The following is a 72,089-nucleotide window of genomic DNA, read 5'->3' as shown; positions in this document are numbered from 1 at the left end:
TGGAATGCGATTCCGCAGAAGCTTTCTTCATGAACTTGAAAAGGAGCATGAGAACCGAGGTGCACCTGTGTCTTGAGGGTACACAAGATATCGAATGACCAAGTGCTTCATGTTTGTCATTGTCATTTTACAGCTTTGAATTGGCTGCAACCGACGTTTGCTAGTGCTATTTAAAAACTTTTGCCTGTATGCCATTGATGTGCCTTGTCAATCCAACATTGAAACATTACGATGACACTTTCTTAGTTCTATTATTTCTGAGAAACTTTTCTGCTTTTCATTAGCCATATATCATTTGACTCCTTTTATTAATGACGCCTAGTATAGCATTCGACAAAGCCAGCACAATGTTCTAGAAGCCAACTTTTCATCTATAGAACTTTGGAATTGAATATGAAGAAGATACTCAGGCTATAGAAACATGTAAACCGTTTCGGCGGTTTGGAACAATGAACTGTGGGATGATAACGTAATCGTATTGGTATTAGCGAAATATTCGTATGACGTTAAACCCATTTCACCCCAGCTCATTCGTTTCTAACTGATTGTTTCCCCCAGATATAAATCGTCAAAGAACCACATTAATTTAGTATTTGAAATACGAAGCAATCTAAGTATATATAAATTATTCAGCATTTCCAAGAGTAATTTTGATTAAACGGCCCTCGCGGGCCGCATCAGGATTCTGCAAGAACTGAAATCAATAAGGTAGTTTGAGATCGCAACATATACGTATACCACAAAAATACGATATGGTAAGATCTGTGTTAAACTTATCTTATGGCGCTACGATCTTTGCTCGGGCAATCAACCTGATAATAGAAAAGGGTCCGGTTAGAATATTGTTCTTCTGTAACCCATGCTTTTGTCGTAAGAGGCGACTAACGGATCAGGGTGCTCAGGCTGGACTTGGTTGACACATGTCATCGATTCCTAATTGTGCAGATCGATGCCTGCTTTCGTTGATCACTGGATTGTTGGTCCAGACTCGATTATTTACAGACCGCCGCGATTTAGTTTGAATATTGCTTATGCGTTAATTTCAATTCACCTACCCAATCACGATAGAGGAAAATCCAATGCCCGACGTTCCAGGTCATTTCATCCGCCGCGATACGTTAATTCAGGTGGTATCAGGTATCATTATATATCCAAAACCATGTCTTCATCTCAACAACCGCAAAGATCCGAAAAGTAGGTTCCGGACTCTCCGCACCCGCAAGAGCATCAACGTGCGTCCATTTAATTCCGCCATGCCATCTATTCTGCTCACGCCTTCCTGCAAACTATCCTGCCCTCCTACGCGTACTATGCTTTTACAAAACCATAATTCACGCCAATGAGTCCAGTCGCCCCATTTGAAAACCTCGTAGTCGGCATGGTACAAGTTTCAGCTTTTAAAACAGGCATCGTCGTCCCGTTCGGCGCAGTGCTTTTCGCATCGGCGATAATGAATGGTATCTTCCACCATACCTCGTGTCCCAATGAAACGTATTCGCCTGATGCCGTGGCTCGTTCGACCGCCTTCCTTCAAAATCAATGGACACCAACAAGACCGCCAGCAAATTCTTCACTGATTCAAACCAAAATCATAAAACATTATAGTTTATAAGTACCGTCATACACAGGAACTGATGTGATTGTAAAACAAATCTGCAACGTTGAAAAGATTCTTGTCATGAGCTCAAATGAAAATGACAAAACCCTAGTATTAATTGGTGATTTCTTAATAAAACTTTACACCAAACGTAGTTGTTCACATGCAGGATACTGCACATGTTTTTCGCACGGATGCATGATACTGGTGTAATTGATCTGCATAAGGTTTGCAGTTTGTTCCTTCGCTAGTGGAGAATTCATCTTCGATGTAACTACATATATATGCATGCAGAACATATACCGTTTTAAGTGGAGTGTTGATGGGTAGTTTCAAAAACAAATGTTACATTTTATACATATAATAATAGAATTTAATCTGCAACTGGGTTTATATTTGACATCTTTTAGTCTAACGTTTCTGGAGCATAGTCTGATCTTTTTCAGCATTTCTTTCAGTTTAAAATTCCAATTCAGGGTATGGCGCAACAAGGTTATAATGAATGGACTAGTTTTAATAATATTTTTAACAAGTCATTTTGAGCAAAACAAATCCATTTTAATGAATAACCTGGCAAAAATATTATGATATGATGTCTTAATAAAACAACCTACTTCCAGGATTCTTGAGGCCTGTTTAGGAATATACAAGGTGAACTAGCTGGTACAATTACGTTAGAATATGTAACATTTTTTCTTTTAATTTGTATCAAAGAGGTTTATTTCTGAAAAGAAATAATAAATAATAAAACAAAAATCATGCAGTAACATACGCAATGCTAGTATCAGTGGAATCAAACAGGAACAGAGTTACCGCCCTTTGCTCTAGCGAATTCCCTGATGTTCATAAAAATCTAGGTGATAATACTACTAATTCCGTTATTCGGTTTGTCACGGAATAACACGAGTACTTTCAACAGTTGGTCACGAATGTGTCATCGTTTCCCAATCGTGATAATCGATTTTTTTACCGCTGTTGATCACTGAATGCACTAATCACACTATACCTGGATCTCGGCGCATCAATAACTCCAGATACTCTTCAAAAATTCAGCTATTTAATTCCGGCGTTTTCGGTAAATTCTGAAGATTAACATCAACATATTTCTTCAAAACATTGCATAAATTGCAAAATTATTTTGTTTAAAACTGACCTGAAAAGAATCTCTTACAATGCTGAAGTCAAAGGGAGTTAAGTTCTGGATGTAGTTTATGGTTCTGCCGCACGGACGTGTTCTGACCAATCTCCTGGGTTGTTTGGCTGACAGGCGACTGGATTTCAAGCAAATATTGCCAGCACTTCAGCTTCATCAATTGATCCACATTAGTAATGTTAGTTGGGCCTGAAGTTAAACTGATTGTTAGGGCGGTTTCTCAAGGGGAGTTTCGAAGTACCGTAAAATCATTGTCCTCCTGAGAGGATGCAAAGTCCGCGAAAACACTTGAAGTGCACAATTTAATCGTCCACTTTTTACCGTAGCATTATTGTCACTTTAATTGTTCGTAAATTTGTCTACAAACACCTACGGCTGAAGGGATGGTGTAACCAGATTGGGTCCATGCAGGTAAGCAAAGGTACTGTAAGTCCCCATGGTCCCCAGGCATGGTGATCTACCCCCTGCCGTTAAGCGCGATCTATAGCCTGCAGGTTTTATATTGTATTGTCTTTAATTCTAAAATGTTTTAGTTTTACATTGATATCTTGATACTCTTGTATATTTACTTCGTCTACGACAGGTTTTGGTTTCCAAATGTTTCTATTTCTTTACCAGCAAATTGCTTCTGTAACGATATGGCTGGATATTGCCGATGTAACGCTAAATACAACTCACTCAAGCACCCATTTTTCTTCGTAGAGGTCATCTATGAAAAACACTCCACGTCACGCGTCGCCTCAAAATAACTATTATGGGATACCGATATCATCATCAAATGACCTGACACACATATTCGTGAATGTTACTGGTATTTACCATAGATGTTATAATGCAAATACCTTTCGGCTCATGTTTAATACTCTTCGGCCCCGTGCCGATCTCAACAAGACCACTGCATCTTGGCTCGTACTCACCTGGCTTCTCCTGTTGATTCAAGGTCTTATTGTTATCATCTTATAGTTATCCTCTTTATCGTTGGGGTCCTCTCCATTGTCATGACATCTGACATGTTGATTTGTTATATGTAACGCGTGATGACTCATTATTCAATTGACGATGGTCAAGAAGTAATTAGAAGACAATTTAACATGTTCATGCCTTCCGCTGTAAACGTCCAACACGACCATATGCGTAGCAAGTCTTGGATTATTTTAACCATTTTCATTTAATCCCACAACAATGAGAATATTGTCAGTTACATACATTGTAGTGATGTATTGGCTACTTAGTTTTCAGTATACATCGCCTTTTCCTTAGAGGGAAAAACCTGTTATCATTTGTTTTCTGCTTGATATGTATGATGTGTACCATTTCCTGAGCAACGCAACTGGTGTAGCTCAGATCATCTTATTTCTCAGTAATTCTGTGACAATTGGTCTCTATAGCCTGTTGTCACATTTGAAGTCAGAGACGTCTGTGTAATTTTACTGAGAAAGTGTAATCTTAAATATACATAACCTATTTAACATTTAAAACCTCTTTAAAAGGCACTTTGCCGTATTGAAAACACAATAAACCTTTCGTTTAGCTGTTCGTAGATGCAAAAAGCAAAATACCTGAAACATAGATTCCACATCGTAATGTTCCATTGTTCAGCATCGCAATATAGGTCAAAGAAAGTGCTTGGCTTGGAAAAGGCAACACAAGAAGCCACTACGTTTCACAAGGGTTTGTCAGATGCTGTTGGTAATAAGTTACACCTCTTCTTCATGACGTGTGGGTTATATGCCTGCGTCCTTCCAGTTAAACGTTATTAACCCTCGTACACATGCAATATTCCCAATGTCATTTTAGAATACGTCCACAGCAGCTTTTGTAATGTAATGATGTAAGAGCACCCTGGTTATAATGTCCCCTGGTTATAGTGCCAATCTCGAAATAATGCCATATGTTTTGCTAGAACGGATTTCCCTCTGCCTCTATGCTCATTACTCCATAGTTATAATGTTCTGGTTTATAATGTCAACCTGGTAATGCCATTTGCCAATGCTTGAAGAGCACATTATTTTGCTCCGGTTATAATGTCAATTATATTTACGTATGTAGTATACATACCCTGAACTAGTTGTTTGACATGAGCCAAATTCAATTGGACAAACCATCAATGCTTCGCTAGTCAACATGTGTGATAATGAGACTTCCTTGCCATCTACAACAAGCAAGTCACTCGTCTCAAAGATGTATGTATCATCCAGAAATACGGCGCCTCCATTTGAGAGATTTGAGCTCAGTGACCTTGTTGACAATGGCGCACACCGAACCATCCTGTGTTTGAGGTATTCACCCTGTCATAGCACCTCGGATATATAATGCCATATATGTGGACCACCAAAGGGTATTTATACATGGTAATTTGTGAAACAGGGTATAAACTTTCCACAAATAGTTTTCAATTTAAATGATGTGCATATTAAAGTTAATATATCTGTTTTTATCCCTTTCGTGGTGCTGTTAACCTTTTTCTAGTATGATATTTTTCGTATGATATTATATATATATATGTATGTATATATATATTTCTTCATCAAGAAAGGTAGATATGTTTAGTATCCTGATTATTTAGTGATATTTCGTGTATCGTTCTGAACCTATTTTATTGTTGATTCAAAAATAACGACCACCCGGGTCAAAAACCCGTGCATTAAATATCAGGAGGTCTCCATACAGTTGATTTGGATGTTAAAGCATTCAGACATTTATATCATGAAGTGTATCAATTTTACATTTGGTTCCCATTATACTTTATTTCATTCCCAAAACATCATTATTGGATTATAATAACAAGTTTCTTTCTATTTTTTTTCTTCGATATTTGTTTGTTATTTACCCTGTATCAGCAAACTAGGCGAAGTTCTGTTAATAATAACCGAGTCTGAATTGTGACAGTCTAGAGATTTAAATCCCATGAAATAATTGGAATACAATGACATGTATCCATCAGTTTGCATCCTGACCATCCTTAATCGCGTCAGTAGCAATGCCTAGTGTGCGTTTTAACCCGCCTTGTCATCGCTAATGATGTCCCATCCATCTTTGATAACATACTGTCAATATATACGATGTCACACCCATCTCTCACATATACCGCCTTTAATATTACATACGATATCCCATCCCTTCTTAACACATGCCGTCAAAATATACGATGTAGCCCAAAATCATTCATATATAGTAATATATACGTCCAAATCCAAGGTCCACATACCCGGCCAATATATACTGATGTCCTTCCGGGTTTTCCCACAATAACCATCAATATATACGATATATACCACCCATCGTTTATAATGTCAATACATAATGAATGTCCTAATTCCATCCTTCACACACACCGTCATATATATGATGTCCCAATCTTAACCTTCACAAACAACACCATCAATATCAACGATGTCCCAAACATCCTTCTTCAATAATGTCAATATATACGATGTATCACTTCCATCCTTCACACATACCTGCCGGGCATAAACGATGCAACCACCCATCCGTCAAGCAAACATAGTCAATATGGTTGGCAATGTCCCAATTCCATCCCTCATTTATTACCGTAGGAATATATACGATGCCCGCCTGTCCTTCCAAGAGTTATACCGGACATACGATGCACCACCTATCCTCCATTAATAATAATTCTGTCAATATATAAAGGATGTAACAAAATCCTCCTAATATTACATAATGTCAATATACGATGTAATTTCATCCTTCACACACCGTCATACATACCCAATTACATCCTTCATAAAATACCATCGATAAACATGTCCCAAACTATCCTTCAATACAACACCGTCAATATATACGACGTACCATCCTTCAATATTAATTGTCAATATAAACGATGTTCCACCCATCCGTCACAAACATATCAATATATACAGTAATGTCCCACCCATCCCCGGCTAATACACCGTTTAATATATACGATGTCCCACTCCAACTTCTACACTCCATAATGTCAATACTAATATATACGCTGTAATTTACCCATCCTTCACACAATAACGTCAATATATACGGATGTAAATTCAACCATCATCTTAATACAAAATGTCAATATATACGATGTATTTCAACAATCCTTCACATACACACACCGTCAATATATATTGATGTACAAACCGACACCTGACACACATATAATGTCAATGTATGCGATATACCAATTCAATAACCCTTCGACATTGTACGATCAGTATATAACGATGTACCATTCATCCGTCAACACGTAATGTCAATGTATTAATGCGATGTATCCTTACCATCCATCACACACCGTCAATTTATCCCATGTAGCCATCCTGCTGTAATGTCATTATAGCCCGTGCATAATACCCATCCTTCACACAAACTGTCAATATGTGATGTGGGCGACGCCATCCATCCGCATCGTCATCAATATAATGATGTCACCACTCCATCATACACACGTCATGTCATTATATACGATGTAATACCCATAACGACCATCACACATAGTACCAATATAATACGATGTCCACCCATCCATCCGCACATTACGTCAATATACTTTACGATGTCTCCACCCATCTTTCACACATCAATGCCAGTATATACTGATGTCCACACCTATCATCTTCACATTACCGTGCTAATATATACGATGTACCCACACGTCATTCACATAATGTAATATTATATATACGATGTCCACACCGTCCTTCACACACACCGTCAATATAGGTACGATGTCAACCCAAATTATTGCACCGCTCATAGAGAGGATTGGTTTCAGCACTGCTTCGCACATGAGTCTTATGCACCACGTCCTTTCCATCCACCATTGTACAAAGGTCGCTTGTTGTATCGTGACTGTCCTGAATTGGGACATAAACGCTGACTATCCCAAGGCTCAGGGCGGTACGAAACTGCTGAGGGGCAAACTTCGTTGAAAATCAAAAGTGAACGAGGAGATGAATGGATGGAAGTTTGTACGTCATCCAGCGAGGAATATTTCGCTCGCATGACGGCGTGCATGCGTAATACGTGTATGTGCGGCTTCTGCTTATCCACTAGCCAGACTTAAGCTGGTTTTAATTAACTGGCCCAACAGAGATCATAGCCGCAGACTAAGTATGAATACCTCAGACACATTATACTGACTCAAGCCGACCAGTCTTGTTGTACCCATTAATGCCGAGAGCGCCAGGCAGGGACCAACAAGAACGCCCATGTTTGCAATCGTCTTTTGGTATGGCGCGTGGTCGGGGATGGAACCTGCGACCTTCCATCTCCGGGCGGACTCTAACTTTCACTACGCTACGGGCGGCCATGAGTGGGTGAGAATTCATTAAGCTATTGAAGGGGGTTAGGTTAATGGTAAGACATGTTGGAATGGGGTTATGCATTTGTGAGAATTGCGTGTAAACAATCTTAAACTAAAGATTCATCTGATCATCTTTAATGGGGATGGCTTCGTCTTTTCAGGTATGGAATGGCTATGCGATGTTGATGGAGACCAGCACGGAGAATTCGAGTATACAAAGTTTACGTTGATTTGTGTGACAACAACACCACTTACGGTGGCGGGTTGAAATGGTTCCAGAATGTGGGCGGATGGCTTGTAAAGTCCCTCAGACGGAAACCCTAATTCCTGTTCTCTTAATACGGTCTGTTAGGAAGGGAGGGGCGAATGTCAAACAATGTGCTAAGGGGCTTCGTCCTGCTGGTAGTAAGAGGACGACAATTCGGGACGGCGAATTGGTCGATGCGAAAGGATCAGTAATGAATGTGAAGGTTGATTTAGGTTGTTCCGGATACTTACTGGCAAGTTGTTGACTGCTAGTCTGTCGTCTCTCTCATGTTAGTCATTGCAGAACCAGCGTTGTTCCCTTTGATACCACTGGCGTTGCCGAATGCAACTGGTCTGGTTCAATGCACATTCAATACAGAACAGCGCCGGTTCCTGATACCTTACCGCAGTATTGTTGAATGCAGTCTGTGTGTTGTATGCCGCGTTATTCGTTGCAGAACAGCGTGCCATTCTATAATACCGGTGCGGTAGTTGTTTTGAATGCGATCTGTCTTGACTCTGTCGTGTTGTTCAATGCAAGAACAGCTTTGTTCCACCAATTACTACCAGTGCGGGTTATTGACTGCCATGCCCGCCTTGTGTGTCTCGGGTATTACCATTGCCAGAACTGGCGTTGTTCCTGGAGTACTACTGGTAAGTTGTTTGAATACGGAAGTCTGTCATGACTCTCGTGTTAGTCATTTACCCGAACAGCGTTGTTTCTAGTACTACTGGCAGGTAAGTTGAATGCAGTCTGTCTTGTATGTCATATTTAGTGGTTGCAGAACAACGTTGTTTTGCAGATGCACCTACTGGCGGGCTGTTGGATGCAGTCTGGTCATATCTCGTCATGTTATCTCTGTACGGTATGAACAGCGCTGTTCCTCGGATAATCACTACCGGTGCCGTTGAACGCAGTCTGTCTGTGTCTGTCACGCGTTATTCATTTGGGAACGTTGTTCTGATACTGCGGCGGATTGTTTGAATGCGGTCCATCATGACTCTCGTATTTATTCATTGCAGAACAGCGTTGTTCCTGATACTACTGGCAGTTATTGAGATACGAGTCTGTCTTGTCATATCGCGTTATTCATTTGGGCAATTGTTCCTGATACTACTGGTAAAGTTGTTTGAATGCAGTCTGTAGTGACTCTCATGTTATTCATTGCGGGGCTGCGTTGTTACCCGATACTGTCACTGGCGAAGATTCCGGTGACTGCAGTCTGTCTTGTCTGTCGCGTTATTCATTGCAGAACAGCTACGTTGTTCCTGATACTACTGGCAGGTTGTTGAATGCAGTCTGTCTTGTCTGTCGTCGTTATTCATTGCAGAACAGCGTTGTTCCTGATACTACTGGCAGGTTGTTGAATGCAGTCTGTCCTTGTCTGTGCGCGTTAGTCATTTGCAAGGAACAGCGTTGTTCCTGATACTACAGCCGAGGATTGTTGAATGCGGTGTCTTGTATGTCGCGTTATTTCATTTGCAGAACAGCGTTGTTCTGATTACTACTGGTAGTTTGTTGTTTTGATACTGTCTGTCACTGACTGTCGTGTTATTCATTTACCCAGAACAGCGTTGTTCCTGATACTACTGGCAAGTTGTTGAATGCAGTCTGTCGGCATGTCTCTCATGTTAGTCGTTTGCAGAACAGTGTTGGGTTTGTGTTACATTGTTTTCTGCTATGATTCAGCTGCTTGAGAATGTGGTGGATACTATTTCCAGACTAGGAGACAAGATTGGTGTGTACATTTCTGCTTCTTCCGAAACCTTCAAAGTAGTCAGACTAGAAAAGAGGTAAGAGAAGGTTCTGGAAACGTTTTGCACATAAAAAAGGGAGCATGCTCTTACCCCGTCAACGTTACACGAACACCAGCAACTATGCGAGAGATCACGTTCCACTCTGGATACATTCATGCATTTCCTCTAATGCCCAGTTCGTGTTGTTTGTAAACTGACCCATCGTGCCATAGTCTATCAACATATTTTTCATTATCTCGAAAAGGCAACATAGACCTGCTGAGCTAGTTTGAGGATGCAACGCGGGATGCCTTGTATATATTCTGACATAATAGCTCAGTGGAACATATGAAGGAAATCTGATTTATGCCTACGAAAGTTGTTTGAATGCAATCTGTCATGTATGTCATGTTATTCATTGCAGAACAGTGTTGTGAGTTACAAATGATTGTTTTCTGTTAAGATTCAGAGAAGGGAGCGTGTTGGTTACTAAATTAGACAAAGGAGACAAGATTTGTGTGGAATTTTCTAATGTTGTCTTACCCAAAGAGTAAGAGAATGTTCTGGAAACATTTTGTGTATAGATTTTGAATCACAGAACATGATCGCGAAGATAGACTACTTCATAAGATAGACAGACGTAGAGAAATAATAGAACTATTTACAAATTTACAAGTCAGGTATGTGTTCTGCCAAGACCGTAACTTGCTGTGGTCACCCTTTGAGAGTCTCCATCTTCCGATTTGCCAGAGTCCGTCAGTCTTACTGGCAAAAATATCGCGAAGATTGTGTACGGGGTGGACTCCGGTGCTGCTGACATGCAAATGCCAGTGTGACGACATATACGTGATTGCATTTTGGGACTACGGCAACGTCACTGCAAACGTGAGCGCGATGAAGAGGACCTCGAACACCTGTCTCCAACAACTGACTGCTTGGGTCTCCTGGAGAGATGACGGCAGTACCATCAAATGTATCGTCACCAACCCCATTACGCAACAGAAAGCAGTGGCAAATATCACGTTAGACCTTCAGTGTGAGTACTTCTGAGTATTCCTGAGTTTTGACCACCTTCTCTGTGGCGACCGTGTCCTAACTGGAGATTTGTTTGAATGGTGTAACTCGTTTGTCGGATGAGCCCTGAATTGCGTACCATTGTGCATTGACTGCGTAATTTGACGATGATCAGTGTGTACATTATGAACTGACTATGAGCACTGACGACCTTCAGTGCGTGAGTACGTTATGAATTGACTCAGCGTGGACATTATGTGAGCACTGACGATGATCAGCGTGTACATTATGAATTGATTGTGAGCACTGACGACCTTCAGTATGCGTGTACATTATGAACTGACTGTGAGCACTGACGATGATCAGCGTGTACATTATGAACTGACTGTGAGCATTGACGATGATCAGCGTGTACATTATTAATTCACTGTGAGCACTGACGACCTTCAGCGTGTGTGCACATTATGAACTGACTGTGAGCACTGACGACCTTCAGTGTGTACATTATGAATTGACTGTGAGCACTGACGACCTTCAGTGTGTACATTATGAATTGATCGTGAGCACTGACGATGACCTTCAGTGTGTACATTTATGAATTGACTGTGAGCACTGACGACCTTCAGTGTGTGTACATTATGAATTGACTGTGAGCACTGACGACCTTCAGTGTGTACATTATGAATTGACTGTGAGCACTGACGACCTTCAGTGTGTACATTATGAATTGACTGTGAGCACTGACGACCTTCAGTGTACATTATGAATTGACTGTGAGCACTGACGACCTTCAGTGTGTACATTATGAATTGACTGAGAGAACTGACGACATTCAATGTACATTATGAATTTACTGTGAGCACTGACGACAGTCAGTGTGTACATTATGAATTGACTGTGACTGACTGACTGAGTTTGGTTTTACGCCGCTTTTAGCAATATTCCAGCAACATCACAGCGGGGACACCAGAAATGGCTTCGCACGTTGTACCCTTGTGAGAGATTCGAACCCGGCCTTCGGCGACGAGCCAACGCTTTAACCATTAGGCTACCCCACCGCCCAATTGACTGTGAGCACTGACGACATTCAGCGTGTACATTATGAATTGACTGAGAGCACTGACGACCTTCAGTGTACGTATACATTATGAATTGACTGTGAGCACTGACGATGATCAGCGTGTACATTATGAATTGACTGAGAGCACTGACGATGATCAGCGTGTACATTATGAATTGACTGTGAGCACTGACCACCTTCAGTGTGAGTACATTATGAATTGACTGGAGAGCACAGACGATGATCAGCGTGTACATTATGAATTGACTGTGAGCACTGACCACCTTCAGTGTGAGTACATTATGAATTGACTTCGAGAGCACTGACGATGATCAGCGTGTACATTATGAATTGACTGTGAGCACTTGACCACCTTCAGTGTGAGTACATTATGAATTGACTGAGAGCATTGACAATGATCAGTGTGTACATTATAAATTGACTGTGAGCACTGACGACCTTCAGCGTGAGTACTTCTGAGTATTCCTGAGTTTTGACCACAATCATTGTGGGACTGCGTCTCAACGGTCAGTGCTGGTGACCTTCCGTTTAATGTTACACCTCGCATGTCCGTACTGACGAGCCCCGGCGTGTAGACGACTGTCACGTGTCCATTTCCAAGTTTGAACAAAATCAAGTTTGAAGTCTGAAGATCAATTCAGCAACCCATATGACCCGGATCTTCACGGGTCATATCGACACGGAAGTATATGGTAGATGTTTTTAAAAAAACATATTAAACTCAGATTTGATTACATGTTACAGACATGCCACAGAACCCTGTGATATCCATCTCGCCCCGGGGCAATATCATTGAAGGTCAGGAGGTCTCCTGCCAGCCCCACCCTGAAGGCAAGCCCCGGGGGAAGGAGAACGGTTGTAGTGAGACCAGGCAATGATAATACACACACAAGACAATATTACGTTATGTTTCAAGTCTCACGAGATGATGACGGTGCCGAGATCAATTGCTATGCATTGAATAAGTATACGCACGGCAACAGCTCTGCATATTCGGACAAGGACTATTTGAGTGTGTTATGTAAGAATCTTACGAAATACTATTCGCATGTATAAAAAATGTAAGCATCAATAGTGAGTGAGTGAGTGAGTTTAGTTTTACGCCTCAGCAGTATTCCAGCTATATGGCGGTGGTCTGTAAATAATCGAGTCTGGACCAGACAATCCAGTGATCAACAGCATGAGCATCGATCTGCGCAATTGGGAACCGATGACATGTGTCAACCAAGTCAGCGAGCCTGACCACCCAATCCCGTTTGTCGCCTCTTACGACAAGCATGGATTACTGAAGATCAATATTCTTACCCAGACCTTCACGGGTAAGTAAGCATCAGTCAGGAATATCAGAAGACATATTTTACTATTCAGTATAGTTTATGCGAGAATAATATGTGTATGAGTTAGATCAAAATTCTTCTTACATTATGTATGGTTATTAATACGAGAAGCAAATATGCCCACGGACTTTCATAAACGTATGGCAGACACGAATTGACGCTGTCGGGGATTTACACTGGCCATGTGATTCCCTTTAGTATTGCTGGAGTAGGGCATCGTTCACGAATCTTGAGTTGAAGCAGCGTTCGAATTTAACGTCGGTCCTTAGGTCCGAAGCCGACTGAAATCCACTCGGACCCACAGCTTTTGTTTTCTGCAGGTCCTTATGGCTGACAGCTTTTTCATCCCCATTGACTAAGAGTATTAATTTTCAGAAAAATATCCTGCAGTTATTTTTTTTTTATCTCTACCAGCAGGTGTTGTCTGTTTCGAGTAAGCAATTTAGATTTACTTCAAGCTATGATCTTTTAACCTCGAACACGTTACCCGAATGAAATGCAAAGACTAGTCAGTCACGAGTGTTAAACTTAACTCTTTAACTCTGTAAGTTGTCACATTTTGTGTTTGCTGCGAATTACTTATATTGTAGCTAAACAATAGGGCCTACACGTTATGATCAGCACCCACAACTGTTTATGGTTCTGGGCCCCTATTCCTCGAAAGTGTCCCAGCTAAGACAGATCCTAAGTAGTTAAGACAGAAGTTAGGACATCCTACCGTAAGGATAAGACCCATTCTCGAAATGATCCTATCCCTGTCCTAAATCTCTTGTGCTTCCTATCCTAGCTAGGGATAGCGAGCTCTTTCAGTAGGTGAGATATAAAAAATCCTTCATTTAGTTGGGGATTCCCTAAATAATACCAATGATTCGTGGCATAAAAAAACACATAATATAAGGAAATTCAGCTTTGATGGACTTAGTAGATCTAGAAGAAATTATTCGATATTTTCATCACATTAAAGTAATTGGAAAATTCATTTTGACAAGGCGATAAATAATTTTACTTCAGAATTTGAAAGTCTGCCAAAAAGAAATAAGGATATTAAAGATATGTGTAAAACATATTTTCATTGTATTTGTTTTTTTTATGAAAATCATGACTTGAACTCTCATTATGCGTCATCTCACAAACTGAAAAATTCACCTAGGAAATAAACAGGAGTTACTTCCCCTATCAAGTTGGCCTTGACATTGACATTAACGTGAATGTGACTGAAAAGAGCAATGTTGTGGATTAAAAGGCCGAGAATAGGTAAGAATTGAACAAATCTCTTTTGTAGATCTAAAGAATGCGTGCATTGCAACAAGTGTGTCTATTCATTACCGATTAATTGATAATATGAACTGAAGAAACTCTTCATAACTCATCAAAACTGTGTGCTGTTGTAAATTCAAATGTAAGTTTGACGAGTTATTTTGTTTGACGTCAAAATTGGTGAACAAACAAGTACCACTCTATGTTGACTTCCACTAAGATAGACTTAGGACACGTCAGAACCTATCCTAGTATTTGTCCTAAGTTAGGACATCCTAACGCTAGGATACTTTTCGAGAATAAGGTAGGACACCCATCCTAGACCCTAGGATCAAAGTTAGGACATCCTTGGGCTAGGATCCTTTCGAGAATAGGGGCCCTGGGTCCTTAGGGCCTTCAGCTTTCAGGGTTAAGGGCAAACACTGAGTTGAAGTGAGGCAACGTTGAGTTCCATTCGGTCTCAAATCGATGTACTTTATGTTTACTGAATGTCTGATCTAATGTTAAACACAACTGATGGACCCTACGCCAAACCGAAACATGAGTCTCATTAACCAATTCAGACAAAGACCTACTTTTCAGCCGATGCGAAGTTTCTCGTGTGAAAGTGAAAAGAGACACTACACACAACTATGGTTACACTGAATTCCAATTCTTTGTATCATAATAAAATGGTATTTACAAGTTGATTTTAATTTTAAAGTTTTAAACAATCGTATTTCTATATTTTATGTCGCGGTTTAGGCACAGACTGCCACTGTTTGAAGAGGTCGTACAATGATTAACAATTCATCTGTCTCACTGGTTACACCTGTTATATGTTCTTTGCGCTTATAGAGTGTATTTTTGTAGCGTACAATGTGATTGATATAATATCAAGTCTGTACCAGACTCGTTTTGAGATTTCCACGATTTCCAGATTTCCGTTTGTCAGAGCTCGCTGTACGACAGTGCACGCTGCACGACGTGTTTGCAAGGACTAGAAGGAGCGTAGTGCAATATACAAGTGGTTAGATGTATCAAATAAGACTGATTAATATTTATATATACAGTTGAATGAGTTGGTCTAAAAATTCTGGACTGGTTATTGTACTAAGCTGCGCAATAGGACGGATCCCAGTCAGCAGGAAAGGAGACTGTTGTGAAGTCAATGTTTTGACTTGCATTCGTATTTTGTGTATCACCCTTGACAGATACCGTTCCATGCCCTATACTGTCTAACCACGACTGTAGATCTGTGACAGCATCGCACCGACCACAACATCCGGCGCATGTGCACTGTATAATGCGGAGTTTAGCCGACGACACTTCAAGTCTACTAAGTCGAGTCGATACTCTTCCCTTTGGTAAAGACGATCGTATTTCACTTCTTCAGGACGTCGAGTAACCTCATCATCTGCAGACGAACTCGAGTTAATGAGATTGTTCTCTTTCTCTGCCAAAACAGTAGGTGTCTGTTTACACGTCAAATCGCCGTGCTGGACAAAATACGAAAGGATATTTTAGTTTCGTATCTGTACAAGATAGGTTGTTAGGTGGTTGACAAGATATATTAAATGACAGATCTAGAAGTCAAAGGTTTGTTTTGTGATGTTCGACGTCATAAATAGTATGTGATCACTTTATACGAGCACATCCACTTTTACGCATCCAGGTTCAGTATATAAAAGTACTACCTGAGCAGATGACATCACGTCTGATATACGCTATTCCACCGCTTCTCTTCATATCTTCTCTGCAGACAGCCCAAAGTTGACAGTCACATCAAACGTATCGATATCCGAAGATGGCATACAGTCTTTGGCATTCACGTGCGCCGCAAGTGGCAACCCTGACAACAAGACATTCCTGCCCTGGAGGCACATGTACGGCAACACAGATGTTCGAGCACTAGCAGGAACCAACAACTCCACGCACTCTATACTGCGAATGTCATCACTTCGCTATCAAGACACGGGGATCTACATATGTAATGGCACCAATGGAATCGGCAGAAATGGGTCCATGTACAGCTTTCATTGGGCCATGCTGGATGTACAGGGTATTACGTATTCTTTGAGTGAGTGAGTGAGTGAGTGAGTGAGTGAAGGAGCAAGGACAAGCCCAGAAGCGTTGTGAATACAATAAAGAAGAAGCTGACATAAATAATATTTTGTCCTACATGTGTGAATATAGTTTTATACCGCTGTGTGCAAAATTAGAGCGATATCACGTCGGGGTAGAGCAGAAATAAGCTAACCATGTGGGACTAGAACACGGGCCTACGACGCGACGGCAAATGCTTCAACCACTAGGCTACCCTAACGCCCCCTTTGAGTGTTGACTAAGCGCTAGTACATTTCATTTCCATAAATACTGCATCGCTAACTGGTGATACTTTCAATTGAAAATTAAATGTATCCTGAAATTAATTGAGAGGTATACTTCTCCTTCTCCTCAGTATGAAGGGGCGGTGCTGGAGCCTGGTGGTTAAAGCGTTCGCTCGTCACGCTCAACACCCGGGTTCGATTCCCCACATGGACAAAATGTGGGAATCCCATTTCTGGTGTCCCCCACCCTGATATTGCTGGAATAATGCTAAAAGTGGCGCAAAACTAAACTTACTCACTCAGCCAGTATTTGAAGACTGCATTGTTGTGTTTCCCCAGGACTTCCGTATTTTCCTGATTATACCGATGGCGTAACTATGGTGAAGCCGCTGCAGAACTCCAGTTTCACCTTGACCTTCAGATATGTGTCTGACCCTGGATCTAATGTCACGTGGTTTGCCAAGGGGGAACAACTCAGCCCCAATGCGACTGGTCCGTTTGTTGGATCATCCCCTGAGAAGATCAGTGTTGATATGTACGGTGAGATATATTATGTGGGGAAATAGTGGTGGCCCGATTAATTGAAACAATCAAATATTGGTCGCAGTGACTAAACGACCAAGCAACTGATCATGTTTTCTCATAATCGAACACAATAAATTTTGGAACACTCGTTTGCATCAACAATATTTTTCAAAAGACGGCTTTGTCTGTGTCAGTAAATTTACATTTCATAAGCAGTACAAGCTCGTTCCAAGTCATGGTTGAATTTATATTAAAGACTGCAGGAAACATATCTTCCTAACATAATAGTCATCCTTTAAAGATGTGAAATTTGCAACTGCATTTTTCTGCAATTCGCCCAAAAAAACAAGAGAGCTACATTTCTCTTTAGTTTTTATTAAATTTAATTTATTTTTTGGTGTGCATTAACAAACATAATACGAAAATTTGATAACTGACGCTAACCGACTATTTTGATGACTGATCGGTTGTAATGAACCTATCATCAATTATGAGATTTCCAACACAAGTGGGCAATACCGTGATATACTGCTTGGGATCAAAGTATTCCCTTCATCCGTCTCGATTAGGAATTGTACAGCAGTAGAAACACAAACATTCTTATAGACAGAGTGCATGAGTTTCACCGTGGTCTTGATCATAAAGAGTAACCTAGTGTGGTATAGCTACTGTGATGTGACTAGTGTGGTATAGCTACTGTGGTGTGACTAGTGTGGTATAGCTACTGTTGTGTGACTAGTGTGGTGTAACTGGTGTTTTGTTACAATTCTGGTGTTACTACTGTTTCTGTTCCCAAGACTCTGCTGCACTTTCCCCAGGGGTGTACATGGAGGTGCAGCATCCTGACCAAGGCGGCAGCAAAGAGGCTGAGGAGGAGGCAAAGGCTCATCACGAGGAAACTCAGGAGGAAGCGGATGGTGAACAACTGACAATTAATCCATTGTGTAAGAGTACGGATACGTTTTCGTATACGATTTCGTATTTTCCGTTAGTGTCATTTTCAAAAACTGACAGACAGTAAGTAGGTTTGTTTGACAATGTTGGTTGAGTTACTAGTATTTACGATGATAATTTGCAAGAAATCTGACTAGCCCTTATTTAAGCCAGCGTTCGAAATTACCGTCGGTCCTTAGGCCCGAAGCCGACTGAAAACCACTCGGACCCGCAGCTTTTGTTTTGTACAGGTCCTTTTGGTTGACACCTTTTTCATCTTCAATAACTAAGAGCATTATTTTTCAGAAAATATCATTCAGTAATTTTAGTCTTTATCTCGATCAACATGTGAAACGACTATCGTTTTCGAGGAAGCGATGTAGCTTACAGACTTTTCAGAAGACATGGATGTTGATTTTGTTGTAAATGAAGACGAGTCAGTCACTAGAGTTAGATTAAACTCTTTAACTCAGGTTGACAATTGTCACATTGTTTGCTTGCTTGGAATTGCTTATAAATATTGGGCCTACACATTCTGATCAGGACCCACAACGTTTCATGGTTCTGGGCCCCTAGGGCCTGCAGTTTTTTCGGGTTAAGGGCAAACACTGATCTAAGCCAAATTACCTTCCTGAATACCACTCAAGTGAAAAGTAGTTTTTGTATTATGTTGATGACAGGTAGGACATAGCTCCTCAGTACATGAAATATAATCGTTTATTAGATGGCATAAGTACATTCGTATTTCGCTGGTCAAGGGAAAGACATGCAAGGCATGTTTAAAGATCACATATACTCTAGGGGGTTACAAATACATAAATCACTAACTGGCATCGCTATAAACGAAACCCCGTCATTAAAACTACTCACTTCGGCCTTTAAATAACGTAAATCGACTTTTTTGATAACAGTGCACAATTCTCACCCGCGAACGAAATTTCAACCAATCAGAGCGGGGCGTCTCTGTCATGTCATATGAGGAATAGATATGAGGGCCGATGCAGAATTCATCTACATTTCAGGGGGTAAATTGTCTTGTTTACAGGTTTGTATAAACCTGAAATCGTGACAACTGTTGTCGAAAATAAAAGCTATATGTTCTCACAATCTACTGTCATTTAATTTTGTCTCCTGCTTTGCCTAGTTTCCGAGTTACAACTTGATTTCATGGACGATTCTGTCAAAATCGCTTGGTGTCGTTAGGCCTTATTTGTATAATGACTGATCCAAATTGATCCTATTTCTGTGTTTTTTACCTCGATATTTAATCATGTCATGTAAACATCTGTTTGTATTCTCAAAACAGTGTCGGCCCATATGTTTTCACATGCAATACAGCAATTAATACTCCTTTGTTGGTATAAACCTACACATGTTATTTGTCATCATTCACTTGATGGTCAGTTAATGAATTTAAAACAGGTATAATTAGTGGTAACACACTTAGATTACCTGACAAAGGTTCCCATTTGGCATTTCTTGTGTCTGGAGTAAATATTCAACATTATAAACATCGATCAAAGGATTAACCGATAACACGCTGATTGATTAATTACTTTTATCTTACCAGCGGATTTGTCAAAAGGTAGTGTTTATGTATGTAGATTTACTAATCTATACTGAATACACTCTGTCGTGTCGGTGTCTGCGTAAAAACAACGTCCTTCTTTCAAAGGATTAACCGGCAATACATTGATTGATTGCCCATTATTGGCTAACTAAATTACTGTTTTTAAAGAAAGGCGGACATTATGCAATTAGTTGCCAGGTGTGCTATCTTGGGTGACTAATGAGACTATACACCAATGTGAAATACCTGAAACGATGCATCACTTTTTCGTATATTAAACTGTTAAAAGACACATCACTTGGAACAGCTGCAGATGAATGGCATATCACTCGTTTTTTTGGATATTGATGGATACATTCCTCGAACAAGGTAATAGCCTGACAGTGTTCCTATAACTTTAATCTGTTTTAATTTTAATATTTGCATTTTGTTTTTATTCATGTGTCGTAGCATTCAACAGAATCATTATTTTCGCCGTGAAGTGTAATGAGACAGACAACATACACTAAGGTGTGTGTGCGAATTATGATTCACATTGGCAAACTATCAAATGTCTAGATATTACAGTTCTGTTATAAATTCACTATAAGTATCAGCAGATCGTCTGCTTTTTATTTAGTTTCAAAATGCATACAAGTATGATAATAAACTAATTAGGATTATAAGAGCAAATATAAAGACGTACATTGACTAGTATCTACATACTGGTGAGTGGACATTAACCATGGGAATGTAGCAAGAAATTTATCGCGCAGTATTGTCACTTCGACCCCCACCTCGCTTCCGTGGAAGAAATCGTTATGTTATAAATTGTGTCATCCAAAACCCTTTTGGTTATGATTCAAATACATATTTAACTACGAGAAGAAAGTAGTTTTGATTTTCTAACTTGATGAAAACAAACCATAATCTCATTAATTCTAACAGACTTTAGCCCGTGACATCACGATTTTCAAAAATGGCGGCGCCCTGTCGCGAACATACGCCAGTCTGAGGATAAATGCTATTTAGGTTTGTTTTCACCGAGTTACAAAATCAAAACTACTTTCTACTGGTAGTAAAATATGTATTTGATTGATGGCCAATAGGATTTTGCGACATAGCTTATAACATAACAATTTCTCTCCTGGCAGCGAGGTGGGTGACAATATAATACTACTTACAATATTATTGTTACTTCGACCACAACCTCACTTCCGAGGAAGAAATCGTTATGTTACAAATTGTGTCATGGAAAATCTTTATGGTCATCAATCATATACATATTTTACTACAACTAGTAAGACCTACAGAGTTACACGCCCCTATCAACAATGTCACGGAACACAGCAGCTGAGAGAATTTAGGTAATTATCAAACTGCCTCGTGAAATTTGACGACTAACTGTCAATACTACTTTATAAGGGACTAGAGCATCTATATGAACTAATTATGATAGACCTATCGCTCTACAGAACGAGGATCGGGCTCTTTACGCACCCGAGGGGTAGCCGACAGGTCGGCCATTGTGACTCCTACACCCCATACACCGCCAGCTCTGATGTACCCGGCAGACTGACTCTCTGTGCTGTGCTATTCTCTATACATCTCATCTTGTCCTTTTCCCTTGTGCGATATGTGGAGGTTTGTGCTGATACCGGGCGTCTTGAGGTGATCTACTGACTGGGGAAAATGTTTGTTTACATTTGTGCGACAATAGTGATGTCACAGATAGCTCAAGACTGACCAGTGTTTTGTGCTATAAACATCTGATAACAGCAACTCTCCCAGTAAAGAAACTGATTCCTTCAACGTTACATCTGTCAGGAGATATAGAACTCAATCCCGGTCCTATTGATTGTCTAGATGAGATGAGGAGGGACATTGTGAAACAGATAAAGGCGAGTGAGGATAAATGATCTAGGGATATAAGATCTATCAAAGATGACATTAGAGACATGAAATCTGACATCCACGAGCTCAGAGAGGACATAAACACTAGTAAACAAGAGCAGGATGTGATGAAATTAGATATTGAGGCTTTGAATGACAGGACAGTGGGTATTGAGAAGTATTTGGAATAATTAGACACTAAACTGGAGGATCAAGAGCAACGTAGCAGACGAAACAATGTCGTGCTATATAATGTGCCTGAGAGCGGTCAACGAGAGACATACACTAAGAGTAAGGATAAAGTTTTGACAGTTCTCAATAAGGCCAGGTTAGTGAAGAATCTCCCACCTTTAGTCCTGAGAGATATAGAAAGGGCACATAGACTGTCTACTAAGAAGGGTGACAAGGCTAGGCCCATTATAGCTCGCATGTGTCATTGGGAGGATAAGTGGCAATCGGTGAAAATGAGGAGTGTTCTGAAGGACCAGGGGGTGGGGATTGCTAACGACCTCACAACTTACCAACGCAAGGAACTTCAACGACGACGCAGTGAAAACCGTAACATACGTTACTATTTCAAGGGTAACAAACTGATGGAAGCACCCTGGGACGACCCGGATAGGACGACAGACACACCTGCACCCACCCAGTCTCCCCTCACACCATGCTGGGAACACCTCGCGAGAGCGTAGCAACAGCCAAGGTCGTCCCTGTCGTGGTCTCAGGTCGGATTCGCGTCGCCCTCCAAGGGAACACTCCCACTAGGGTGGGGCCAAGGCCACGATTATCGTAAACATTTTACGGCGCATCGGAAACGACCGGAGCAGAAAGATGTGACCTCTGCAACTGTTAACAATACATCGGACTTTGTAAACTTTGTGTTTTGGAATATTGAGGGATAACACACAAATTATATGATAATGATTTTATTGATTATATCAAATCATTTGATGTCATTTGGAATTAGTGAAACTTGGAGGAGAATATAGATATCCATAATATTTTCCTTGATTTTGAGGTGATTGTAAAAGCAGCAGATAAAATATCTACCCGTGGAAGACTTTCCGGTGGGATATTAGTCTTGATACGTGACCAGTTTTGTAAATATCTGAAATGGACTAAAACAACAGAAAACGCTGTTTTTATACTATTTGATCGTGCATTATTTGGTCTGGACAGAGATATCCTCTACGCATGTGTATACATTCAACCAGAAGGCTCGTCATGGTACGATAAACAATATCCACATTGTAAAAATGGAATAATTTTATTTCAAGATTCATTATTAGATGTTGTATCTCATCTACCAGATGTTTATATTCTCTGTGGTGGTGATTGTAATGCTCGAACTGGCACAAACCTGGACTTTGTAGAGGATGATTTATTAGAATACACAGAAAATCAAAAAGAATCCTATTGGGACTTTTAATTGATTTTTTAATCTAAAACGTTTTTCCGCCGACAGAACTCTAAACAATTTTGGTAAAACCTTACTAGATCTATGTTCTACCATGAATATCCATATTATGAACGGGCGATGTGGCAGCGACCTAGAAACTGGGGATTTTACGTATATAGGCAATAATGGTACAAGCCTAATAGATTACATTATCTCATCATCGATATTATTTGACTTTGTTGGTGCTTTTAGCATACAATCTCGTATCGAGTCAGATCATTTACCAATAACACTATCAGTAAAGACAGATCATGTTAGATATTATGACGGGTGTGACACACATCCAAATAATGCTTATAAGTTCTTCTGGGAAAACGATAAAGCTGAACAATTTAGAGAGAATCTGTTTTCGGATCATGTTCAATCATTACTTGATAAATCAGTTGATAATGCATTCACAAATATTGATGACAGCATTAAATATGTCACTAATGCTCTCTGTTTAGCTGCGGAAAATATGAAAAGAAAAATTGGTACATCAAAGAAAATATCAAACAAATGGTATGATAGTGCATGTGAGAAACTTAAAACTAAACGTTGTAACCTATTAAATAAGTTTAGAAAATCGAAAGATAACAGGTCATTTGAAGAATATTGTCAGATAAGAAATGAATATAATGTAGTATGTAAACAAAAGCGACTTGATTACTTTAAAGAAAAGCGGTTAGACATAGAAAATAGCATATGGGACTCAAAAATGTTTTGGCTTAAACTGAAAACTTTGAACACTTCTATCGTAGCAAAAAACAATATTAGTATGAATGAGTGGCATCAACATTTTAGAAATCTTCTCAACTTAGAAACGGATAATAATACTGATAACTTTGTTGACGACGCAAATCCATCAACGTCTCCTGACCCTAATTTTGCGCTAACAGAGGATATGCTGGACTCTCCTATTAGTAGGGACGAGATTCTGGACAGCATTAAATGCTTAAAACCCAATAAATCACCAGGTACTGATGACGTAATACCCGAGTTAATTAAGAATTCGGCAGATATTTTAGCACCATATTTAGAATTATTATTCAATATAATATTAGAAAATGGTAGTTTTCCAACTTGTTGGACAATCGGCATTATTGTCCCGCTCCATAAACAAGGAAGTATCGATAATCCAAATAACTATAGAGGCATTAATCTTTTGAGTTTTTTTAGTAAGGTTTTCACTTCTATCATTAACAGAAGATTAGTAACTTGGGGAGAGACATTGAATAAAATAAATGAATCTCAGGCAGGTTTTAGACATTGATATACGACTACTGACAATATGTTTATATTGCAAAGTAGATACCTCAACATCAAAGGTGGTAAACTGTATACACTTTTCGTTGATTTCGAAAAAGCATTTGATTCAGTTGATAGACAAAAGCTATGGTCTATTTTTAATACCCATGGTCTAAGTCCTAAAATGAAAAAAATTATTCATAATATGTTTGAAAATGTTAAAGCTTGTGTTAAGAATAACAATGAATTCTCAGACTCGTTTGAACTACAAATCGGGGTAATACAAGGCTGTATACTTAGCCCATTTTTATTCTCATTTTTCATAAATGAATTAGCAACCCAAATTGAAAACAATTGTGAGTATTGAATACAGTTACACCCTGACCTAGTACATATTTTTTCTTCTGCTTTTGCAGACGATATCGTGCTATTCTCAAGCACTGTTGCAGGTTTACAAAGACTTATACAAGAACTTGAGAATTATTGTGACCAGTACAAATTAGCTGTAAATAGAAATAAAACTAAAGTAGTAGTTTTTAAAAAAGGGGGACGTTTATCAAAAACGAGAAATGGTTGTATAAAGGTGAAGAATTAGAATGCACCAGTTCGTACAAATATTTGGGAATGTTCTTTAGTAATTGTTTATCTTGGACAACACATGTTAATTACGCTTGTTTGCAAGCACAAAAGGTCATGATAGGTATCTTTAAACAATTAAATGTACTTGGTGACATAAATATAAGTTCATACTTTAAAATATTTGATGCCAAAATTAAACCAATTCTATTGTATGGAGCCGAAATATGGGGTTTGAATTATTACAGTGATATTGAAAGAGTTCAATTGAAAACATGTAAAAGATTTCTTGGTGTTAAATCCAATACGATGAATACAATGGTGTATAGAGAATGTGGTAAATACCCGATGCACTTACTTACAAATATCAGAGTTATAAAATACTGGTTAAAATTACTGAAGATGCCTTCTTATAGGCTACCAAAAAAATGTTACAATATGATGATGCTATTCGATAAAAATGGACACACAAATTGGGTTTCTGCTGTTAGACATTTTCTATTCTCGAAAGGGTTTGGTTTTGTATGGAACGATCAGTATGTTGATTCTGAGGGTAAGTTTATTTTAGAACTAACACAAAGATTAAAAGATATCTATTTGCAAGAATGGTTTGAAAAGATATCACTTTCCAGTAAATGTCTGTATTATAAGATGTTTAAATGTACTTTTGACTCCGAAACTTATCTTTCATGTCTAAACGTAAAAAAATATAGGATAGCGTTAAGCAGATTGAGATGTTCTTCACATGATTTATCTATCGAAAGTGGAAGATTTAAAAATGTCAAAAAAGAAAATAGAACTTGCAAACTATGTGATCTTAACCAAATAGAAGATGAATATCATTTTCTTTTAATTTGCCCTGCTTATAATTCCATCAGAAAGTTGTATATTAAGAAATATTATTGTGCCCATCCAAACCTTTATAAATTCTCAGCATTGTTGAATAACAAAACCCATACTATACTTCAAAACTTGTCCATGTTTGTTTACTATGCCATGTTGTTTAGGACAGAATATATCTCAGAACACAATGTAACCTAAAGTTGATTATTTTCCCTTCTTCATGTATATTATCCATGCATGTAAATATTGATTTATAAATGCATTGTACTACAGGCCTGTGACCGGAAATAAATATATAAGTAGTTTTGATTCTTTAACTTCCGTGAAGCGATCTGAACACAAGTAAGATATCGTTTCAGGCTTCCACAATGCTCGCTTCGCACTCACAAACATAACCCATTTAGCAGGAACTGCAGGGTTCTGTGGAAATCTGTGCATGGTGACACCATCGCCAGACCCCTAGGAGCAATTGACGACAAAGCAACGATTTGGCATGTCGTCGTTGATGTCGAGAAACCATCAAAATGATGAGCGTGCTACACACTTTCTATACAACTAACTGAAAATCGTTCCTCATATGACGTCACTGCAGTGCTCTGGCGACAGAGTTACGTAACCTGTCTGTGGTTTCGTTGGCGGGCGAGAGTGAAGCAGGCGACTTTTTGGCAACTTTTAATCGCTCGGTATTAATTAACCACAAGTTTTTTAAAAATGAATTTGGTGTTCCGCATAAGTCTAACCACAAATCTTTCATATGTAATAGATAAAAGAGTAAAAAACAAACAAAGTTTATTTGTTCTTTAATAAAATGTTCACGGTCTCTTTCAAGCGGAGACAGAGAAAATCGTCACCGAAATATACTCTCAACTTCAGAAGCCCCGCTCATCACATAAAGGCTCAACCGTCAGCGACGATGTTCCGATTGAGGTCATTGATGACCACTCCGCTGAGGATGCTTTCCGTGATGTCGGTAAGATGAAATGACGAGGATTAATTCAATATTCTCATCCGCCGTCTGGGCTGCTTTCAGATGAACTGCGTGTAGATGTGCGGGGCAATGGTCTCAACTGAGTGCTCACCAGGGCCCTGATCCACAAAGCATTCGTAACGTTACGAAGTGTGGTAACCCTACAGTTTACCACAGACTTACGAATGTCTAAGGGCTACGAACGCTTTGTGGATCGGGGCCCAGCGTGACAAATATTGGATTTCACTCTGTATTTGTTTATGCTAACATGTTTACAAGTGTATTTTCGAAAACATCCCAACCGATTCTAGATTCATCGGCAACGTTTCAGAATTATCATCAACGATTTCATGTAAAACTGATATCAGTGATCATGAATATGTTATTTTTGAAATTCAATACTCCCAGTAATTATCCGATTTTCATATTTCAAAACATACAGCAAATAACGCTGTGAATCGCGATTTCGTACTGTGTCAAAAATGGCGACATTTTCGATGAAGCCTATTTTGAAAGGTCATTTTCAGCACTTGAACTTTGTCTGAACTAATAGTGGATGGTATCAAGAAACAGGAAATTTCCCGCTGAATTCGAAACTGTGATGTTTATTTGTGTGCGTGGGATATTTTTATTTTAATTGGACTTGAAAATGAGGGTTGAGGGGGAAGGACATATAAGTTCTTCACGGATCGTTTGGTAAAGCTACCCCAAACTTAGTCGGACAGATACAGTGAAACGTGTTATTCTTGGTCCTTGGTCGAAAAGATGACGTAAATGTCCATTAAACTGAAAAGTTAAATCTTCAAGATGAAGTTACATTCGCCATATCTTGGCGCACTGTTTACCAAGGGAGACAACTCCCAGTTGACTAAAAGTATTACCGTGAACTAACCGAAACGAAATTAAATCACGTAATGTGACATCTCCCCTCTTTGAAATGTTAATGAAAAGAAATGTCAATTAGTAATACTGAAAGTGTCAATCGGTAATACTGGAATTAAAATGTCTTTGATTGCGTAAAGCTTGAAGCTTAAAGTCATAAATCAAGTTTCACAGGGGCCACAACTCTTCTTCCTGATCTGGTCACCATATGTCCTTATGCTTTCGGAATCATAGGTTCGTCAAAGGAAACACTTCGAGTTCTAATAGTTGAACTGTTGGGACTAGGTGAAGGTTTAGTCTCTATGGAAACAGGTGTCTCCTGATCCATGTCTAAATCAGGCTGAAACTTGAATGTTTCTCCAGTTGTTCGAATGTGTCGTCGGTTGCGGCGATAGTGTTGCCCTGATTCTCCAATAACAACATATGATCTGGGGTGTTCACTAAGGGGTTGTTTGATGTGTGCTGGCTCCCAACGCTTAGTTACTGGATCCTGTATCCTTACACTTTGTCCAGGTCTGAGTTCGGACATAAGACTACTTGCTGTGTCATGGTTAGCAAGCACTCTATCTCTCCGTTTTTGAATTTTTTTAACTGTGTTCTCGTTCATTTCGTGTCTGTTCACGACTGGCAGGTTTGACTGTGTTTTTCGATTGAAAAACAGTTCAGCTGGAGATGGAATTCCAGGAGCAAGTGGGGTTGTCCTCACACATAGTATTGCCATGTGTTCATCTTCTCCAGCCTCTAGTGCTTTCTGTGGGGTATGTTTCGTTACACCTTCATAACGTTCAGCCTTGCCATTGGCTTGGGGATGGTGTGGGCTACTTGTCTCATGTTTGAAACAATACTCTTGACTGAAACTGGCAAAGTCATTGGAGCTATATTGTGGCCCATTGTCACTTATGAGAACATTTGGCACTCCATATTCTCAGGATATAGATTTCAAGTGACTGATTACACTTGTTGAGGTAGTGGACTTCAGTTTTCGTATGATAGGGAAAGAGCTGTAGCAGTCGACAAGCAACAATTAATTGGTTCGATTCAACACAAACAAGTCAGAACCAACAACTGTCCATGGTTGTGCTGCGTCAATCTGAATCAATGGTTCTTTTTGTTGTGATCTCTGATTCTGTTGGCAAACAGAGCACTTCTTGACCATCAAGTCAATGTCAGAATTAATACAGTTCCAAAATACTGACGCTCAGGCCCTCAATCGACACTTTTCAATGCCGTGGTGACCAGCATGTATTCGATCAAGAACCTCTGCCTGTAGCTGCTTTGGTATAATAACCCTGTCACCCTTCAATAGGATGCCATCATAGATAACGATTTCGTCACGATAGTTCCGAAAGTCTTGGGTTTCAGCACTACACTGATTCCTTGAAGTTGGCCATCCAGTCATGACAGTTTTCTTCAAAGCTACTAGCTACTAGTCCTGGTCATTACATTCTTTGATTTGTTGTAATCTTGACTGTGAGACATTGACTACTTCATGGATGGTAATGTCCATGTCTGGTATTTCCACACCACTGACAGGAATCCTTGAAAGAGTGTCAGCAGTTGGTATATCCTTTCCAGGAACATACTTCACCTCAAAGTCATATCTCTGTATGCGTAGCAGCATCCTCATCAGTTTTGGAGGAGCACTCGCCAAGCATTTCTTCGTTATGCTCTCCAACGGTTTATGATCCGATTCAATGACCACATGTCTGCCATAAACATATGGGTGAAAGCGTTCTAGACCAAACACAATTGCAAGCATTTCCCTCTCAATGTTGCAATAGTTGCTTTCTGTTTCAGACAGACTTTTGCTAGCATATGCTACTGGTCGTCCATTTTGGAACATCGAAGTAAGTCAATACATCAGTTGAAAGAAGAATATCTTTCAAGTTTTGGAATGCTTTTTGGTGTTCTGGACCCCAAGTTAACTCTATGTCCTGTTTTGTGAGGTCACGCAACGGTGCTGTGGTGGTTGCAAGGTTGGGTGTGAAACGGCTTAGGTAGTTCGCTGTACCTAGGAATGACTGCACTTCACTGACCGACTTTGGGGCTTCCATGTTCACAATTGATGAAATTTTGTCCGGATCTGGCTTCAGACCATCCTTGCTGATTAACGTTGCCGAAAAATTTCACACTGTCCTGTTTCACATCACATTCGTCGGGGTTCAGTCTCAGACCAACTTGCTCTGTCCGTCTGAGCATAGCAGTTAAGTTTGCATCATGGTCTGCATCATTTTCACCATGCACAATAATGTCATCAGTGATCCCAATCACACCGGGTAGACCTTCATGTCTGATCAATCTTCTTCTGGAAGACATCCTGTGCTGAGACCAGACCAAAGGGTAGCCGCTTGAAACAATAACGACCGTATGGTGTATTGAACGTCGTCAAATGTTTTGATTCAGTGTCCAGTTTGACATTCCAATATCCAGAACGCGCGTCAAGCTAACTGAATACTTTTGCTTTGGATAGAGAGGGTAAAACATCAGTCCTTGTGTAATGATGTTCTCTCTTGATCAACTTGTTTAGATCGTGTGGATCTAGACAAATTCTGAGATCTCCATTAGGTTTTGTGACATAAACTAGACTGTTAACCCAGTCGGTAGGACAGTCTACTTTCTCAATGACATCAAGATCTGTCATTCGTTCCAGTTCTTTCTTCAAAGGAATTTTGAGTGATTCTAGGATGCGTCGTGGAGGATGAATAACTGGTTCTGCATCAGCTCGCAACTCTGTGTGGTAGTCACCTGGAAATAACCCTACTCCTTGAAAACATTTTGCAAATTGATCTAACATATCCTGTTTTGGATCTCCTTTCTTGCTACCAAATGATGAGCACTTTTGATCGCACCTTGTGTCCCTGTGAAGGTCTGAAATGTCACTAGTTTTATGACATGTGTTGCAATGAGAATATTCACAGTTCAGTTTCACAATCCCAAGGTCAATGCATGTACGTAGTCCAAGCATTGTATTTCCGTTGGCTTCTGTCACATGGAATTCACACTTTGATGACTTATCCCTATGGCTACAGTTCAATTCACATGTTCCCAACTGTTTGATAGGATAACCTCCGTAAGCTTTCAGCTTTATGTTTGTCGGTTTGAGATGCTTCTCATAGTCACATTCAGAGTGTTGCTGTGGTACAAATTCCTTGTAGACTCTGAGAGGATTTCATTTGAATGAGCACCAGTGTCAATTTTACACCGGACTGTATGACTGATGTCATTGAATGTAATGATAACGTTCGCAAAAGCTTGATTCCTTGGACCATCATTGTAGATTGATTCAATGATTATACTGTCACAAAATTGTTCATCTGTATCACATTTCTCATGTTCAATGTCTATAGTGTCCAACACAAAATCCTTGAAATCGTCTGTCATGTCATTCACATTTGTGTCTCCATTGTCATTGTTTGTCAGCTCATGCACCTTCTTATTGTGTCTGGCTTGAACTTGTCTTCTGCGTAAATGTGATCGTCCTCTTGACTGAGATCTTGTGTTTGTTGTCTTTCGTCCTCGTTCGTTACTGTCTGTGTTAAACTTTTGCTTGGAAATGCACATAATGGCCCAGTGATCCTGTTTTTTACAGAAAGAACATGTCGAGCCTTCTGCTGGACATTTAGCATCACGTCCTTGATCTAGTCCACAATTCCAACATTGTCCCGTTTTGAAAGGAGCTTTCTTGTAACGTGTGAAGAACTGTCTATTGTCCTTTTGTTCACTGTTCTTTGTCGCTGTGTGAACAGTTTTGGTGTCTTGAATGTTGTTCATTTGAGTCATTGTTGCTTCGTACGTTCGTACAATTGTCATGGCTTGAACTAAGGTAAGAGTGTTGTCTTTGGCAATTAGTTTTCGCTGAATGCTTTCATTATTCACTCCTGCAATGAGACTGTCAAGCAACTGATCGTTTGTGTCTGTGTACTCACATTCGGCTGCAATGAATTTTCGCCCTGGTGATAAATGCATCCACTGTCTCTGAAAATTCTTGTTTGAGAGCTCTGAGCTGAAATCTAGCTACTCTGAAGTTTGATTTGGGTTTCACATATCTTTCGAATTTAGTCCAATGCACATCTAACTTCCCTTTATCTTCCTCCTAAAGATTCCATCCTTCTAGAATATCCATACCTTCTTCACCAATCCATAGCATGAGATATTGAACTTCTGTTTTGTCAGCCAATGGTCCATCAAAAATAAATTGACATGTTTGTTTAAATTTACGAAATGCTTCTGGTAAATTACTGGATTTTAAGTCTAAACTCGAAATTGGAATACCTGTGAGTTCTGCCATGATTTACAAATTATGTCCCGTATAGTTCACCATACATCCGATGTCGCCAGAGAGAGAAAGTTGAATTTCACGATTCTCGCCCTCAAGATGAGGAATCGGCTGAGTTAATGTCACTTGTAATGCCAATGATCACTTTTCGATCATCAAACACGTAGGAAGCGTCGTGAAAGCTTGAGAATGTCCGTTATCGCTTTCTGTCATTTTTCACACACACACACCACGTGAAAGTCCATTCACCCGGCGCGGGCAGTGCACTTTATATTGCCCTGAAAGTGGGTTGTCGTCCAGTCCTAACGAATGCGTGTGGCTTCGCTTGTTCTGACACCATGTTATGCTTGGTCCTTGGTCATTACATTCTTTGATTTGTTGTAATCTTGACTGGGAGACAGACACAGGCTTGGATATAAATTAGAGACACAACACATGTTCAATACAGATGAATCGTGTCTTAAGTCTATGCTGAAAGAGTCCCTTAGTCCGACTACATCATAAGAATTCGTTTAATTTCATCATAAAGTCATTCAAACATGATAGCCATCAAAGTCATCGTGGGAAGAATTGTTGCCCATCACCTGATACACAGCAAATTCACAAAAACCATCCTTGCGCTTCATCTGCATATGCTTGGGCGAGTTAATGAGACGGGTGGTCAGGTTCTGTGACGGCTGATTGTGTGGATTTGTAGCTAGAGGACCTGGCACGGATCGTTTTCCACAAATACCAATCGAGGGTTATATGCCAAAACTTCCACATCCCAAAACTTCCACATCCCAATACAACCACACATTGTTAAAACAACAACTGCTCATCACCCCTCTTTAGGTAATAGGATAGCCCGGGAAGTGCACTGAACTGAAACAACAGATAATGCTACTTCACCTGACTTAGGAGAGTAGAGATTTTAGTAGAGAAGAAAGCAGTTAGTTAATATATCTGAAATTTTAATAGTAGCCAGTTTTATATGTTTACTTTAAAATATGATTTAATGAAATTTGTCAGTCAAATATTTCAGAATGTTTAAAGAATATGTAATAGGTAAAAGATTGCGTGTTACGGCAGTGACACTGTGTCGGTATATAATGTCATCACCGTAACGGCCCTATCACAGCCGTGTTGATCTACACCATACTCTTCAGAAGGCAGTACAGAGTGACCGGGTTATGACTGTCAAATGTGAAATTTTGGACACTATAGGACGCAAGTTCTATATAAATGTTCTACATAGACTGTTATATGTAACTAGAAAAGATATGTATTTTTGTTAATAACCCTGCCTTAACGAAATATATAATATATATCTAAGTGATTGTTTTTTTCATCACTGATTATTGGATTAAACCATTACAGACTGGGGTAGTCAGTATGCTAAAGTGTGTGCAGTCAACCAGAAATGTTGTTGTTACAAGCTGTGGAAGTTTTGGGATGTGGACGTTTTGGGAGGATACCCCAATCGAGTAGTCGTCTGGTCCAGTCATGATTATTAACAGGCCGCTGGTGTGAGACTCAAATTTGCCTAGTATGGTTAGAAACAAGGACACATGCGGTCCATATTGGTACATTCAAACACAGACAGAATGGTCATGCTCATAACTAGCATCGAACACAGGAGCAAAGATGACTCGGGAATCCGTGCAGAAAAGGACAGATTCAAAAACAGAATAGTTTGATCCATACACATATATAGTTTGATCCCTATACTAACAGTGAGTGAATAAGTTAAGTTTTACGCCACACTCAGCAATATTCCGGCTATATGACGGCGGTCTGTAAATAGTCGAGTCTGGACCAGACAATCCAGTGGTCAACATCATGAGCATCGATCTGCGCAATTGGGGAACCGATGACATGATTGTGTCAACCAAGTCAGCGAGCCTGACCACCCGATCCCGTTAGTCGCCTCTTACGACAAGCATGGGTTACTGAAGATCAATATTCTAACCCGGACTTTCACGGATTTATACTAATACAGAGTGATCATACACGTCTGTAGTTTGATTCATTCACGGTAAAATTTTTTAGTGGTGGTCCGATTAATTGAAATAAGCGAAGATTGGTCGCAGTGATTATACGACCAAGCATTCGATCATGTTTTCTCATAATCGAACACAAACAATTCTGGAACACTTGTTTTCATAAACAATATATTTCACAAGGTTGGTTTTGTCTGTTACATTCCACAAGCACTACAAGCTCGTTCCAAGTCATGATTGAATATATCTTAAAGACTCTAAGAAATTTATGTTCCTTACATACTTGTCATCCTTTAAATATATGAAATTTTGCACCAAAAAACCCTAAAGAACTACATGTTTTTTTCCTTATTTGAGCATTAACAAAAATAATCAGGAACATTTCATAAATGACGATAACCAATTATTTTCGATGATTGATCGGTTGTAATGAACCAATCATCAATAATGAGATTTTAACCAATTCCCAACACTAGTTGTTTTATCTATACGCGACTATAGTATGATCCATCTACAAACATAGTCTGGTCCACATGCATGTATTGTTTGGTCAATACACACAATCATATGGTTTAATGAATTCACAGATATGTTCTCTGCCATATCTTTCATACTAGTGTCATTATCCGAGTCTTTTAAGCTGTTTTGATGACATATGTGAATGAATTGGTGAGTTGGGCTTTACACCACCTTTAGCAATATTACAGCAATATCAGGGCGGGGAACACCAGAATTGGGCTTCACACATTGTATTCATGTGGAGAATCGAGTCCGGGTCTTCGACATAACGAGGGAACGCCTTAACCACTAGACTGACTGACAGACTGACTGAGTCTGGTTTTACGCCGCTTTTCGCAGTATTCCAGCAATATCACGGCGGGGGACACCAGAAATGGGCTTCACACATTGTACCCATGTGGGGATTCGAACCCGGGTCTTCGGCGTGACGAGCCAACGCATTAACCACTCACACTCACAGACACATATGTAGTTGCATAGTATTGAGTTAGTGAGTTTAGTTTTACGCCGCACTCAGCAATATTCCAGCTATATAGCGGCGGTATGTAAATAATCGAGTCTGAACCAGACAAGACAGTGATCAACAGCATGAGCATCGATCAGCGCAATTGGGGACCGATGACATGTGTCAACCAAGTCAGTGAGCCTGACCACCTGATCCCGTTAGTCGCCTCTTACGACAAGCATGGGTTACTGAAGATCAATTCTAAGCCGGACCTTCACGGGTCTTAACAAACAATAACAAAATCAGTCTCATGCCATGAAATCGTAGCCAGTTACATTTAACTCAATGATTTAAAAAATGAATTCTACCGTAGTCTTCATCGTCCTATTGTCACGATTCCAAATCATATGACAGTCAAGTCATTCCATTGTGGAATCTGGATGTGGGAGTTGGGGGAAACCCCTTCGGAAATATGGATAAGGTTGAATTAGTGTTGGGAATTGGTTAAAATCTAATAATTGATGATTGGTCCATTACAACCGATCAATCATCGACAAAATTGGTTAGCGTCATTCATCAAATGTTTCTGTTATTTTTGTTAATGCACAAAATTTGTTTTTTAAAATTCAAATTTTAAAGAAAGAAAGAAAGAGAGAAAAAACATGTAGTAACTTGGTTGTGTTTTTTTGCAAATTGCATAAAGTCCATTTGCAAATTTTGCATATTTAAATGATGATTAGTATGTTAGGAACACATATTTCCTGGATTCATTAAGATAAATTCAAGCATGACTGTGAACGAGCTTGTAGTGCTTATGAAATGTAAATTTAATGACACAGACAAAACCAGCCTTGTGAAAAATATTGTTCATGCAAACAAGTGTTCCAAGATTGGTCGTGTTCGATTACGAGAAAACATGTTCGATTGCTTGGTCGTTTAGTCACTGCGACCAATCTTCGATTATTTCAATTAATCGGACCACCACTAGGTTGAATACCTGGTGTCATCACTCCTTTTCACCTTTACTACTATACTGACGTACATAAGAAAGTACACACCTGGTGTTTGGTGACTATTCCCAATAGAACCATTAATATTTTGCTAGCAATGTTGTAATTGGGTACAATATCTGTGGTATTTTGGAAACACTTGCACAATGTTTGTGACAAGGCAGAATCAAAACAGTTTTTAAATATTAATGCTGTTTCCAAGAAAATATTTCGCCAAAAAATCAGGTACTTTCTTTTGAACGTCAGTATATTTTGACTGTAATGCCCATTACAATCTGTTTTGACAGATAATCGAGGCTGGTTATTATCCGTTGTTGACGGTAAAATATGTGAAATAGATATAATTTGCCATCGTTATACTCCTTTGTTGACGGTAAAATATCTGAAAGAAATATAATTTACCATTGTAATGATATCTAACCTGGTATTGACAGAAATCCGTCAATTGCAAAGTGGAGAATTATACACAGAAGTTCAGTTCAAATGAGGTACATTTCCAATGACTTCTTCAATTTGAAAAGTAGAATTACGTGTAAGATGTTTTTATGTCAGGTTTTGACGGATACGTCTGTTTGCTTTTTTGTGTGATTGTTCCTTGGATAAAATCTCAGTGTTTTGCTTTGTTGCGTGATCCATAATGATCATATCCTTATCGGGCAATCCCCTATATTGACGTAGAACAAGAACTGCTTATTTACAGACCGCCGCCATACGCTGTAACATTGCTGAGTGCGGCGATATTTACACCAGTCCGTTAAGCCCATGGCGACACAGTACATCTACCCGTAGGAATACTTAGCATGATCGGTTTAACCATAGCCTCGAAAATATGGGTGCGTATTCGGGTGTATATAATTAACTACTATTGTCTTCCCAGGATAAGGGCACCCGTACCTGGAACGTAGGTTGGGTTGGGTTGGGTGGGTGTGAGAGGAGTTGGGTGTCGTCATGGCAACGTTGTCATAAATGACACAATCGTCGCACTTTCACGGTACTTTTCTATCTTTGTGAGACAATTTTATATTATGCAGCACAGAGCATCGTTTCTATATTTTCCTGTAGCCAAAACGTATACCGGGAATCATACAACTGACTGACTGAGTATGGTTTTACGCCGCTTTTAGCAATATTCCAGCAATATCACGGCGAGGGACACCAGAAATGGGCTTCACACATTGTACCCATGTGGGGATTCGAACCCAGGCCTTCGGCGTGACGAGCGAACGCTTTAACCACTAGGCTACCCCACCGCCCCGGGAATCATACAAGAGTACCATTACTAGGCAGTGAGGGTACGACGGTTGTATATTTCAATTGTCCTACAATACTTCAAGTGAATGAGTATGGTTTTACGCCGCGTTTGCCAACATTCCAGAAACACCAAGGCGTGCACACAAGGAATGAACTTCGCAGGTCGTATCCATGAAGGCAATCGAACCCCGGACTGTGACGTGACTCTTACCACCAGACTACCCCTAATAAATCAAACCGGTGATACCCGTGAAGATCCGGGTTAGAATTGGTCACCAGCAACCCATGTTTTTCGTAAGAGGCGACTAACGGGATCGGGTGGTCAGACTCGTTGACATATGTCATCGTTTCCCAATTGCGTAGATCGATGATCGTGATGCTGATCACTGGATTGTCTGGTCCAGAGTCGATTTATTTACAGACGGCCGCCATATAGCTGGAATATTGCTGCGTGCGGAGTAAAACTAAACTCACTTACTCACTCAAACCGGTCACTGATAACTGCTGTTCAATAATGGGTTGTAGGTGAATAATTCGACCCAGTTCTTCTCGAATTTGCCAAACACTGTGGAAACACGAGCCATAATACCATAAGCAAATGGCAATCCAGATTGTGAGCAATCAGACATTGTTATGCTCAAAACTACAAAAAAGTGTTAAATTAGATCAATACCTAATCAGAATGAGCCATTGAGACATACCACGTTTCACAATCGTCATGATCCGAGCAATGACAAACACAAGACGAGTACAATACGTTCACGTAATCCACTTGTGATTCATTAATGGTCGTTCATTACAAAATGAAACAGGTTATATACACTGTATGGAGAAGATGAAATGATCGTAAGGCCCAAGGTAACAATGAAAACCCGTTATCCCAGTTTTAGACCCTCACAATTAAACTCTAACAAGCATGTATTAACAGAAGCCAAATAATATTTACGGTGTAATACTTAATTACATACCTTTTATCCAAGTTTTAGAGCCTCACAATTAAACTCTAACGATCATGTATTAACAGTAATTTGACATTTGACGAAAACCGCAAGTCACGCTAAGAACCCAAATAATATTTACGGTGTAATAAATAATTACATAACCGTTTTAAGGTATACGGCGTGGATATATAAGGGCATTAGGGATTGCCTAAGTCCAATTGTTGTTCTCGCCGTTACCTTGAATAGGGACATCGTTTAAGAGGCTTGTTTTGGCGACCGTATCCCGATAAATGTACTTATGTTCTGACCTCGGAATAGTATATTCAAACGCTCTGAAGGGACCGGTACTGTCGGATTCATTTTCTTATATTGTGATATAAACAACGAAAAACGCAAGTATATTTTTATCATTTTTATTGCCAAATACTTTAGTTCTATATCCAATACAATGTTGCTAAACTGTGAAGTGGAGAATAACATACATAACTTTCATTCAGTTGAGATAAATTTCCAAGTTCTTCTTCAATTTGAAAGTAGAAATTACGTTGAAGAATTCTTTATGCTCAGCGTGTCTGTGAATGAAATGTCCAAGGAAGTAATCAACATAATAACCAGGTTCTTGACTTGCATTACTTCTGTTGACAAGACAGTAGTAAAAGCCAAATGTCAGTATTGAAATGGGGCGGTGGGAGCCTAATGGTTAAAGCGTTGGCTCGTCACGCCGAAGACCCGGGTTCGAATCCCCACATGGGCACAATGTGGGAAGCCCATTTCTGGTGTCCCCCGCCGTGATATTGCTGGAATATTGCTAAAAGCGGCGTAACAGCAAACTCAGTCAGTCAGTCAGTATTGAAAATTAGATATACTTGATTCGATACCTTCAACTTTCATTGGACACCATTACTGGGTGTGAGTATTTGAATCAGAGAACTCAGAATATTAACTTGATTATAAAACAAATGGAATATTTTAGTAAAATCAAAATTGTTGTCCTCTGGCGACAAAGTGGAAGCACCTTTTACCTGCCTGTTTACTTCCAGAGACAATGCAACAGCCTCCACCCCCGTACATGGCGGTAAGTGTCAACTCCACAATAAATAATTGTACACATTGCCTTTATATTAATGTGTGCACTTTAGTGTTGGGAATTGGTTAAAATCTAATAATTGATGATTGGTCCATTACAACCGATCAATCATCGACATAATTGGTTAGCGTCATTTATCAAATGTTCCTGTAATTTTTGTTAATGCACACCAAAAAAATTCAAAATTTGTAAAAAAAAGAAAAAACATGTAGTAACTTGGTTGTATTTTTTGCAAATTGCATGAATTTTGCATATTTAAATGATGATTAGTATGTTAGGAACACATATTTCCTGGATTCTTTAAGATAAATTCAATCATGACTTGGAACGAGGTTGTAGTGCTTATGAAATGTAAATTTAATGTCACAGACAAAACCAGCCTTGTGAAAAATCTTGTTAATGCAAACAAGTGTTCCAAGATTGGTCAAGAAAACATGTTCGATTGCTTGGTCGTTTAGTCACTGCGACCAATCTTTGATTATTTCAATTAATCGGACCACCACTAGTGAACTTACATTCCGTTAAGATCCACACTCAGGATTCATGCCCAAATTAAAGCACTAACTTTATTACCCTGGTCTGTGGATCAGTATGCACTACAATCCAAGCTGCCTCCTCAGGCTCTAGCAGCTTAACAGTCATATGACGATCTCATCCAACCGGGTACCCACTCACTGCTGGGCAAATCTTGAACAAAGTCACTTGCCTAAGATGAGACCACATGTGTTACATGTGGTGTTTGTGGGACACAGTGCAACACACCACCACGATATATTCATATTTTTAGAAAGATGAACTGTATTCATTTTTCTACAATAAAATATCAAAATGCAGAATTAATATTGATATGTACCTAAGAGCCCACAAAGAACGAACGCCACACATATGCTTCTAAAAGAAAGATGGAATATCTTTTCCAACATAAATGAAAATACAGAAAATATAATATGCTGATAAGCACAGTTACATAAATCACATATTGATTACATAGTTTGTGCTTAGTGATACTCATCTAGGTGTAGGTGAAGTGACATCAAGCAGATGTTTTGTGACTATATGGAAAACTGTTTGTATTGTTCTTGCAGCAACAACAACCGCAGTATCCCCCGCAGTATCCCCCGGGGTATGTGCAACAGCAACCAATGTACCCACAACCCATGCAAGTGAGTTATTGTTCTCAGTATCTATTTTTACTATTTGAATATTTTATTACCGAAAAAAACACTTAAGAGCATATATTAAAAACAATTCATATACAATTCATATGCATGCGTCTTGGATAGACAAATGAATACAATTAATAATTCCTTATACATATATAAAGTTCCCTATGCATAAATAAGTGCATATAATAACAGGGAGATAAATAGAAACGATTATTAAAATTTGCTAGCATTGTTTTGTAACTGTATGATAAAATTTGACAATTTTTTTTATATCTAATGGCAGTTGAGGTGAAATTGGGTTTAACGTCGTGCTTGATAATATTTCGCTCATATGACGACGTGCATGCGTGTGTATGTGTATGTGCGGCTGCTTGTACTAGCCCAGAATGAAGCTGGTTTTATAGTGCTAGCCCACTGAGATACCATGCCGCAGTGAAGCATGAATACCCACTCAGACACAGTATACTGACTCCAAGCCGACCAGTCCTTGTTGTACCCATTAATGCCGAGCGCCAGGCAGGCACCAACAAGTACCATATTTTAACGTCTTTTGGGTATGACGCGGTCGGGGATCGAACCCGCGACCTTCCGCTCTCCGGGCGGACTCTCTAACCACTTCACCACGGAGGCGGTCTATATCTAATAGTAGTTGAGGAAAGAACAAAGGCTAAGTTAGATATGTTGTTAAGACTTTTTGTGGTGTGTATACCTTGTTCACGATGGGAATTTAGTGCTGGACATTTAAGAATATAGTGTAATTCATCAACGATTACATTTAAGTTACAAAGTGTACAATATCTTTCATCCCTCGGTATGCTTTGCCATCTTCCAGTTTCAATTATCAGGTTTAGATTTAAGGTTTATCATTATATAGCAGGAACGCATCAGTGAGTGAGTATGTTTTTTACGCCGCCTTTAGCAATAGTCTAGCATTATCACGGCGGGGAACTCCAGCAATGGGCTGAGATAGACTTAACGGTGTGAGGAATCGAATATATATTGTAGCATATAATTAAAGAAATTCATAATTATTTAACTGGATACAATCGCATCTTTCAAATAATTCGACATTAGATGTTGTCATCGTCTTCAACAATTCGATCCTCATCACGTTGACCTCATTAACATTATGCCTCAATTGATTTTGTTTGTAATGATGGGCGACTATCTATCATTGTATTTCTTACATGTAGGTCTCAACTGACCTTATATCTTTATCACGATGAAGGTATCAATTAGGAGATATACATACTGTGTTTGAAAATCAGAGGTATATAACGAAATTATAATAGCTCTAAATTGTATTTAAAATCCATTCCACCATAACCGCGTTATTAAGATTTAAAAAACAATTCATACTGTGTTGGAAAATCAGAGGTATATAACGTGATTATATACCTCTGAATGAGTTTGATTAATATGCAACGTAAAACACAACTTTGCAGATTCTGATACCTTTCGGTATGAACTTACCGAAACAAATCGTCAAAAATGCAAATTCAGCTTATAAAGTTGAAAAATAACGCGATGAAAAAAAACGCGCGAAATCGGAGTTCAAACGTTTCACTAATTTTCCCCAGACTTTTCTGGGGAAAACGGGTTTCAACAGCTGGGCTGCCCTCATAGCACGTGCGCAAGTAAATAGGTTCGCGCAGCTTGGAAGCGGGTTCTCGGGTGAATACTTGGTGAAGGCTTTGGTGTGAGCTATTTTTTCTAATGTTTTGTTGATATCTCACAGGCGCGAGCTTTTTATATGTCATGACAGTGAATTAACTGTTTATATCATTTCATTTGTCTATTTCACCACACGTTCTTCTTACCGAGACACTTTCTCAGTTCGATACTTAAAAGCAATGTCATTATTTAGCGTTGACAGAATTTCTAACTGTGATATAGAAATGTTGTTGTCACAGACAAAACTCAATGTCTTGTTTTATTGACACCTGTGTGTCTGCCTGCCTGTCTGCTAATGACAATATGCAATACACAGCTGCTATCACTGACCACATGCAATTTGAACTTAACGCCAATCAGGCTATACACCATAAACAAAATGCATTGATTTATGGCCCGAGTTCGGTCTCTGTCACATTATGTAATTACACAGACAGGCAGGTGTGATACTTGAACACATGACGTTATGATGTCTGTTGATTGCAAAATGTTATACACAAAAAATGAGCATGTATTTACAAAACCCAACATCTCTATATATACACACACAATTAGCCGTGAGGGCATCTGCAAATGAACCAGCCGTTACACTTGAGTGCACACCCACCCGCTCTGACTGGGTTCGGTATCCCGGCTGCTTCGTTTCTTGGGAAGTAAACCGAAGTACACAATTTTGCACTTTTGATTTGCGATTGTACGCTTATAATTTTTGTTTATATGTTTTTTCATAACCAGCAATGTATATTATATGTCGTGAATAAGTGATAATTGTGTTTTAATTATGTTTGATTTTTTGGTTGCATGTGACCTTTAACCAATCACAATCCAGTATTTACTGAAGTCATGGTAGAATGGTTTGTATTAATTTCATCATTAACTTTATAAATTACCAAATTAAAGTAATCTGGCAATACATCTTTTGTCACAGCCGATGGCCCACCCCCCGCAGCAACAACAACAACAACAGTCAGTTGTCGTGGTCAACAACAGTGCCCCTGCCCCCGTCCCCTCACAGACGGTCGTAGTACAGAGGTGGGTCACTCAAGACGCCAGAAATATGTTAACGAATTGAAGCAGATCCATACAGTCTGCACATTGCTTTCTACTTTTATATTTTAATGAACCGATAAAAAGATACTGTCAGTCACTATGGTTAAATTTGACAAAGACAACATTTCATGTCTTCTCTAAATGATGAACATACGACTCAGAAAAGACAAACATGACACGATTAGGAAACATTCCAGGCGAAGGATTGCACCTTTTAAGATCACTTTATTCAGAATTGAAGGTCATGTGGCCAAGAATACAACAGGTAATACAACTTTATCATGTCGTGTAGAGTTGAACTATAATACATGATAATACACTCATGTTAACGTAGGTTGTGCTTCAGAAATATACATATCCCTTTGAGAACATTGATATTTTGTATCTTCCTTCATAAGGGCTCGAAATGTGACAATTAAGGTGGGCTGCAGAAATTGACTGGAATACATTGGGATCTGCATCGGTTATAAAATGGACATAATAGCAACCTGTGATATTCATCTTCAAGCAAGTTTAAATGACATTTGTTACAAACTAAATCATTATATGGAACCATTATCTTTGAAAGACGTTGTTATGGGATTGACATCGAAATTTGATTAACATTCGCATTGGATCTTTGATTAATGCGCCACAGGATGTATACAGTTCAGGTTCAAGAAGTGACTAAAATGTACTGTAATTTGCAAGAAATGACGAGTTAATTATGTTACAACTCCAGTGTTGTATATGAATATCTATACAACGTTGTTAAAAATCTAACATGAAGTGATTTACATCGCCACAATCTTGGGACAATCCTGTAGTAAATATATGTGAAACCCAGTTTGGCGTAACGTGAATCAGTGCAGTGTTTATCTGCCAACACAGTCAGTTGCTTGTGAACGAAGAGTTGCATCCAAACCAAGGTCATGGGATGTGCCCATAGAGACAAGAGACGAGATCAACAACAGTCATACAGTCACAAACAGTGTGTTTGTTTATTTAACGCAACTCGCAGCAATATTCCAGCTATATTTGTAAATAATCGAGTCTTGATCTTACAATCCAGTGATTAACAAAAATAATAACAAGAATATTTCATTGCGCCTAGTATCCATTTGACTAGCTGCTCACTGGACGCTGTAATCAGAATTTTATCATTATTACCCCGGATAACCCAAGCTGCCTGTGAGGCGCTAGAAGGTTAATAGTCACATGACTTAACTCACCGGGTACCCAATTTTCTGCTGGGTGAACAGAGGTAATTTTGAACTAACTCACACTTGTCTGAGGTGAGACCACATGTATCAAATAAGCATCGATGTACACAGTTGGTTACAATGATATTTGCCCGCCAAGTACAAAAAAGAAAACCGTCGACCGTGGTGGGATTCCCCGACGTCCCATAGACGTGAAAGTAGGGACATGTCCTCGGTTGTCAAGACAACAAGCCGGATCATCTGTGAGGTGAAAGCGGATAATCCATGGTTACCACTGTGTTCCATTCTGACAATAGCCAATAGGTCCTACACAGCGTCAGATGTCTGTAATCGTAGTCGTCTGTACACAATAGCACCGTGGAAATTCCCACCAGTATATCCACGCTGAAGGAAGGCTGGTTGTTGCAATGCGCGTATTTCTATGCTTGGCGTATGCTGTCATGCCCCAATGGCGAAGCCCTATACGTATGCTGCTGCTCTGGTCAGCGACTAGGTACAGACTGCGTCGATACAACTGGAACGTTGTCGACAGCAACGGGGTTGAGTTAAGATGGGTTTTACGTCACATCGGCATTATTCCAGTGTAATTTATGCACATTGTAAATACAAAGTCCAAAGGATTTATTTAACAAACAACAACACATATATATTCATTACTTTATTATCTACAAACAGAAAACTGTCATAACAGGTGATTCAAAAAGAAGCAATCTGTCATTCAAATTACATAGTTACAATTTATGGTACATGTTAACTTAGGTCTTTCAGATTTATCGCTTCATTATGTGAGTCACTTGCAGTTGAAAAATCCACACAGTCAAGCAGTATATGCTTGATGGTGAACACTTAACATACACATAGGAGGTCCATCTCCATCCGTTTGAGCAGATAGTCATCAGTTAACCGACTGTGGCCAATACGACATCGTCGTAAAAGTACCTCTTGTCTTGACTGACAACCCAAGTAGGTATAACCAATTGTTGGCTTCAATTCATGACGTTTAACGGGCCACACTGGTTATCAGCAATGCGCCTAAAGATTACATTTCACGCTGTGTAGCATGAAGAAGTAAAAGACTCTGCCTCACGGTCAGCTCATCAAATGTACCAAATCTAAATTCTTATACATGAATTAAGAATACCTGAAACCTGAATGCAAAGGATTATCGAAAATGTATCAGAACAGTCCTTTGAAATGAAGTTATCAAATTGTTATCATTAGCTGAATCACAGCAGCACAAGCACCATCATTCACCAAGTAATCAAACACTCTGACAAAAAGTTATTCCAGTTATAATTTAAACCATCTGCAAGACCTCCCCACTCACGTCGCATAAGGACCGGTAACCAATACATAGTAAGCTTATTACAACAGTCTGGAATCGGATCTGACAGAAAGATAAGCACACGAGAGTTTAGTAATATTCCGTCAAGAATCATCATTCATGCATTATGTAAAACATATATATCATTTTTGAAAGGAGAAATGTTGATTTCTTTCGTGTTATTAGGTAAACAATTACAGTGGTATCAATTTTGGCTGTATCTCTAGACCTTGTAATTCCTTTGAACATAAACGTTGTTGTGGCGAACATGTTGTGTCATCAACGAATTTCCAAGGTCCATTTATGATAATTTTCTTTTCTGTTTTGCCCTGAACACTAAAATTAATGGAATCTGTTTCTGATGATAGTCAAGACCGGATATTGATATACACTGTCGCTATAAATATACTGTTTGTTAGAGAAACGTGATATTGACTTAATTCATTTGATTATTTTTCTAGATTTTTATATAGAAACAAGGAAACAAATACTCTGAAATGTACACTATAATGTTGTCTATGTGTTTTGTTTTTATGTGAGAATGACAGATAAGGCACATTTCATTAATTAGCACCTCTTTCTCGTATTTCAGACCACGTGTGAATCATTTCCTACATCTCATCATAACTATCCTATTCCTCCCCTGGGTCATCGTTTGGTTCATACTGGTAAGAAACGATAATTGGTCTTAAGTATCCAATACTTGTCGTAAGAGGCGTCTAACGGGATCGGGTGGTCAGACTCGCTGACTTGGTTGACACATGTCATCGTATCCCAGTTGGGTACTCACTGCATGATCTGCCTATGTGTGGGGCGTGGTGCGCGAGCTGGCTAAGGCGCCAGGCTAGTGATCCAGCGAGCATGTGGTGACGGGATCGAGCCCACCTGTGACCGGGTGTAAAATCCTTGGAATCAACTTGGTGTGCAGACTATTTCAGTGTTGTCACAACCCCTAGTGTACAGTACACAACCCTGTGCACTTAAAAGAACCCACGAATCCGTTGGTATATGACCGGATGGTGGCCACATGAGTACGTGCAAACACTTAGTTGCGGGTACAGCAACGTGCAGTAAACTTGGACAAAGTACTGTGACTATGTGTACGAGTCCACCCAGCTGTGAATGGGTACCTCGTAAGGATGGGAAAGCCGCATTAACTCGGTGCGCCTTGTGGCAGCAAGAGTTGTATTATCCCCAGGGAGTTGAGATTGATAAGATGTGCCGTTGAGTTTGACACCCAATGATCGAGGGATAAATTACCAGCGCCTTGAGCATGCACTAGTGCGTGGATATGTGCGCAGTATAAATATCCAATAATAATAAAATACAAATATATACTGAATATTTGCTATTCATCTTTTATATTCCAGTGCATAACTGAGGGGGATTTCGGTATCACCCCTGCATAAGGACGATACAACTGGACATCGAGGACATCTCTCTGTGATAATCATGTGTGATATCGAACCTGCGTTTACTCGTATCTGTACAATGGTGATACAGCCGCCAGATACTGCATATCTTCATCAAAGACGATATATACTGTGTTTATGTATTTGTTATGTATGTAACAAAATGAGGAACCATCAATCCCGACTGTTAAGCATAACTAGAGGAATGTGTGTCTGTTCCAAAACTGACATCTTACCGTGTAATAAAAATGTAATATACATAAACTCGTTGATTCCTTTTATGTGACCTTCAGTAACCCATGCTTGTCGTAAGAGGCGACTAACGGGATCGAGTGGTCAGGTTCGCTGACTTGGTTGACTAGTGTCATCAGTTCCCAATGACGTAGATCGATGCTCATGCTGTTGATCACTGGATTGTCTGGTGCAGACTCGAATATTTACAGACCACGTACACCACGTTCGTCTTCGTTACCATCCTTTCTTATCTCTTGTCGGGTGTTCTTGATTTTAGTTCTTGGTAGTTCTCGATTTCACTGTTACACGTCCACTGATCAATGATTGAAGTGTGTATGTTTGTATTTGTTTGATTATTTAACGGAAAATCTGTTTTCCATGTTAAGCTGACACGCCGTAACGTAAAGGAATACTGTTCAAACCAGCGTAGTCAACTCACTATAATTGCTGGGTTTGCTGGTGTGTGTGGCCCTGTGCCAAGAGCACAGGTCACAAGTCTAAATACACAAATGAAGAATGCGGTAGGGAGCATCATTGGATTGTGCCATTAATTCGTACAGCCCACCCTTCTTCAGGCTTTCATTACACAACTGAAGAACAGAGACTTAACCTAAGTACGAAAATGCTCAAAGAATATTGTGATTGGCCCTCTTTGGTCTCAACTGACAAAGTACAATTCTGAATTCCATCACGGTTGAGGTTAGGAATTAAGTTCTGTTTATTAAAAATTATAAAGAGATTATTTTTATGTTTTTTTCACATTATATCAAATCAAATTGCTGAATGGCTGAACATCATTTGAAATGCTCCCTTGCATACTTTACAAACTTGCCTATTGTGTGATCAGTGTCAGTATACTTAGGAATGAGACCTTCAAAGAAACTCAAGAAGCCATGTATAGACCCTGGGGAGTTGTAGACAACCACGTCCACACCGGCGTCCTTCATCCTCTGAGCATACATCAGACCATCATCCCTCAGAACATCAAACTCGGCTGTGACAACAAACGCTGGAGCTACTCCACTAAGATCCGGAGCCATCAACGGTGCAAAGTAAGGATTCAAAATAATCTTCTCGACTTCATTGGAGATCTCGTCATCGCCGTAGTCTAAACGTGTTTCTCCGGGTCTGTCGCCGCGAAATTCTTTTGGAAGCAGCTTGGAATCAACGTACGAGGCATAAATTGATTGTTTCAGTTTCCTAGAAGTGTGGTGGTTGGTTCTGAAGGCTTCCTTCATGCGTGGTGTGTTTATGCCCATATAGTTGCACCAGTAATGCGCCATTGTCGCGCCATCGTTAAAGTAGGGAGAGGCATCCTCCTTTGAAAGGTATGAGGGGGTCTTGAAAGTGAAGGCTTGGAGTGCCGGGTAGATAAGCCATTGAAACCTTAGTTTGGGGACGTCTTTTAGCTCGGAGAGCTTTAGGCTTACTGCAGCTGCGAGGTTTCCTCCTGCACTGTCACCTGAGAAATTAAACTTTGATGAATGAGAGAAACCTAGTGCCTTGACTATAGTATCAGACCACTTGCCATGACTATAGTGGTAAAACACTTGCCTTGACTATAGTTTCAGAACACTTGCCTTGGCTATAGTATCAGAACACTTGCCTTGACTATAGTGGTAGAACACCTGCCTTGGCTATAGTGGTAGAACACTTGCCTTGGCTATAGTATCAGAACACTTGCCTTGACTATAGTGGTAGAACACCTGCCTTGACTATAGTATCAGAACACTTGCCTTGGCTATAGTATCAGAACACTTGCCTTGGCTATAGTATCAGAACACTTGCCTTGGCTATAGTATCAGAACACTTGCCTTGGCTATAGTATCAGAACACTTGCCTTGACTATAGTGGTAGAACACCTGCCTTGACTATAGTGGTAGAACACTTGCCTTGACTATAGTGGTAGAACACCTGCCTTGGCTATAGTATCAGAACACTTGCCTTGGCTATAGTATCAGAACACCTGCCTTGACTATAGTGGTAGAACACCTGCCTTGACTATAGTATCAGAACACATGAATTGACTATAATAGTAGCAGAACATTAACCTTGACTGTAGTAGCAGAACACCTGCTTTGATTCTAAATTGTATTTGCTCTTTCATAGAAATACACGAATCAGACTAGCCGCTCTATATTTCTAGATATGTGATTTTCCAACTATAGGCAGTTGATGCATTTCAGTACACCTTCCCTTACCAGCAATAGCCACCTTCTCTGCATCCAGTCCATATGACCCTGCTTGGGACAAGACGTGAAGGACTGCTGTCAGACATGTCTCGAACGGTTTGGGGAACGGATTCTCAGGAGCTAGCGGATACCTGTAAGGTTTAACAAAATGTTGATAAAAGGCGTCAATCTTGATCTGTTCATGCCAACATCGAACATAACACGAGTTATAAGGTTATCTTGTCAGAGAATTGATGATTGAGTCAAGGTTTGCTATTAGTACCAGGCCTCTCCCAAACGCTGGTTATGGTACAACAGTTACGAATGGTCCCTACTTAAAATACCCAGTAAAATGTTTGGTGCCTAAAATTGAAGGCCAAGCCTTTTGCAGATACCAGCGCTCCAAACAGTGACCAATCACACAATGCACATATAAAAACTACATTTCCTATATGGTAAATAATCGAAGTTGTGAATGGAAACACAGAGGAAGGATGAGGGAAAGACTTCGACATAATGAGTTAACTAGCATTCAAGCTAAGTAACTAGACACTTTAAGTCTGAAGATCCAAACAATGGAAGTATGGTATTCCATTGATTCAGTTACTGTACATGCTGCACCCCTGGAAGAGGGTGTTGGTTATTGCCATCAAAATGGCTGAAAACAGACAACAGCGTGATTTAGTTCCAGTGTCAATTTATTAATCACCCCAATAAGATGGCGTCTATGTGCGACGCTGGTGACGTCACATCTGCTGGTGATGTCACATCTACGCATTACCTCACAACCAGTTATGTATTCTGAACGAACGTCTGTTGGTTCGACTCACAAAAAATATGGGGGTACCTAATTCAACATAATTTTAGCTTAAACTTACCCAAAATATATGTAAATTCTAAAGGGCTAACATACACAACATGATGAACTTAACTTACTCACTCAATGGAAATAAAGACATATCCAGATGTAACTGCATAGTCGGATAAGATATCATCGAAGCTGTCTGAAACGTAAGGACACAAGTCACAATAGTATGACCGTGGTGCATTTCTTTAATTTACCCTCTAGGTTTATTAGATTAAGCTGGTTTGTTGTTTAACTCCGCACTCTGCAATATTTCAACTGTATTGCGTCGGTCTGTAAATAACCGAGTCTGGACCAGACAATCCAGTGAGTGAGTGAGTTTAGTTTTACGCCGCACTCAGCAATATTCCAGCTGTATTGCGTCGGTCTGTAAATAATCGAGTCTGGACCGGACAATCCAGTGAATGAGTGAGTTTAGTTTTACGCCGCACTCAGCAATATTCCAGTTATATGGCGGCGGTCTGTAAATAATCGAGTCTGGACCAGACAAGACAGTGATCAACAGCATGAGCATCGTTCTGCGCAACTGAGAACCGATGACATGTGTCAACCAAGTCAGCGAGCCTGACCACCCGATCCCGTTAGTCGCCTCTTGGGAAAAACATGGGTTACTGAAGATCAAAATTCTAACCCGGACCTTCACGCATAGACAATCCAGTGATCATCAGCATGGGCATTGATATTGTGTTAACTAAGTGAGCGAGCCTGACCATCCAATCCCGTTAGTCGCCTTTTACGACAAACATGGGTTGCCGAAGGCCAATTCTAACTCGGATCTTCACAGGTATAGGTAAATTAGAGGACTTCTGTCTAGGTAATAGCCAATACAGATGAAAACGGTACTCCAGAGTTTCACGGGTGGTACGATATTCCATCTGTCCCTATTCCACTTAGTAGTAGGGACCACCGTGACACTTTGCGACCGTTGACATAGAAACGCAACACTTTTGGATAATTCATCCTTTATTATCACGAAAATTCTCTTCATCGCTTTTTTTAGACTGCTATATTTTGTCTGTGAAGTGGAATTAGATTGGACTAAAGGAATATCATAAACATTGATATTATTTGAAATAACAAGTCATTGGTAGGTTTAAGGCTACTTCTCTTCCTTAGAAGATAGAGAAGATAGAAAATTGTTCGTCTGTGAAAACAATTGTGGCGAAACGCTTTGCGTTTAATACTAAGTTACCTAATAAATCCGATGGGTAATACATTCTGTACACGTTCATTTGCCAGGTAGTATCAGATGGTCGGTTTGAAACCGTATTTCCTGAAACTTTCGGGTTGTAACATCCCAGTTACCTGGTAAGTGGCCGGGAAAATAGTAATCTTATAACTACATGCCTCTGTATCTTCATTAGCCCCGTATCTATTTACAGTCTGAAGCACGTCAAAGTGCCAGTATGGATTTAGATTCCCTATTTAGCGAGAATATTACTCCTTTTAGCTCTAACATGCTCAATGAAGTAATGTAGACTGAACTTCACTGCTGGTTATAGCTAAAATAGACGTACTTCATGTTTGGCTATGGTTAAAATGAATGTAATTAACGTTTGTCTATGGCTAAAATCAATGTAATTCATGGTTGACTATGGCCAAAATAAATGTAATTCAAGGTTGGCTATGAATGGTAATCAAGGTTGACTATGGCTGTTACCCAATGAAAGTCCGGGTTAGAATATTGATCTTCAGTAACCCATGCTTGTCGTAAGAGATGACTAACGGGTTCGGGTGGTCAGGCTCGCTGATTTGGTTGACACGTCATCGGTTCCCAATTGCGCAGATCGATGCTCATGCTGTTGATCTCTGGATTGTCTGGTCCAGACTCGATTATTTACAGACCGCCGCCATACAGCTGGAATATTGCTGAGTGCGGCGTAAAACCAAAATCACTCACTCACTCACTCACTGTGGCTGTAATGAATGTAATTCAAGGTTGGCAATGGCTAAAATAAATGTAATTCATGGTGAGCCATGACTAATATGAAGGTAATTTATGGCTGACCATGGCTGAAATGAATGCAATTGTACTTTTGTCGTACCTATGTGAAGTATGGTCCATCCCCCACCATGTAAGTATATCACTGACGGCGATGGTTTTGCAGCAGCCGTTGGTCGATACAGTCTTACCGGTACACCGTCAAAAGTGTAGTCCTCCACCTGTGCAAACATGCAACATCATCATCATCGTCATACAAAGATTTATATAGCGCCAGTTCCAGTCCAAAAGTACTGCTCAGTGACGCTCCCATCACCGTAACTCCTCACAGAGGGCAACAATACGATAAATAGCTCAGTCAAAATGGTCCACACAAGCTGAAGGAGCCATCATCTACTGGGACAAATCATGACCCCAAATCATTGCCAGCAAGACCTCGAGGTAGAGAAATTAGGAACCCGTTCGTTTTGTTTCACTCGAGTACTTGCTTGCGCATGCTCAGATCGCCACCTAGCGCGATCGACACATAGTCACACACTCGGTTGACTGTTTACAAGCAAATAAATAATTTTAGGTCAATTGATTAAAATATATGACCGTAATTATTTTCTTGCTAGTAATTGTGGTCTATAGACATCCACATGGTGCACTGTCCGATTATTGTCACGATATGGCTGAGATATTGCTGATGTGACGTTAAATAGTAACTTACTCACTCACTCACTGTCCGATTACGACTCATACGGGTCTGTAACACTCATTTGTGACCATCTGTGAATCAATTCAATTAACCCAAACCAAAACAACAGCTTGGTTGATAACGAATGTGTTCATTTGTGCCAGTAAGTCGGTAAATAAGGACGAATATCTTTGGCCTACTCATCCAAACCGCGCCAAATGACGTACTTCCGCCACTCTCACGATCTCCCTCCTCGATTTTGTAGGAGGGCCCTCTTGGCACTCGTGAGTACGCACACGAGATAGGTCCTGGCCGTTCGATTAGGAAATTCATCGCTCGTGCGAAACACTTTGTGCAAAACGAGCGCACCCTAGATGTGAGTTACCTTCAGGTGGTCTGTGGGAGGAGGTGGTGTGTTGTCTGAAAGGATGAAGTCTGTCATCGCTCTTGCCACGTTATCAGGTGTCTCCAAACCAAGACTTTCTGCCACTCCTCCCTTGTAGGAAACATTGACAAGTTTAACACCCGCGACTGGCTCAACAAGGACAAAATATATGCATTCAATACAAATATCATAAACACTCTTAAATGTTTTAGAATAAACGTGGCGTTATGGTGAACACGAAGTAGCATGAAACCTTCAGGACCAAATTATGACAGTCTACATCAGACATAATAACATTATCTCTGAGGGTGTGGGTTCGAATCATAAATGGGACTCCACCCAACAAAAGAACTACAAACTGTACTTTACTGAGAAAACGTAATCTCAAATAAAACACGTGTTACAAGACGCTTATATATACTACTCACATTTTGCTAAGGATCCCAAAAATTCCAAACTTTACTTAAACATAGATTTATAATCTGAAATTGTAAATAATAATATGGTAACCCTTCTTTACGCAAACAGCAACTTTAACCTAACCTTTTGCACTTGATACATGAGTTACCATAAACATGGTTTTCATGGCACCAATCAACCATTTTGCAAATCATGGAACGAGTCATTGACAAGTACACAACATCTGTCAGTAGCAGGTATGGGATCCACAAGATGCAGAGACATACTGAAACCTAGGATCCATGCTTACAATAAGCTTAGATATTTAAACCAAATTAGACCCCAGATAATAGTAAACTGTTGAATCAATGATCTGATCCTTAGCATAGCGTGAATAGCACACACACACACACACACACACACACATACATATATATAACATTCTTATATATTATATATATATATATATATATATATATATATATATACAACCCTATATTTAAAAGACTGCCTTTATACTGCACATCAGCATATAATGCAAAGTTATATATTAAAAAATGTTCTTATACTTCAGCAACAATTTAATACACCATCAGACCAAGTTCATAAACTAGCTGTTAATAATACACAAACATATTACAATTAATGATACAGGTCAGTTTCTTTCAAGTTAGTAATGGAGCTCCCCGCTCTCGCGAGTAAACAAATCTATCTGATTTATTGCTTCATACCGTAGAACACTTAACAAGGTAATGGATAAATATTATCAACATACCACTATCCTCACAACTCTTGCAAACGTGGAGATAACCCTCGCCTGATAGGTATCAACAACACCCTCCATCAATGGAATGTACGCCACATTCGAAATTCCCGCAAAGATTACTGCAACACCCACGAGGCAAGGTAGGGTTGCGCAAAACATTGTCGCCTTGAACACAAGCAAAACAGAGCTGAAAGCAGAAATCGTTTCAATGGGTTCTTTTCTGGTCTAATAGGTTTTGGTTATTGGCAGTGTTATTCATTATGGAAGGGTGTTTCAAGTGTTATACATTGTTTCCGTGAAGATTCAGACATGGCCGATAGTGTGCATGTACCGTATTTCCTCTAATAAGCGCCGGGATGAAAGAGCTCACTAACAATTACGGTAATTACACCCAGTAAGCGCAAAAAGCACCGGGTCTGGAAGTCCGCTGAAAAATAGCGCCCGCGCGCTTATTAGAGAAAATATGGGGCCGTGGGGTAGCCTAGTGGTGAAAGCGTTCGCTCGTCACGCCGAAGACCCGGGTTCGATTCCCCACATGTGTACAATGTGTGAAGCCCATTTCTGGTGTTCCCTCGCCGTGATGTTGGTTGAATATTGCTAAAAGCGCCGTAAAACCAAACTCAGTCAGTCAGTATTAGAGAAAATACGGTATAGTTTTACTGGGGAGAAGATTCGTCTGCACATTCCTAGGCCTTTGCTGGAATATTATTGTATAGTTTGATCCGGGGAGGATAGGCACTTTAGGTAAACGTACATCACTATGACCAGTCATTAGAAACAACTGAAATTGTGAATTTATTCACAACATTTCTTTTAATGTATCTTTTTTATCTCTCACTCATTATCAAAACAAATAAAATAACATGAATGGTACATATCGATCTGTATATGTCACGTGGTCAGGGCACCACGGTCGTTTTATTCATCAAATTTCAAACGTGAAATTTGGTAAACATATTGCCACGGTCACAACACAGCAACATTCCAAAGGCATCATAGTATATACTAAGTGGATATATACTGTATACAGAATAGCAATGTAAACTACTGTACTGAGTATATAGACTCTGTTGTCGACGTTTATGGAGCCGAAGGTCCGCCTTTGTGGTTGATATGTCGTGCCCAATTCCTTGAATTGCTCATTCCCTAGGTTTGGACAACCGCTCTGTCCGATTCCCGGGAACGGGGCAATTCATGATTCAGTTTGCACTATCCCAGGAATGGGCAGAGATTAAGAGATAATCCAAATGAGAGACATCATGACTAATGTTTATTCTCACAAAACAGTATCTTTATACAATGTAACACATGCAAACATTTAGTCAGTTAAAAGTTCAAATATATATTATTTTTAAAGCTGAATTTGATGGTTATTCTAACAAAACAGTACATGTATCTTGATACATGTGACATATCAAAACATTTAAGTAATTAAAAGATCAAACATAAAAACTGAAATTATAACAACTACTTATTTTACACTTGATATTTCGAAGATGGCGATGTCTAGAGCATTTATTACGTCTTTGTAGCACATACAACGTTTAACCGCCTCCGTGGTGTAGTGGTTAGAGCGTCCGCCAGGAGAGCGGAAGGTCGCGGGTTCGATCCCCGACCGCGTCATACCAAAAGACGTTAAAATATGGTACTTGTTGGTCCCTGCCTGGCGCTCGGCATTAATGGGTACAACAAGGACTGGTCGGCTCGGAGTCAGTATAATGTGTCTGAGTGGGGTAGGAATGCTTCACTGCGGCATGGTATCTCAGTGGGCTAGCACTATAAAACCAGCTTCAGTCTGGGCTAGTACAAGCAGCCACACATACACATACACACACATGCACGTCGTCATATGAGTGAAATATTCTCAAGCACGACATTCAACCCAATTTCACCTCACATACAACGTTTGCTGCTACATTGACCATTACCATACATGTTGTAGCTCTGGCCAGTGCCAACACTGTCCAGTCTTGCAGCTGCTCTCGCTGTTCACAATGTCCTCACTTCTTTTCACATGAGCCATTTTCAGAATGTTTTGCTCACATCGCTCAAATTACTTATATTAGTTTGCCATAGTCTTCTTTGAAAATAACTGAGAAGGTGTTTGTTTTCACTAAACTGTCAAATTGTGCTTTTTGCACCATGGTCTGCAGTTATTGTAAAGCAAATGTCAAATACACTGCAAACTAAACAGACCAAGCAAAATTCACAGCACAACAATACAGTCAATCAGCCTGTGTAAGTTATCATCCAATCCCAAGGAATGAGCAGACCTTAGCACTGCCCACTCCCTGGCATTAGCTGGCCAATCAGCGCGATTGAGCAAGCCACCGTCCATTCACGGGCATTGGGCAACACTTGCCCCAACCCAGGAAATGGGCAATTCCATGCACTGGGCACGACAAACATAAGCCAGAGCTGATGAGTTGCCTGTTAATATCTTTACATTTAGAACCCGAATAAAGTTCTTGAAAGCTAAGATCACCATTAACATGGCTAAAAGTTCCCTGTGATTGGACGACTTTGCGGAAAATCTCAAATTCCAGTTTCCAGAGGCTTGTTGAGTGTTAATAGTACCGCTCCATCCTGTCTTAGAAGAATCAGTAACAATCTTGACATGAAATGACTTTTGGCAAAGTTCTTTGCCGATAGAAGCATCAATAGTTGTCAACCACCAGTTCAGTTCTTCTATAACACTACTGGTTAAGGTAAAGACAGGTTCCCACGAATCTCTGATACTTCACAATCCATATGCTGCACGCAAAGACTAGTTTACCTGGGCCAGCAACCCATGTTACTAAACACACTGACCACATACTTTAGCTAAGCTACGAGATCTAAATATTCAAGGGTGTCGATTATCAGATCTTCTACTTGACATGAGTAGACAATCGTCAACATATACAACCTCTCTCAAGCATAGAGAGCGTACAGATGCTAGTAATGTCCTTAAAGTCTTATTAAAGTAGTAAGAGCTGCATGCCAAATCACAAAGAAATACACACCACCTATAACATACACCCTTCCACAGAAAAGCTAAATAATTTCTCTTCATCGGACCCGTGTAGGTCCGGGTTAGAATGAACCCTCAGTAACCCATGTTTGTTGTAAGAGGCGACTAACGGGATCGGGTGGTCAGGCTCGCTGGCTTGGTTGACACATGTCATAGGTTCCCAATTGCGCAGATCGATGCTCATGCTGTTGATCACTGGGCTATCTGGTCCAGACTCGATGGTTTACAGACCGTCACCACATAGCTGGGATATTGCTGAGTGCGGCGTAAAAGTAAACTCACTCACTCACTCTATCATCGGGATGAACAGGGATATGGAAGAAACCGTTCTTGACATCTAATGAAACGAGTAAGTCATTTCGTTCAATCACATCAGCCACAGTTTTAATTTCCTCATTTCTGTAGGCAGGTGAACAGCAAAACAAATTCAAATATTTAAGGTTATGAACTTAACGTAACCTTCCATTCTTCTTGGGAACAAATGGGAGAAATGTTATCAAAAAACATCACAATGCTCTACACCACCTTTTGACAAAAGTGTTTTAACTTAAGAATCAATACATTCACATTCCTTAAAAGAATCTTCCGGGTTTGGAAACTTGAATGTTTCAGGAGTTCTGTTTATTGGGATGCGAACACCCTTCTCAATCCTCTGCAGAACAGTCCGTGAAGCCACAATTCTCCACCATAGGTCAGGATTAAAACAACCCGTTGTCGTCGCTTGGCTGGCCGCGGCCCCGACTCTGCTGGGGGAAACCCCGCTGTACAAACTGGGAGTAGATGTCACGGTCACCGTAACCTCTCCATCTAAATTTCCTTGGAAACGTCGATTTCCCCTGCTGAAACTGGACCTAGAATTGTCTCTCTGGTTGATGTTGGCAATGGAAGCATAATTTCTTAAACAGACGAGAGTTGTACCTGTACAGGGGCGGATACAACTTTTTGAGAAGAGGGGTGTGTGTGTGTTGCACACTATTGAAAAAAGGGGGGTGCACACTTCATTTTAACCCGAGTTTGAATGGTCATTTAATAAACATTCAGGACAAGGGGATGCGCACGTGCAAGCCTATGCTGTTAGTCCATTTGTGATTGTTTGCAACGCACGGAGAAACCTCAAGGTGGTGGGGTCAAATTGTCACTGTACAACAATAGCAGCATGTTCAAATATTTAATATGCCCCTTTCAAATCACAAACAACGCGTTGATATCGTCGGGAGAAAGTCGGGAGCCGCCGACGTTTGCTAGCACTTTCAAACACGTCTAGACAAAGCCTGCTGATCAACATCGAGTCCTATAATGAGATCTTTCTGTAAAGGCTGGATATTTTGTCCTAGTCCCTTGCACAAGTAACCCAATATCCTGCCCTTTACCAGTTATCTTATAGGGTTCTGGGGCTCAAGGCACTGGTGCCATGGGTTCCATAGCAACAGTTTTTGGGGGGCGCCAATGTAAGACTTAGGTAATTGCTGTGTTTGCGTAACAATTACGTCTCACGGGAAAAGGGATGGGCAAGTGTGTCTATTGCGCGAAGTGCTCCAGTCAAAGATGACACAACACAGAAAGACAGTAATAATATGTATCAAAATAAAAGTCTTGGCAACAGTGTTGCAAGTTCCGACTGCACAGTTCAGGTGAAACCTAAAAAACAAAGTTGGCTTGTTGTCACCTCGACAGTGCAGGCAGAAAGAGCCATTGTACAGATACAATCATGAGAATCAACAATAATCCGACTGATATATAGAATGTGACGACAATACTTATTAGGGGAAACAATATTATTAAAGGACAAATAAATACAATATTGGTACAAAAGCATATGTGCATATATGAGCACACAATCCCAAAGAGTATTTACATAAATAACTTTAATTATATAACCCGAAAGAATCGTCACACCCCTCCTATCAGAGGATTTACATAGGGTCCCACCTGAGGTGAGGTGAAAGTCAAATTAACTTTAAGGGCCAATGGGAAATATAAAAATACATATATATGCACAAAGTGGGGCAAAATTTATACCCAACACATTTGGAATATATGATACAGAAAACCGGCTTTAATTGATATACACAATAGCCACGACAGGACACCTGGCCTGTACGACACATGTGGCTAAGGGAAATGAGGTATGACTGCCTGTTGGATGATCATACAAGTCAATATGAGGCTAGCTCCAACAGAATGTCAATACACCCAGTAGGTACACCACTTGGGGCTACCCAGGATAAACACCTAATTATAGTAAATAAATTGATGAGATGTAATAAATGGATATTACTTGATTTATATTACTACAATTTGTAGGTATATTATTGGCCATATAATATAATACATTATATTATTATTGAATAAACTGTGACTTCACTTTCACATCAAGTGGGGAAACATACTAAAACATGATTGATGTAACAACATGTAGAAATATTACGTTTGATTGCGTAACGCCAGACGCGAAGAGAACAAGAAAATAATCTTGTTCAGAAAATAAACAATATTCAAATGCTGAATATGCTATTACCCATCACTAGCACTTTACAGATGTACTTGATAAAGTGACATGAGATAATAGTAGGCTTTTGCTATGTTAGGAGTGAGTGAGTGAGTTAAGATTTTAAGTCACATCGGCAATATTTCAGCCATATCGTGACGCTATGTTAGGATAAACATGAAGCAGACGACGGACCCTAGTTTTGTTTACATCCGGTGCAGCCATTTTGTAATGAAGCCGGACGGGAGCCGAGGAATGCCGAGGAGAGCCGAAGACAGCCAAGGTTGTGTGCTGCTCAGTGGAGAGGTCAGCACTGGTCAGTGAGCATGATCGCCACTAATTGCTTCCAGATGATACCGTGATACTCTAACTGAGTACATGGTTTGGAAACCGGGACAGTGATACAGCCACTTTTTAATTTAGAATAAAATGGCAAAGGAGTTCAGTTGTTAACAGCAACAAGTTTTTGGCATTTTGGCAATGAGCTAGAGACAATTTTGACTGGCAGGTCAAATAAGCAAATTAATGCTAAACACATAAAGTACTTTACTAAAACGAATTTCTAGATGAAAATATATTACAATGAGTACATGTCATTTATTCTTGCAATCGAGTGCACGTTTGGACAGTCACAGATGAGTGACCTTTCGCCAGTTTGGCACAGCAAGAATAATTAATGACAGTGACCCAGTGACCCAGCACAGTGATTTATCAAATTAAATAATGCATTAATTTAAAAGCCGCAGATAATTACTTATCCTGCTAGCCACATAACTATGGATTGGAATTTAATATAGAAGACCTAGTTGCAATATGGAAGCAAACTGAGGTTCTTACCTAAAAAACAAGTTGGCTTGTTGTCACCTCGACAGTGCAAGCAGAAAGAGGAAGATTTCAGGCTTGGGGGTCCCACGCTCCCTCTTGCCCCTGTCATGTGACAACATAGCCCCTGGGGATTGGCTAAAAGACTTGCTATGGAATCCATGGCACCAGTGCCTTGAACCCCAGAACCCTATCAGATAACTGGTAAAGGGCAGGATATTGGGTTACTTGTGCAAGGGACTAGGACAAAATATCCAGCCTTTACATTTCACTCGCCTTTACGCCCCTCTTTGTTTCATTAAGTCTGTGGCCTGGGGGAAACCGTCTTCTCTGCAAGCTGTTCTTCACGGACAGGAACTCGCCTTGTATGTCAACGTCCACTGGATCTGGCGTTGGATCAGCGGGTTCACGGATGACGTGAGGTCTCGCTCGGTCAGTTTGTTGACCTCAAGGAGCGGTCGTACTGTTCTGTAAGTCAGCAATACGTGGTCATGGCGTTTCAAAACATCATCAGTCTTAAAACAGTTCAGCAGTTACTGCATCGCCGGTTAAACTCGTTGTTTTGTTCTCTTCCGACATTTGACATCTTTCTGCGGGAATGTACAGAGCATGACTAACACACTAGCGACACCTGTGATTACAGTTCTGGGAGGTCTTTCTAAACATAGAGGTAGGGGCCAATCTTGACTCAGCTATCTCATATAACATAAAGACAAGCAGCTGTCTGTATATCAGTTTTCACCCTGGATAAACTGCCCGAGTCTATTTTCGAAGCGTGACCACTGCTGAAGCGAGATGAATATTACCTTCCCGATACATGGAACACACGGGTTCATTATGTCACATTTGTGTTGTGCTGGTTTCACTAATTCTCTTACATGCAGCTGAACGTGTTGTAAGGTGCAAAAGGTACTGAGGTGCAAACGAAACATTGTGTTCTGCCCAGCGTAGTGGGCAACCGAAACAGTATGATCTGCACTACGCTGGTGTAGTAACCTGATGACGGCGCTGAGGTGCAATGGAAACATCGTGTTCTCTACAACGGTGGTGGAGTAACGTCACGACAGCACGTGACACAGTAAACAACGTGATCGCAACTACGTTGGTGTTGCAACGTGACGACAGCACCGTGGTCTGCATCTGCACTACGTAGGTTTTGTAACGTGGCAACAGCACTGTTGGCAAGGGAAACATTGGGTCTGCACTACGTTGGTGTTGCAACGTGACGACTACTCCGTGGTGCAACCGAAACACTGTGATCTGCACTACGTAGGTTTTGTAACGTGGCAACAGCACCGTGGTGCAAAGAAACACCATTGATCTGAGCTGTTGATGTAACTGCAAAGCATGTTGGTGGACGATCGCAACGTGACGACAGCACTGTTTTCCTGAAATATAGAACACGCTGATCTGCACTACGTTGGTGTTGCAACGTGACGTCAGCACAGCACTGTGCTTGAAATCAGATGTACTGTGATCTGCAAAGACCGTGGTTTAGTGTTAGAGGTGACGACAGCAAGGTTGCGGGAGGATGACCGCGTCATACCAAAAGACGTTAAAATATGGTACTTGTTGGTCCCTGCCTGGCGCTCGGCATTAATGGGTACAACAAGGACTGGTCGGCTCGGAGTCAGTATAATGTGTCTGAGTGGGGTATTCATGCTTCACTGCGGCATGGTATCTCAGTGGGCTAGCACTATAAACCAGCGTGAGTCTGGGCTAGTACAAGCAGCCGTACATACGCATGCACGTCGTCATATGAGCGAAATATTCTCAAGCACGACGTTAACCCAATTTCACCTCACCTACATGTACTAAGTATGACGTAACGACGGTGCCGGATACCTTCCTCAGTTCAAGTGGCTGTGAACAAGCAGTACAATACGTGAACTAGAAGCCTCACTCTGCCAACAGACGGATATCGATGTGGTCTATAACAGATTTGTGTGTACTGTCAGAGAGGAAATGGATACTACCCTACCAAGAAGACAGTATGCTGTCACAAGGGGACCCGACAAGAGAAGACGCTTGAGAAAGAAACCATGGTGGCATGATAAGTTAACAGAACTATGGAATGATATGTGTAAAGCACAGCGTGACTGGTCTAAGTGTAAAACAGTTCGTAAAAGGACACTGCGTGGAACATTCGTTCTGAAAAGGAAAATATTTGACAAGGAAACCAGGAGAAGTAAGCGCATCTGTAATCAGGAAAACCTCCAAAAACTGGATCGCCTATGTGAGGAAAATACAAACGAATTTGGAAGAAACTCGGTAAAATTGGAGTCGGCTACAACCGGCTTCAATCTATACCGGCGGAGGTCACACTACCCGATGGTAACCTATCAGCCGATAAAGAGACTGTTCTGAATACATGGAGAGGGACGAAAAGCAGTCTGCTGAACGTCAACAGCACAGGGTCCGAACCCGACCCATACGATCACGTGAGATCAGAACATGGACAAGACAAGGACGAGGCTGACATAAACAAAGGGATTATATACGAAGAAGTATATGCAGCGATGAGAACAAGAACAAAGCCCCGAGGTGTGACAACATACCTTCAGGCCCAGATTTCTCGAAACAAACTTAAGTCTTTGTTTTGACTTACGTTATAGCTTTACTCAAATTTGAGAAAAAGGAGGAAAATGCATTTCCCAGAATGGACTGAAATCAATGTTAAACTGAAACGCAGTACACAATTTGAGTTTAGTGGATAGATTACTTAAGTTGTTTGGGCTTTTTTGTTTTAAAAATGCTGTTGAGTTACAAATTCAGTTGTTTCAAATTGTCAAAATCAGTTTGAAATTTGAGTAAAAACTTAAGTTTGTTTCGAGACATCGGGGCCAGATGTTCTCAGAAATACAAACTGTGTCCATTTTCTGCATAAACTTTTCGATATGTGTTTTCTAAACGGAGTAATGCCAAGTGAGTGGATGAAAGGAATTATTAACCCTATTCCAAAGTCATCAAGAGCTGATAGGTTCGACCCACTGTCCTACAAAGGAATATCTCTCACCAACTCCAGTTATAAGCTATATTGCTCCGTTTTAAACATAAGGCTCTACAAATACGCCGAGAATAACGAGCAGACGAACAAAACGGTGCTAGGAAAGGAACATCGACTATTGAACATCTCTCGTCACAAACATCAATCATCGAAACCAGGAAGTCTCTCAGGAAATCCACCTTTTAGCTTTTTATTGATTTTAAGAAAGCATATGATTGTATCAGCAGAGACATTTTATGGAAAAAGTTATCAGAAATTGGTATAAATGGGAAAATGTATCAAGCAATCATATGTTTGTATAAAAGTGTGAAGTGCTCTATAAGGGTTAATGGAAGCCTTACAGAATGGTTCAATGTGCGATGCGGTTTAAAACAAGGATGTCTGCTCTCTCCACTGTTGTTTTTAATATATACATAAATGACCTAATTGTCACTCTAAATGGACTGGATATGGGCGTGACTTTGAATGATGAGAACATATGTATTTTAGCCTATGCGGATGACCTTGTGCTTTTAGCAGAAAGTGAAGCGGACCTTCAAGTTCTCCTCGACTGCCTACAAAATTGGTGTGACGTCAACAAAATGACTGTGAATAATGACAAGTCGAAGGTTCTCCACTGTAGAAGTGTATCAATCCCGAGGACAACTTTTATATTTAAATGTGGAAATGTGACTCTTGACATTGCGGACAGTTATTGCTACCTCGGACTTCTCATCACAGAACATTTTGACTATACCCGCATGGAGAAAGCAGTTGCCAGCTCTGCAACCCGGGCACTTGGACTACTTATATCCAAATTCAAGTCACTTGGAGGCATGAGTATTAATACATATACTAAAATGTACAACTCTATGGTTTGGTCAACCATTGAATATGGATCCGCTACATGGGGAAGTAAGACGCTAACCGCAATACAAACTGTACAAAATAGGGCCATGAAGTTTTATGGGACTTAAGAAACCCGCACCGAACGCGGCCGTTGAGGGTGACATGGGCTGGACACCTGCATGTGTGAAGACCTGGGGGAGTGTGATGAGAGTATACACCAGAACCAACAGTCTACACAGAGATCGGCTCACCTACAAAATCTCCCAGTGGACGAGATCACTAGCACTGAAGAACAAGATTAACTGGATTAAAAGAGTTCGCCTTAAACTTACATCTCTAAACTTGCATGAATTATTTGATGTCACAAATTGACTTCACACCAAGCAAGTAGTACACAGGGTCCAAGATGCGATATTTGAACAACACATAAAGGAATGGAAGCAGACGATAACCTGTACTCACAGCCAGTCTGGCAGGGGAGGTAACAAACTGAGACGAAATGCTACTTTCAAGACGGAATATGGGCGTGAACAATACATCAACAAGACGATGACCAGAAAACAAAGAAGAGCTCTCTCTATGTTCAGATGTGGAGTAGCCCCCCTTACACGTAGAGACAGGCCGTTTCAACAATGTCCCGCTAGAGGAAAGAGTTTGTTTTAACTGTAACAACGTTATAGAAGATGAGGTGCACGTGCTTTTCTAACTGTCCCTTATATACAAATACCACTAGACACATGCTAACTTGATGTTCAGTTTTAAAAGACAATTTTAACTCTATGTCACCTGTTGATCAGTTTGCTTTTATAATGTCAAACCCAGATGTTTTAAAATCTGTTTTAAAATCTAGTGCCAAAACCTGCATGTATGTCTTAGAGGAGAGGAGATCTCTTTTATATCACAAGTAAGGTTGACTGTTTGTTACATTATAGTGAGTATGTTTTAACTATTGTATGTATTTGTATTCTTAAAATAGTCTCTCGTAATCCCATAAGGGAAAGCACAGCAAATGTATATTTTATGCGTGTAAATATTTCATATATGTTATACTTGTATGAGATGAGACTTAAATAAAACATCTGTCAGTCTACAAAGAGCGGTGGTGAAATCGAAACATTGCTGACAAAGGTACGCCCACATTTTCAACTTACTAAGTACGGTAGTGTTTACAGTGCTGAGTGTCGTACAATGGATCCGAATTTTAGACAAACATGCTTATGAATTCACATACACATTGTACCCAACAAAAAGCATGTGACATGGGGGCAGGTTTTGCTGTGCTAGTATGACCCACAAGAATTCACAAGGTCGATACATTCATTTGAAAGACAGCAGAAAAATGGAAACGATTAACAGTATAAGTTTGAAAGGAGGCACTCCAACGTCGAACACATTGATGTCTGTTTGCTGAGAACTAAATGGGATTACCTGTGGTTTGCTTTACGCCAGTGCTCAGTTCAGTAGGGGCCGGAGCTTGACATCTAACTGAGATACGCTGGGTCAGGTTGTTTCTTTAGCGCTCTTTAAAAATGACCTACTTTCATCAACTAGTTTTGTCACGTGTACAGGGATATTCGTGCTTACATTTCATATGCAGCCGGCTACAAGGGTCAAATGTGCTCCTCCACACACCACTCCAATACAATTTACATCTGAAGCTCCTGAATGTTCGCAATCCGGATCAATTCAATTCAATTCAATTTCTTTATTCTGTATAAAGGCCAGCGCCCCATGTCCAACATAATACAAAATAATCATTATAATGACAGATGGGAATATCTGAAAAATATAGCTTCCTTAATAATCCGCATCAGTTTGGACCCAAGCGAAAAAGGCCATTACTGGCTGAAAAATCATTAAATGTCAAATGTATTACACTATTAAAAAGTTAGAGGATATTCCATTTTGGGGTGAGATTATTTAGAACAAAGTTATATGATTGGGTATGAGGTTAGAAAATGATTATTAGGTTTACAATGTGGAAAGAATTTCATCCAAATATGCAGATTTCATGATGTTCACTGGAACATGGTTGAGGTAAAATCGACATTTTCAGTGAGACATGTTGTTATATATCTCACTGATATAAACTAGATTAAAATGTCTTGTTTAAACGATATTTTGGCGTCTGTCACGTCACTGACGGCAAAGTGCAATTGGCATATTGGAAATCGGAACAAAAGCATTGTGGTACGAGCCTTTAACGTTTTGCAGTATCAGATTACAGTCACGCTATCGTCAGATAAATAACGTGTAGGACAGACCTCGATCTGGTCGAACAAAGGCGATAACTGGCGCAACAACAACGTTTTATCAGCTGTGTTAAGATACCGCGCTCAAAGTGCATCTCAATGTGGAGATGAGCTTCACAGAGCTATAGCTGCTGAGTAAGTGGACAGATATGATTGCCTGACGCACACTTTTGACGGACCGTCACATTACTGCAAGACGTAGCTGGTGCTTAGAGCGTCAGCGCTGGACCAATGAACCAATGAGTACCTCCAACATGAGAACATGTCCCACCTCGCAATAGTCAGCGCATACGTTACCAACTACCGACCACTCTCAAAGAACTTGGCGCTGCTCTGCAGGAGGAATGGGATGGAATGAACTTAGTTGACGTTCGAAGTTTGATCATGAGTTTGCCTCGTCGAATCCAGGATTGTCTTTAGAATAGCGGCGGAATTCCATGATATTCAAGAGGTTACGTTTTTATGGTAAATGACGTGAGGGACCGATCTACGATGGATGATCAAACAAAATATATAGACACCTGACTTTCAACGACAATTGCAAATCTCCCTCAGATGTCCCTGTTACACTGTCAAACATGTTTTCTCATTAAATATATCAGATATCATTGGCTGTGACACCTTTTTATTGAATACCCTCGCCTTTTTTGAAAAAATGTATGTCAAGGGATTCTTGAGTTGTTTTCTTCAGGTTGCAGTGATGTACATTTCGTAATGAGCTGGTTAGGCCAGAACCTGGACAGCGTTGTCAGGATCTGGGACTCATCAGAATACTTACAGTGAGTGAGTGAGTTTAGTTTTACGCCGCACTCAGCAATATTCCAGCTATATGGCGGCGGTCTGTGAATAATCGAGTTTGGACCAGACAATCCAGTGATCTACAGCATGAGCATCGATCTGCGCAATTTGGATAAGATGACATGTGTCAACCAAATCAGCGGGACTGACCATCCGATCCTGTTAGTCGCCTCTTACGACACGGATCGGTGGCTGAAGACCAATTCTAACCCGGATCTTCACGGGCTTGATTAGGTGAGGTGAGGTGAGGTGAGGGGAAATTGGGTTTAACGTCGCGCTGGAGAACGTCACAGGTCTCAGAATAATTACAACCGTACCATCATGGATGGCGCCTTCCTTTCAATCACGATGTCCTCCATCATGTATATATCATAAGGAAACACAGGAATTATTACGGCGTGCATTGTAAACTACTTAATCTGACCGAAACACGACATACCCATTCACTCATTCAGAGCGTCCGCCCAGAGAGCGGAAGGTCGCGGGTTCGATTCCCGGCCGCGTCATACCAAAAGACGTTAAAATATGGTACTTGTTGGTTCCTGCCTGGCGCTCGGCATTAATGGGTACATCAAGGACTAGTCGGCTCGGAGTCAGTATAATGTGTCTGAGTGAGGTATTCATGCTTCACTGCGGCACAGTATCTCAGTGGGCTAGCACTATAAAACCAGCTTAAGTCTGGGCTAGTACAAGCAGCCACACATACATATACACACGCATGCACGTCGTCATATGAGCGAAATATTCTCCAGCGCGACGTTAAACCCAATTTCACCTCACCTCACCTAATCAAGCCCGTGAAGGTCCGGGTTAGAATTGGTCTTCAGCCACCAATGCTTGTCGTAAGAGGCGACTAACAGGATCGGATGGTCAGTGCCGGTGACTTGGTTGACACATGTCATCTTATCCCAATTGCGTAGATCGATGCTCATGATGTTCATAACTGGATTGTTTGGTCCAGACTCGACTAGTTTCAGACTGCCGCAATATAGCTGGAATACTGCGTCGTGCGGTGTCAAAACCAATAAAAAAAACTGTCACCATATATCATTCATTTTCTCAAGCAGGGTGTAATTTCCCGATGTCATAACTATCCTCACGGGTCCGCCACCGCGGTGTAGTGGTTAGAGCGTCCGCCCGGAGAGCGGAAGGTCGCGGGTTCGATCCCCGGCCGCGTCATACCAAAAGACGTTAAAATATGGTACTTGTTGGTCCCTGCCTGGCGCTCGGCATTAATGGGTACAACAAGGACTGGTCGGCTCGGAGTCAGTATAATGTGTCTGAGTGGGGTATTCATGCTTCACTGCGGCATGGTATCTCAGTGAGCTAGCACTATAAAACCAGCTTAAGTCTGGGCTAGTACAAGCAGCCGCACATACACATACACACGCATGCATGTCGTCATATGAGCGAAATATTCTCAAGCACGACGTTAAACCCAAGTTCACCTCACCTCAACATCAATCATCGAAACAAGGAAGTCTCTCTGGAAATCCACCTTTTTTGCTTTTATTGATTTTAAGAAAGCATATAATAGTAAAAGAGCCTTTTATGGAAAAGTTATCAGAAATTGGTTTAAATGGGAAAATGTATGAAGCAATCATATGTTTGTTTAAAAGTGTGAAGTGCTCAATAAGGGTTAATGGAAGCCTTCCAATGTGCGATGCAGTTTAAAACAAGGATGTCTGCTCTCTCCACTGTTGTTTAATATATACATAAATTACCTCACTATCCTCACTGGTTTTACAGACCAATCTCTTATTACTTGTTAATCTGAACTCTATATCCGTTTTCATTCACTGGCTCGTGTTATGCACTCGCGGGATCGCGAACTTCTGGTTCAGAAACAATGCGAAAAAAGTAGGGCAGATGGATAACCATCAACACTCATTCGTTTCTTTGTGGGCTGACTGTTAATAGCAAAGGCATTACTAAGCTCGAAGATCTATTAGTAATTTGATAAGCAATCAAACGAAATTGTACATTTGTATCATAACACAGAAACATTCATATTCAGAAGTGACTCTTTACCGCCATTGTTTATATATGACTACATGTCGTATCTCTGATCAACTGGCACGTTGCTTATCTTAATTCAAAGAACGTTTAAAGTCAGTTGGACTTCACAGCAATTGGTTCATGCTTGTCGTGAGAGGCGACTAATGGGATGGGGTTGACAGGCTCGCTGACTTGGATGACACATGTCATCGTATCCCAGTTGCGTGGAACGATGCTCATGCTGTTGATCACTGGATTGTATGGTCCAGACTCGATTATTTACAGACCACCGTCATATAGCTGGAATATGGCTGAGTGCGGCGTAAAACTAAACTCACTCACTCACTCCCATAATGACTACTCCCAATTTGACTACCCGTCCAATACTACAATCCAGCCAAAGGGGTTTTAATTACCAGCTCTCTCCCCTCCATCAGGTAGACTGTTCCAACTCTGGAATATTGCTAAAAGCAGCGTAAAACTAAACTCACTCACTCACTGCTAATGCTGGACTGTTCCCGCTGGATATAGTTCTGAAACATGACTTGGTTGACATATGTCATCGTATCCCAGTTGCGTGGAACGATGCTCATGCTGTTGATCACTAAATTGTCTGGTTATTGTTGATTATGTACAGGCTGCCGGAATGTTGCTGAGTGCAGTGCAACGTAAAACTAAACCCACTCACTTACTCACTCATCTCTCATCCGGGCTTTTAATCTCTCATCAATTAGGTCGACGCTCCTTGTCACCCTTTTTCCATAACCCCAATATATGCATACCGTCCAACTACACTTAGTTTCAGGAATATTGATTAATATAAAGTAATCGGTAGCTATCTGCGCTGTATTTAGCAGTACATTTAACATAAAAATTTCATATATAGAATTACAATACTATCGACTATGTACTGTACTGAAATGCGACCGGCAGTGTAACTGGATCAAACCTACGGACAGCAAATATCTCCAGAATCAGTGCCTTTGGTCATTGTAGGTCCAGCGCTGAAAGAAACATATCAACCAATTATGTGCAATTAAGAAAGGTAAGATTATATCACCTCCTTCATACAAACGATGCTAATTACACTGAAGCAAGATTAAGGCTTGATTACTATTTTGTTCTCACAAATAGGGCAAGCAATGACCAACACAAACATTATCGTCGTCATATTTTGTGTTGAGGAGGGTTTTAGGCTTCGATGCAAGTGAAGGGCAAAATGAGAATTATTCTATCAGTGGAGATGTTTGTTTTGTTGCATCTTGCTCAAAATCCGAATGGGGATGCAAGTTCTCGGAGCAAGGCGGTGACTCATGGGGATGATGTTTACACAGCTCGATATGCACATTTGTTGAAAATGCAGGAAGCAATGGACATGTTGGATACATTGCTCGAATTTCTTTCGAGTGTAAAGAAAGAAACTAAGGAAAAGGAAGAAGAGGCAAAGAAGAAACCGAGTGAGGTAGATCTGACAGGAAAAGCTAAAGGTAAACTGAATGGTCTGAAAGGAATGTATTTGAAATTCTTACTCTTAAAAGTAAAAGAACTTTGTGCTATGACGGTACAGTTTGCTATTTGACAATGTCAAGAACAAAAGTGAATCTTGTGCTCAGGCATTAGTTGTTGAAAGTATGAGAACGATCAACGTCACAAGATATGAGGTCTCACTTTAATGAAAACAAATCATAGTTGCCACCTTACGCCATCTTCAACTACAATTAACCACTTTTATATGATATGTTAATGAGTGAATTTATAAAGCGCTAAAATAATCCAGGCACTAAGTGTCTGCTTTAAGCGCTATGATGGGTATATACACAGTATTTAAAACGAGTAGGAACACGGAAATCTAGCAATGATAGTATTTTCGGAAAGGAATGTCTCTGAATAAGTGAGTACAGTTTTACGCCACTTTTAGAAATATTCTAGCAACATCACGGCAGGGGACACCAGGAATGGGCTTCACACATTGTACCCATTTGGGGACTCGAACCCTGGTCTTCAGCGTGAGGAGAGGATGCATTAACAATTAGGCTACCCCACCGCCCAATAAATGAGATTTGAAGTCGTCTAGGGTTGATGACAGTCTGATATCATGGGGAAGAGAGTTCCAGAGAGAAGGATCAGCAGAGCTGAATGAGCGGTAGCCAATTGATTTCCGATGGCGTTTTGGTTTCTCCTGAAGATCGAGATTTGATGATCTTAATGTTCTCACAGGATTGTGC

General features: G+C 40.2%; 1 protein-coding gene and 1 long non-coding RNA gene across 3 annotated transcripts; both read right to left on the bottom strand.

The window, feature by feature from the left end:
- Positions 1–17,937: 17,937 nt before the first annotated feature.
- On the bottom strand, positions 17,938–34,613 carry LOC124274076. Its single transcript, XR_006897847.1, has 2 exons — positions 34,572–34,613; positions 17,938–18,027 (listed from the first exon to the last, which is right to left on the bottom strand). It is a non-coding gene; the product is annotated as an uncharacterized LOC124274076 (long non-coding RNA).
- A 12,866-nt stretch (positions 34,614–47,479) lies between these two features.
- LOC124274077 (carboxylesterase NlhH-like) lies at positions 47,480–66,355 on the bottom strand. 2 transcript variants are annotated; one of them, XM_046709398.1, is made up of 7 exons: positions 66,245–66,355; positions 54,668–54,845; positions 53,494–53,604; positions 52,533–52,650; positions 50,563–50,626; positions 49,653–49,774; positions 47,480–48,913 (listed from the first exon to the last, which is right to left on the bottom strand). In XM_046709398.1, exons 2-7 carry the CDS (start codon positions 54,815–54,817, stop codon positions 48,246–48,248), a joined length of 1,233 nt encoding a protein of 410 aa, XP_046565354.1. In that variant the 5' UTR covers positions 54,818–54,845; positions 66,245–66,355; the 3' UTR covers positions 47,480–48,245. The 2 variants fall into 2 exon arrangements, with proteins under 2 accessions (XP_046565354.1, XP_046565355.1); XM_046709399.1 differs by having other exon boundaries at positions 54,668–54,823; positions 66,245–66,320.
- Positions 66,356–72,089: the final 5,734 nt, after the last annotated feature.

The sequence above is a fragment of the Haliotis rubra genome, unplaced genomic scaffold, assembly GCF_003918875.1.
Source record: "Haliotis rubra isolate DU_JTF1 unplaced genomic scaffold, ASM391887v1 Scf1872, whole genome shotgun sequence".
Classification (NCBI taxonomy): Eukaryota; Metazoa; Mollusca; class Gastropoda; order Lepetellida; family Haliotidae; genus Haliotis; species Haliotis rubra.
The sequence above is the reverse complement of the archived record's forward strand: the minus strand, read 5'-3'. Positions and strand labels throughout refer to the sequence as shown.

Coding starts and splice junctions, on each gene's coding strand:
- LOC124274077 (XM_046709398.1), bottom strand. CDS start 54,817: ATGTTTTGCGCAACCCTACCTTGCCTCGTGGGTGTTGCAGTAATCTTT. Junction 52,651..53,493: donor CTCCCACAGACCACCTGAAG/GTAACTCACATC, acceptor ATGTTTGCACAG/GTGGAGGACTACACTTTTGA. Junction 50,627..52,532: donor ATGGACCATACTTCACATAG/GTACGACAAAAG, acceptor CTTACGTTTCAG/ACAGCTTCGATGATATCTTA.